We start from the raw sequence: 70,166 nt of genomic DNA, 5'->3' as shown, positions 1-70,166 counted from the left end.
CTGCACTTGCCCCGCCTCCCCCCTCTTCATCTGTGACCCTAAAACCAGCTGTCCCATCTGGTCACCCTCTTCTGCCCAGGGTGCCTTCCAGCAGCAAAGGCTGTGCTGATGGCTGTCCTGCCTCTAATTTGTTCTTCACAGAGTCCTGTGGTGCTCTACTACCATTTCCCCACTTTCTGGATGGAGACAATGAGGCTCAGACAGGTGGAGTCTCCTGTTTCTGAAGGAGGGACAGGATCTACCCTGACCCTACTTGGGGTCAGGGTGGATGGGAAGTCACTGCAGAAAGAGCGCCTGCTCCACAAGGTATTTTTAGCACTGCCTGCCCAGAGTGCAGGGGGAACCAAAGACCAGCTTCCAGGGGGAAGAGGGAGCATAAAGTGGAATCTTAATTGGGATCCTCGAGGAGAAAAACTGTAACAAGGGCTCAATTATTTGATAATGAGCTCACCAGTGTGCAAAGAGGGCCAAAAACATTTTCAAAGTTGAAGTGTGTGTGTGTGTGTCTGTCTCTGTGTATCTGTATGTATCTGTGTGTGTATGTATGTGCCTGTGTGTTTGTGTGTCTGTGTATGTCTGTTTGTGTGTCTTTGTATGTCTGGTTTGTGTCTGCGTATGTCCATGTGTCTGTCTTGTGTGTCTGTTTGTATCTGTCTTTGTGTGTGTCCTTGTCTCTCTGTATGTGTCTGCATGTGCCTATACATCTGTGCGTCTGTGTGTATATCTGTGTCTCTCTGTGTGTGTATTTGTTTGCCTCTCTGTGTGTACCTGTGTGTATGTGTCTGTGTGTCTCTGTTTTTTTTTTTGGCAGCACTGGAGTTTGAACTCAGGACCCCATGCTTGCTAGGCAGCCACTCTGCCAGTGTCTGTGTGTCTCTGTAAGTATGACAGTGTGTGGGGGGTGAGGGATGTGGGAATGCAGAAGGGATGGAGGCTCTTTCTTCTGTTACAGGAGGAATCAGCCCCTGACCTGAGCAGGGAGCTCCTCCAGTCCCTGAAGTCACTCCAGTGATGAGGCTTAGACCTGGGGTGTGGGAGGTTGGGGGTGAGAGAGAGGAGACATACTTTAGTGAAGTTTCCAGCAGCTAGGAGACCACCCTTTCTCTGCCTTGCCAGGGGGGCTGATTGGCACAGAGGACAAGGGGCTTCTGGGAGGAGAGGCCTGTCATCTCCCAATTGTACCCTGCCCTCAGCTCCCATTGTCCTCCCAGTCTCCTGTCACTTGCACCTACTCCACCACCTTCCTGTCCCGTTCCATCCCCTGTCTCCCAGATACCACATCTGCTCTCCTCTGAAATCTCTCTTCCCATCTCAGTTCTTGCAAAGCTCTTGCTGTGAAAGGGTCTTCACCGTTCCTTGGTAAACCAGCCCCAGAGTTAGCTCATCTGTCCCATGGGGGTGGACTAAGATTCTGAGGTGCTCTGAGCAGAGCTCTGCCCCCCCACAGAGCCTGACCCTGGGCAGAGGCAAAGCAAACACGACCATTGCTTTCATTTTACATTGGAAGACTTTGAGTCTTGGAAGACTTTGAACAGTTTGGCTTCCCAGTTCTGTCTGGATGGAACATGGACTGGGAAAGATGGGAGATGGCTGGATGGAGACTTAGCATTGGAGGTAGAGGGTTGGGAGCCAGCCCCAGAGGGGCCCTACTTCCCCATCTGTGAAATGGAGATGGAGATGCTAATTGTCCTGAGGTCCTGGCAGAGGAGGCCTCCAGGGAGGCTCATTACAGAGCCTGGTTGATTGCTGAAAGTGGTTGTAATGACTTGAGGGACAGGGATGGGGGCACGGAGACCTTCCCACTTCCCTCTCTGTCTCTGCATGGCATGCGACTACTGGAACTGCGGAAAGGACACCCCATATAAGAGTGGGAGGTCCTGGAGTGCTGGCCATCAGTAGAGGCTATAAACGCAAAGGGCTGCTGCTTAAGCCACTGCCCCAATGAGCCCCTACTGCTGCATCACCCAGGTGGGACCAGGCTCTAACAGTTTGGGCAGAGGAGAAGCAGCAGAGACCCTTAGCCTCTGCCTTCCTCCACTCCCTGTTTCTCAGCAAATGGTTTCCCTTCCATTGAGTGCTGGGGACACAGTCATCCACAGGCTCTGACCTCAGCAGCCCCAGTCAAATTCCAGGTAGCCCCATGACAGACACCAGCCACCCTGAGGAGCAGTGCACAGGAGCCCAGCTCCTCCAGGGTCTGTTGCCTCCTTTTGAAACCTATGTCATCTCAGGTCACTCCACTGTTTAAAACCTTCCCAGGACTTCCCTTGTGCAGAGACAAAGGCAATGACTTTCCAAGGTCTCAAGGCTACAGACCCTTGACCCCAAGTCCCCACCCTCCTCCCCTTGCTCCTTCTGCTCTGCCACACACACTGAGTTTTTTCAACTCACCAGACCAGTTCCTCCTCAGGACCTTTGCAAATGCTGTTCCCTTCACCTGCATGGCTCCTTCCTCCCCTCCTTCAGCTCTTTTTCAGTGAAACCTTGGGTGGTTCAAACTCAAATTGCAGCCCCTGCCCCTACCCTGCCTATGTTTCTCCTGCCAGTCTAACCCCATGAGCAGCTTGGTTATTTTCTGTCATCTGCACCAGAACTTCAGCTGCACAGCACAAGGATTCTGTCTGTTGTTTCCACTGTCTTGTCCCTGGCAGTTGGCACACAGTGAGTGCCTAATAAACATTACTCAATGATTGATTGAATGACTGATTCCTTGCTTAGTACTCTGCCTGCTCCCAGATTGGCAGCTCTCAGATTGATTGAGAGGAGTGTAGAGGGCTGAGGGTGGTTGGTTCCTTCCCTGCAGGTCTCTGCTGGGGCCAGTACAGAAGGTGAAAACCTGGCCAAGCTTGAAGTTTGGGTTGACTCTGTCGGCAAAAGGAGGCAGAGAGTATTTTTATAGGGAAGTTGGAAACAGGTGCTAGAAGAGTCTCTAGAAGTGAGACATTACTAGCGATGTAGTAAATGATGATGACAGAAAAAAGATGGATAGATAGTTGAATGGTTGCAGGGATGGATGAGTGGATGGATAGAAAGAGGGAGATAGGGAGGGAGGGAAGGAAAAGTGGGTGGAGTGGTGGATGTTGAATGGATGGGTAGATGAATAGATGGATGAGTGAATGGATGGATGGGTGAAGGGAGGAAGAGAGGAAGGGATAGATGGATAGATGGATGGGTGAGCGAATGGTTGGATGGATGTGTGGGTGGATGGATGAGTGAATGAAAGGACGGATGGCTGGTTGGGTGGATGGAGGGAGGGAGTGATAAATGGGTAGATGAATGAGTGAATGACTGGATGGGTGAATGAATGGGTGAAGGAATGGATAAATGAATGGATGGATGGGAGGATGGGTGGATGAATAGATGAGTGAACAAAAAGATGGATGGGTGAATGAATGATCAGATGAGTGGGTGAGTGGGTGGGTGAATGGATGGATGGGTAGAAGAATGGATGGATGGGTGAGTGAAGGATTGGATGGATGAGTGAATGAATACAAGGATGAATGGAGGGAAGAGGGGACAAATGGATTGATGAATTGATGGGTAAATGAATGGATGGATGGGTCAACCATTGATTGAATGGGTGGACAGGTGGCTAGGACGATAATGATGATATGATGATGTTGATAAATCATTTTTTGAATACTTTCTGCACTTTTTTTTGCAGAGGTTGGAAAAATTTTATTTGTAGAGAATTTAGTTGGAGAAAAGAGAAGAGAAAGACTGCATATTGGAGAATGCAGGGGGATCTGGAAACTGGTGATCCCTTCTGCACTTTTCTTAATCAACCTCATTTAAAATTCCTATAACAATCTTAGGAAGGAGCCATCCCTGTCTCCCTTTTGCAGATAGAAAAACTGAGTCTCAGAGGTATGAAGTGACTTGCCAACATATCACAATTGAGGGAGGGTTGAGGCCAGGTATGCTTAGTCCTCAGTTATCTTGGTGTCCCAGACAGGGTCTACAACCCATGAAAGGGTACTCCCTGGGCCAGGCACCCTATCCAGGCTTTCTGAATTGCCTGCAAGCTAGCGCCTGGGGGAGAATATCTCTGTGAAGGTCAATGGCTCCATTTGATGTTCACAGCTACACTTGGCCCCAGGAGTGAGATGGGGGAGCCACTCACATCACAATGCTACCAATGCCCCTCTGATGGGGGAACTGGCAGGATTCACTGAAGACAGAGGAGCCTGTTTCAGTAAGCCCCTCAGTTCCCCAGGCCTGTAGTCCAGCTGAGGCCAGCCCCCTTGGGGCCAGCGGGGTAAAGCAGGGGTCTTAACTTGGACCCCATCCTTGGGAGGATGCAGGCATGTGCAGTGAGGGGTGGTAAGAGGGCGCAGACACTCAGTAAGTGCTCTATTGGTGATCATTTCCCCAGCTTCACCACATTCTTGCAGGTCACTTCTTCATGGCCTTACTTTCCTTCCCTTTAAAGTGGGCAAGCTGATGGCTGCCTTGCAGGTTTGCTAAGATGGTTTGAGTCTTTGAACTAAGATTTCTTCTCCCAGGCACTGTTCTAGGTGCTAGGACCATAGTAGTCAATAAAACCAACAAACACTCCTGCCTTCAGGGAGCCAATGATGAATGCAGCTTGGGGATAAGTGATAGAATAAAATGAAACTGGGAAGGGAAGATGGGAGGGATGGGAGTGATACAATTTAAAATAAAGTATCCAAAAGAGGCATCTCTAGGAAAGGACATTGGAGCAGAGATCCGAGGTTGGTGAAAAACTGAGCCATACAGAGATCTGAGGGGAAGAGCATTTGGTAGAGGGAGCAGGAGGTGCAGAGGCCCTGGGGTAAGCAGGAGGTATGAGAGGGAGAGAGACAGGAGATTAGACCTAGATAATGGGGGCTTGAGGCTGTGGTTGAGCTGGAATTGATAAGACTGCTTGGAGCTGAGGATTTTGTGGTTCTGGTGCTAGCAGTGAACCCAGAGCCTCATACATACCAGACAAGGGCTCTGTCATTGAGCTCCACCCCAAACCTGTGGAGGGAGAGGATTTTAACAGGCTGTCATATGTGAGGAACGGGATGTTTATCTTTGATGATGAAGCAGCCCCTGTCCTGGGCACTTGGGGCTCAGCCATGTGCCCCAACCCTTTGTTTTCCTGGTGGTGGCTGCAGAGAGCTGGGAGCTGTCCAGCTAGGCTCAGGCAGACCAGGACCAGGGAGGGGAGATTTGGGCTTCTAGGGAGGCAGGAGCTTGTGGGCCTAGCTGGGAGGCACCCCTCCCTCAGCTCTGGCCTGGGGACCAGAGCACCAGACTGGGGCTCCTTGCTCTGAAATGAAAGAGAAGGGATTGTAGGATGGGCATGAAGGCCTGTGCCAGGAAGTGGCACCTGCTGCATACAGCAAAGGCCCTGCCACTGTCAATGCTGCCTAAGAGTGGCACAATGGGTGTGGACTGAAATTATTCAAAAGCAAAATGGTAGAAACCCTTCTGCAGCCTTCCATTGCCCTCCGCAGCTGATGTGGAGCTGGGATGAGACTGGGGGTTGGGTGGCTGAGGGAAAGGAGCGGCCTTGGCCCAGCCCAGCCCAGCAGAGATATGTGCTGACAGAGCCCTAAATTCCCCATCTTGCTTCGCTCACTGCACTCATTTTGTGCCTAAGCCCTGGCCGGGCCAACAGCCCAGGAGGGATCCCTGGACAATGGTGGCCAGCTCTGGGCACTGACCTCATGGCCATGCCTAGACGGCCTGATCTCGGCATTGCCTCCCCCAAAAGCTGCCCAGAAGCCCTCACCCAGGCACTGGAGGCCTGCCATGAGGGGCTGGAGTCCTGGCTACTCACCTGCCTCTTGGGTTGCAGTGTTACCACCTCCCAAGGCAGCTGTGTCCAGCCTAGCTACTGAGATTACAGGGAAAATTGCTCTTTCTTCTGCAGCAGTGATGGAATGAGGCTGTGCTTGCTCTTCCAGGAGTCCTAACCACGCACCCCTTGGGGTCCCCTGCCAGTTCTCTGTCCTCCCTGTGTTCCTTGCTCTTAGTTTCTTCCAGTTCCTGCTGTAGTGCTGGCCTCCAGGTACCGGAGGAGGGGTCTTGAACCCTGAACTGCTTTCCTCCAGCAAGGGTGGATTGTTGGCCCTTTGTACCTCGTCAAGTTTTCCATGTCCTTAAATTCAACCAATAGCGATCAAAAATATTTAAAAAAAAAGTTGTATCTGTACCAGTGTGGTAGGTCATGGCTATAATTCCAGCTACATGGGAATCTGAGGGAGGATTGCAAGTTTAAGACAGCACAGTGAGACTATCTCAAAATTAAATAATATTTTTTTTTAAAAAGGACTGGGGATGTAGTTTAGTGGTAGAGTGCTTGCCTAGCATGTGCAAGGCCCTTATGTTCCATCTTGAGAGCTGAAAATAATAATAATATGATAATAATTAATAATAAAGCATCTGTATTGAACATGTGCAGACTTTTTTTTGTTATAGGCAAATACCATGCCATTTTACATAAGGGGCCTGGGCATCCGAGGATTTGGTTGTCCTGGATCAGACTCCTGCAGATCCTGGGGATAAATGTGTGGTGAATGGTTGTAGTGTCTACTCTGGAGTTGACAACTTCATGGCTATGTGAACCTGGATTGCATTGCTCTGCACCTCAGTTTCCCTCATTAAAATGGCCAACGAGCTCCAGGTGGGAGAATGGAGGTTTGGCTAGCTGGAGAATTAGCCGTGCTGGTCTCAGTGATGAGCTGAGACTTCTTGAGGTTTTGGGGCCTCCTTAGAGGTAGGGGGTACCAGGCCCCTGTTTAGCCCAGCTGCCAGCTCTGGGGATGTGGGTGGGGGCTGCTTCCTCCATGCTACCTGCTTGCCACATTCTGTGCTTATGGAAAACCCTGCACCCTCCCCTTTTAAGGCCCCGCCTGGGGAGCCTGATTGGGAGGGGCTCACACATCGATACTCTTTCTATCTTCATCCTCTGAGCACCCTTTCCAGGGGCTGGACATGGTGGTTTGGAGGGGCTTCTGGAGTGGTCAGAGGTATGAGAAGACTTGACCACGATGCCAAGTGGGAGAGCTCTGTGAGCTGCTGTGGACACTGAGGTTCTGGTGTTGGGGACCTGAAGCCTCCCTGGGGCCTAAGGTGGCAGAGATACCCCAGCCACAGCATGCCTGCCTGGCTCCCACCCCTCACCCGGGGCTCAGACGCTGCTCTCCACAGGGCTGAGCTTTCTGACAGGGCCTGCAGGCGCTGGTACTTGAGATGGATCCCAAGGTGCAGCAGGTGGCAGGGCTGGCTCAGCCCTGCAGCCCATGGTAGTAGGGCTGAGACTGGAGTGTTGAGGTCCTGGTTAGAGGGGACCATGGCCAGTGGGTCCAGCACTACCCTGGAGCCATCCCTCTGGGGCAAGGTCTGGCTTTTCTCTGTAAGATTCTCATCAGAATCTTACTGCATCAAATAAGACCCAGGCTTCCCCCAGGAAGCCAGGCGTCCTAAGAAGCATGTCTGTGATGTGGGGAAAGGCTGTCCCACACCCATGCACTGATGAAACTCCAATGGCAGGTTGAAGCCCAACTGTGGCAAGGAAATGAGCGTCAAGCACATTTTAGAGATCTGCCAGCTCTGGATGAGAGGTGACTTTGGTAGGTGACAGATCCAAGTGCTGCTGAGGCTCTGTAGTTTGCTGCCTCCATTCACAGCAGAAGAAACATGGTACTTCCCCTATTCAAATGCACGCACCCGAGTTCCTGCCCAATACCCCACTCTGGAGCTTCCTGCCAGGACCAGCAGCAGCACCACCAGTAACACCATATGCAGCAAATGAGAGTGACAAAATAAGTCGCTAACCTGCATGAGGTTTGCTCTGTGTCAGACCCTGGACTGAGTACTTCCCCATCATGTGCTACTTACCATAGCTCTGCAGGGCAGGCACTAGTGTAGTCCTTATTCTGTAAAGAAAGAAACTGGGGCACAGAGAGGCGAAGTAAACGGCCAAAGGTCTCATAATTTGTAAGCCACAGTACCAGGATGTGAATCCTCAGTCTATCTGATCCCAGAACCTATGCTGTGTTCCCTTCCCTGGTAGAATGCTGGCACACATGTGGGGCTTAAAAGATGTTTGACCCATTTAAAGGGTCACTGTTGGATCTTGCGTTCATGGAGGGACATTCCCTGGGGCACAGTGGGTTCTATATTTATCATCCCCATTTGTAGGCAGGTTAATGGGTTAGCAATAGAATCAATTTTAGGTACCCCTGAGCTGTGAATGGGCCAGTGCAGGGGAGGGTTTCCTCCGGCTCTGGGAGCAAACTCCTGAGCATGGACCCTCACTGGACCTGTGGGGAGAATTTAAACAGTTCAAGATGGCAGTAGGGAGGGTGCAGGGCTAAGGGAATAGCCTGGGCAGGTGCCATAGTGGGACTTCTGAGATCACTGTGGGGAGTGTTTCTGGTACCAGTAAGCCCTCTGGGTCCAGGAGCCTGGCACAAGTCTGTCCCCAAGACAGACATGAGGATCCCCAGAGCTTCGTGAGATGTAGGCCATCATGGTGTGCTTATTAATCATCACAGACAGGATGGGGTTGACCTGCGCACCATAGGGTGTCTGGAGTGGGAGGGGACCTGGAGAGCCGTGAAGCAGGATCAGCGCAGCAGGGAGGTGGAATTTGAAGTTTGGGACAAGGACCAAGGCTGCTTCCCTGCCTCCTCCTTTCTTCAGCTGTTTTTAAAATTAATGAATTGGGGATATATGGAATCATTGAACACAGTCTAAAGATACAATGGACTTTTAGAGAACCACTTGTTTCCTCCTGACTCCCATTTTCCCAGTTCCCCTGCCAGTGTTTGGTGCCTCTTTCCACACTATTGTACCAAACACACCTGTGTATGCGTTTATATACATATCTTGCTGAAAAAAAAACCTCACTGGTAGCATCCAACACTGTCTCTTCTGTGTGCTTTCACTATGTCTTAAAACACTTTTCCTGTTGCATTCGTTCAATGACTATTTGTTGAGTGCCTGCTAAGTAAGTGCTAGACACTATTGTCATTTGGCCAGGTGGGCAGCCCTGCCCTCCCAGAGTCCTGGCCTCTGTGTGCTGCTCCACTGCCCTGATGCCCATCTCTGTGTGCCTCCCAGGGATGCTATGCAGGTTTGTCCTATCACGAAGTGAACAGATTTGAATGTCCACATTGATATCATGTGCAAGTGTACCAGAGGGATAAATTCCTAGATGTGGAATTCCCAGGATGGAGGAATGCATCTTCTTATCATGACCAGCTGTTACTAGATTTCAGATAAAATGTTGGGGTTGTGGACAGGGTGGTGCTCCAGGCTGGAGACCCAGAGGATAAGGATGGAAATGGGGCTGATATGGGTGGAGAGGAGGATGCAGGGGCCAGAAGGACCTGGCTAGGGAGGGAGGGCAGAGGAGACCCCAGTCTGAGAGACAGAATTGGAGAAGGACAATGGCCCCAGAGAACCATAACAGGGAAGCCCAGAAGTCTGTGGATGCCCAGAGGAGAGATGTGACCTTGCCTGGGAGGGTGGGACCTCTGGGACACTGTTAGGCAGAGGCCTCTTTACCATCACCTGCTGTGTGCAGGGTGATGCTGGGTGCTTCCCACGTGTTCTCTCTTGGGTAGTCTGTGTAGCCCATTCATCCATCCAGTGAGTTACCTGAGTACTGAGTAGGTACTGCTATAAATAGGAGCTCCCAGTCCCAACAGAGTCTGGGAAGTGGACCTCAGGTGGCCAATTCAGCACTCCAGCCCTGCCCATGGGTCCTGATGCCCTGGGGTTGGACTCTTGAAAAGTCAGCTCTGACTTGACAAGCTCTCAGCCATGTTCTAGAGCTTCCTGCCTTCTGTGACCCAGTTGGCTTGGCTAATCTCCACCCCACGCCAGGCCCTCACCATATCCCCCTCAGGACTGTCACAGTACAGTGGCCCCTTAGAAAGCCAGACCCTGGCACGCTTAGTCCCAGGGCTTCAAGGCCCTGAGCTGTCTGGAGCCCCCCAAAGCACAAGTTCTTTTAAGAACTTGGGAGAGTTATTTTCTTCTCTTGAGAAGACGGGGGGTCTTCTCTAGCAGACGGGGGGTCCGCTAGCCTCACTCAAACAGGACTGCAAGTTCCTGGGGAAGCTTGAGTTGCCCACCCAGTACAGGATGAGCTAGAAGGTGCTCAGAGAACTTGGAGTCAACCTGCCCATGGGCAGTGGGAGAACAGGCCTAGAGAGAGTCAGGAACACAGAGCTGAGACCACATGGCACATCCACAGGCTGGCTTCCCACCTTCTGGCCACCAGGAAGCCTTGCCTAATCCCATCAGCTGATCATCAGGTTTTATTCCACTTACAGAATCATTTGGCTTTAAAAAATTGCTGAAGCAATAAATGCTTTCTGTACCAAATTCAAACAAAAGAGTCCCACAACTGTAGGATGTAGCCACAATGCCTAAGTCCTTCTTAACTGAGCCAGGCCCATGAGCCCTGGTGAGGTCTCTCACTTGCCAGCAAAGTAGGGCTCCCTGAGTCCAGGGCCCTGAGGCAGGTCTAGACACAGAAGTGGATGAGGACAAGATCCCCTCCCAGAAGGACATCTTCACCAAGAGTTTCATCTCCGAACTCCTAGTTTTTCCATTTGCTAATGGAAATATATTTGTAGTTTTCCTTAACATAAACAGGGTCACAGCAGTCCCTAATTTGCCTCTCGATTCTTTTCTGGGGGAGGGCAGTATATTTTGGACAATTCACTCTTGATGTCAGGACTCACAGGACCTTTTTCTATTTCAGTCAGGCTCTGTGAGTTGCCTGAAGCCTAGGGCTGGAGCTGGGTCCCCTGCTGAGAAAGGAGGGCCAAGGGCTGGTCTGGGGCTTGGCTGGCATTGGGGCAGAGGCTTCTGTCTCTGGAGTGACGGCCCTGTGTGAGGACCACGCTGGGGGATGGCAGGGAGGAGGCAGGCAGTGCCCACCAGGGTGGAGGGGCTGGGTAATTGGCCGGATTACCCCAGCGGGAGGCCTCCTTGGGGAAGCTATTTTTAACTCTGAGAGATGAAGCCACTTCCCGCCCTCCCTTTATTGCCCTTTATTCCTGTCCTCCTGGGGCCTGAAGGCCTTGTCCGCCTTCCTGGAAGCTCTGTCCCTTTAGAGGAAGAGAGTAAAAAGGAAGGGAGGGAGCGAACGCCCTTGCAATGTACCATGTCTGTGATCCCCTCGTGGATCTGCCAGGCAAGGCTCTCTCCAGCCTGTTTCAGAGGAGGAAAGAGAGTGTGAGAAAGCTTGAGGGACGTTTTGGTGGCCTTCCTGGTCTTTTTACCTTTACTGTCTCCACCAGCAACCTCTTTCTCAAATTAGAACTGGGATTTGTTTTGGCTCCAGGGGTGCATCTAATGGGCTCAAAAGACCTGTCTAGAATCCTGACTCCCTTAGTACCTCAGCTCTGTTTTCCTTGGGGTGCATGTCATCTCAGGTGTACTCACTCCATTGGGGCAGAGGGTCCCCAGCAGCTCCTTACTACCAGGGAGCAACCCTGGGCAGTAGAGCCCCTTCTTTTCCCACAGATCAAACAAAAGTCCTAGGGCAGATTCTCATTGATTGTCTGCGATCACATGTCTACGCCTCACCAATCACTGTAATGTTCACCCACCAGGCCTGACTTACCTCCCATCCCTGTGCCCTGGGATGGTCCAGGGCCACAGGAAACACTCTGTGGAGAGTCGGATAGACCTCCAAGAATAAGCTTCTCAGAAGAGAGGTCTAAACAAAAACAGGATTTTTGTCACCTGGATTAGTGAAGCCTCATGGAGTTGCATAGTCTGGATAAAAACCCTGCAACCCAGGCACCCTGATGCTCATAAGATGCAGGTGGAATATCATGGGAAATCCTGGCCTTTAGCCTGGCCCCTGGCTACTGCCCTCCTGACCATTTTAAATGCATCCTTGTCACAGATGCAGCTCCAGGGGAGCTGTGAAGGAGTGTCATTGTCGCCCTCCCCTCCCCACCAACTGCTGAGTGTCACAGCCCTGCACAGGGAAACCAGTCAGCCGCCAGCTCCTGGAGCTGATCAATGCTTGCTTCCTGATGGAGCAGGAGGGGAGAAGGGGAACTCAGTGTCCTGTTTCCATAGCTGCTATCATTCCTGAAGTTCTGCCTGCCTCAAATCAATGCTCCAGGGTCAGTTGGGTCTTGTGGGCCCTGGGCAAGGGAGGGGCATGTGTGCTTGTCTCTCATTCCAGGTCCCAGCCATCCCCCATAGTACCCCTGAGAGCAGAGCCCTTCTCCCTGGGCAATCACTTTCACCTGTTTCAGAATCATTTCTCCATCTGCTAACTTGGGTGGTATCTACCTGCCTATCACCTGTGGTGGAGATGGGTGGGCATTTAACCCCAGCACATGTTACCTGGTGGGCGCCAAGTGCACAGCTGGCATTGACCATTATCACCATCATTGTTTTGGCTATTGTCATCAAAGAGCGCCTGGGGACAAATGGTGCTGAGGAAAGAGACCAGGTTAAGGGCAAAACTCTGGGGCTTTGGCTCTGCTCTGTGGCTCACTGTTCTAGCAATGGAGCCTCTTTCCACTGCACTGACCCACCCCACAGTGGATGTGGGTCAGGTGGAATGCAACTCTGTGTCTCTTGGCTTCCTGCCCTGGGCTCCCACCAAAAATGCATATCCTGGAACCAGTATGCACAGGTCTCTCTGACATCTTAAGGGGCGGGGGTGAGAGGCAGTGTGAGCCTTGAACACTGGCCACCTGCTTACCGGGCCAGATGTCCACATGATCATACGCATGGAGTCAAGGGCAGTGTGGTTCTGTGACCTTGTAGGTGTGGCTGTGATACCATGCAGAGAAGGATTCATTCATGGTTGGAACTCCCCATTGTGTGTCTGTCAATTCCATCCTGCAGACATATCCACACACACATAGTGTGCCAGCCCTGGGCTGTGAACAGGGACAGAGGGTGCTGACACGCCAGTGGGATAGGTCACACACCTTGGGGAAAAGGAAAAGCAGGGAAGGGGAGGTGAGTCCTGGTGGTAGCCAGGCCTCTCCCAGGGGAGCCATCTGAGCTGTCCTGCCAGAGAAGCATTTGGGAGACAGCATTTCTGACAGAGGAGTCAACAGTTGCTGAGGACCGGAGACACGATGAAGCTGGTGGCAGGCCTGGATGGTCAACCAGTGTGTCTGCAAGGGAGAGGCCCAAGGGGGTGGGTGTCCTGAGTGTAGCTGATCCAGAGCCTGGAAGACTTTGTCATGCCCAATCCCATTTTGATAGTCTCTTGCTCTGGGACCCACCTGGAGAGGCCCTGAGGGAAGAGTCTGGGCCAAGGTCTATGGTGGGTAGGAAAAATCCCAGCAGGACTCCTGGAGAAGGAGTTGTTGTTCCTAGGAAGCACTAGCAGCAGCTGCCTGGGACAAAGAGATACCAGGGAGGGGCCGTCTGTTTTCTGTATCTCAGCTGATGATTAGTTTATGGCTAAAAACCAATGCATCGACGTATTAAAATGTGACTGTTATAAGAGTGGCAGCTGTGTAGAGAGGCCAATGCTCTGAGCTTGTTGCACAAGGGAAATGCCAGCCTTCAGAGCATTCTTCCTTGGCAGCTTTGTGGGCTTGCTGTACTCAAAGGAGGGATTCCAAATGGGCAGAGGGCTCCTCCTGGCCTCCCCAGCCTGTGGCTCTGAGGATGTTCAGGTCCGTAGACTGGAAAGAAAGAGAATTTCAGATTAAGAGTGGGGAAACCTTACCCCTCAGGCATCAGGAATGTGACTTGCTTTCCTCTCCTTGGTTCTCACTTTCTTGGCTGGCTGTTATTACCCATTTTCTAGAGGAGGAACTGGGAACGACCTGGGAGGCATCCAAGGTCCCTCTGCTGGGGACAGAGGTGCTGAGGCTGGGTCTGCTGGGATCTACTGACCTACACAGGAATATTTTCACCTAGGCATTGGTGGGATGTGGGATGTCTCTGCCCCTGTGGGGGGAACACATGAGGCCCTATGCACATGTGGGGAGCCCTGAGACAATTGTTTGAGTTGGTTAGAGAGACCTGCCTACCACGCCTGCCCTTTAGTTCCTGCTTCTAGAATATAGGGAAGCTGTGACTCAGGACCTCACAGAGGACTGTGCATCCAGGGCCTATGACAGCCCCTACTGGGGTGTGATTATGATTAAGAGTAGAACTCCTGCTCTGCAAGTGGGTCCAGAGGGTGGGGTGCGAAGCCTTCATTACTTTTTTTTGTGTGGGGACAGTAGCCGGGGCATTCAGGATCACTTTTTAGCTGGGTGACCTTGGGCAAGACACTTGCTCTTTCTGTGAAATGGGTCTCATGATGGAAGGGAGGGAGAAGACCCCTAGCCTCCCATGGACCACCTAGGCCCTTGCCAGATGAGCAGCTGGGTGAGGGCTCTATGTATGTGTATGGGGGCTCCAGGCTTGAGGGTGCCTGGGATTATTCCCTTGTCCTAGGAGCTGTCAGGGACCGACCTGGAGGAGCCCTGGGGTGTTCTGCCCATTTTCTTGTACCCTATCCTCAGGCTCCTTTGGGCATCCAGGTGGGGCCTCCCTGGAGGGGTGACTTCAGCCTGCTCCTCCTGGGATGGCTGAGTAATCTCTTAGGGGAAGAGTGGCTACAGAGCCGTTCCCTCACCTCTGCCTTTGGCTTCTGGGTACCCAGGCAGGAGAGGGTGGGAGCTGAGTCATTTCCCTTCTTGGTCACTTGGAGGGAGATGGAGGAAAAATTTGCTGAGAGCTTTTGGTCCCTTGAGAGTCTAGTCTCCTAGGAGCAGAAGGAAACCAGGACATAGTGTGCCTGACCAGGGCAGGCATGGAGGCATGGGAATGAAGTCCCTGGGTTACCCCTTTCCTCTTTACTGTAGTCCTGAGTGGTAGCCAGGCAGGGAGGCAGGGAGCTCATCTTGGAGACACATCTGGTTTTTTTTTTTTTTTTCCTTTTTCTTTTATTATTCATATGTGCATACAAGACTTGGTTCATTTCTCCCCCCTGCCCCCACCCCCTCCCTTACCACCCACTCTGCCCCCTCCCTCTCCCCCCACTCAATACCCAGCAGAAACTATTTTGCCCTTATTTCTAATTTTGTTGTAGAGAGAGCATAAGCAATAATATGAAGGAACAAGGGTATTTGCTGGTTGAGATAAGGATAGCTATACAGGGCATTGACTCACATTGATTTCCTGTGCGTGGGTGTTACCTTCTAGGTTAATTCTTTTGATCTAAACTTTTCTCTAGTACCTGTTCCCCTTTTCCTATTGGCCTCAGTTGCTTTTAAGGTATCTGCTTTAGTTTCTCTGCGTTAAGGGCAACAAATGCTAGCTAGTTTTTTAGGTGTCTTACGTATCCTCACCCCTTCCTTGTGTGCTCTTGCTTTTATCATGTGCTCATAGTCCAATCCCCTTGTTGTGTTTGCCCTTGATCTAATGTCCACATATGAGGGAGAACATACGATTTTTGGTCTTTTGGGCCAGGCTAACCTCACTCAGAATGATGTTCTCCAATTCCATCCATTTACCAGCGAATGATAACATTTCGTTCTTCTTCATGGCTGCATAGAATTCCATTGTGTATAGATACCACATTTTCTTAATCCATTCGTCAGTGGTGGGGCATCTTGGCTGTTTCCATAACTTGGCTATTGTGAATAGTGCCGCAATAAACATGGGTGTGCAGGTGCCTCTGGAGTAACCTGTGTCACAGTCTTTTGGGTATATCCCCAAGAGTGGTATTACTGGATCAAATGGTAGATCGAACACATCTGGTTTTGAGTCCTGACTTTCTACCACTCTACACCTCTGTGAAGATTGCTCCTCTCTGTGCTTAACTTTCTATATTGGTTAGATGGGCAATATGTGTACCTATCCAGAGTCCTAGTGATAGAAATAACTCTAGCCCAGCACACACTGATTATCCAAAAAGCTACAGTTGTTTTACTGGCTTGGAGCTATGCTAAGCACCTTAGGTATACTCATCTAATTTAACCTTCATTGTGGCTCCACAAGGCAGGGATTCTCACGATCTCCATTTGACTACAGGAAAACTGAGGAACTGAGTGCTGAAGTGACTTGTCTCCAGTAGAAGAAGTGGGACTTGAACCTCGCACAACCTGACATCAGGGAGCTTTGGGGAACCTGGGGCTAAGGATGAGGAGCCAGCCTACCTGAGATGGAGCTGGTGGGGACCTCAGAGCTTTGGCTGAGCTGCCAGAGACCTGGGCATCTGGGCAGTCAGAAAGCTTTCCTCTTTGGCTAGACTCCTGCAGCCATTCTCCCCGCCCTGCAGACACATAATTATATTTCATATTACAGGGGAAGCTGGAGGCTGAGGGGTTGGGGAGCCCTTTGACGTTCATGCTCTGAGCATAGACTTGCCTCCTTGGTCCAATTTTGTGGCCCTGGGGCTGAGCCTGGGGTTAGGTCAGTGATAAAATGGGGTTTCCCTGGGCCCAGCCGGACTGATCATCTGTCAGGATAAAAGGCCCAGGCCCTGCGGGAGGTCAGAAATTTAAGGCCTACACAATAGGCCCCAGGAGGCTGGGAGGGCTGGGCGCCTGGAGACAGGCTGGGGAGGAAGCCTGAGTCTTGGAGATAGGGGTGGGCGAGAGGAGGGGGTGTCACATGGGAATTAAGTTAGCAGAGAGAGGGCAGGGAGAGGTGGAGAAAGCTGGAGATGGAGTAGCCAAACAGCACAACATGGGGAGGAGAGATAGGCTATTAAAAGGGGATGGGGTGCTTATGCATGAGTATGTGTACTTGGTGTGCAAGGGGAAAGGATTCCGTGGGAATGCACTAGCTTAGATGAGAGCATGTGTGCACACGTGCAGATACTATCCTGCATGTGCAAGTATGAGTGTGTATGCACCTTTGATCTGCGACCATCATACTTGTCAGGATACGTATTTTGCATGTGTGGATGTTATGCCTGAGCTTTGTATCCGGCTGTGCACGCCTGTCCAAGATTCTCTTGTTTGTGTGTGCATGCCTGACTGTATGCTCGCCATGCACCTGTGAGTGCGCGCGTGTCCCCGGGAGGATGTGTGTGTGTGTGTGTGTGTGTCTGTGTGTGTGTGCGCGCGCGCGTGCGTCCCAGTGCGCAAGTGACTGGCAGCGTGTGTGTGTGGGGGGGCGGGGGGGCGGCCCGGGGCTAGGAAGGGGCGCCGGGCCGGGCCAGAGCCGTGGTGGGCGGGGGTAGCAGCGCCGCGGCACGGGGCGGGCGTGCTCTCGGCGGAGAGTTAGAGGAGTTGCCGAGCTGGGCAACGGTGGCAGCGGGGCGCCGAGCTGGGTGCGCGCCGAGCTTCTGCCTCCCGCCGCCTCCTCGCCCTCCATTCCTCGCTCCCCGTCTTCTCCGGGCCACGCCGCTGCTGCCGCCGTCACCGCCTTCCTGGGAACGGTCGCCGGGGGAGGAGGTCTGGCGCGGCCGAAGCCCGCGGGGAGGTGCCGAGCACCCGGGCTTAGGGGAGCTCGTCGGGCCCAGCCCGGGATCAGATAACAGCGGCGGGGGAGGGGGTGGGCCGGCAGCGCTCACAGAGGGACTGAGGGACGGACGCCAGCCGCGCCAGCCGGATTGAGCGCCCCGCGGCCGGGGGCGCCGTCCAGGCGCGCGCCCCCGACCCGTGGCTGGACTGTGGCGACCCGCACTCGGTACCGAGGCGCCCCCAGGCATGCAGAACCCCCGGGGGCTGCCCTGAGGCGGCGGCGTTGGCAATGCAGCCAGCGCAGCGGCTGCCGGGGCCAGGAACGGCCGCCCGGAGCTCGGAGGACGTGGAGCGCGCCGCGCCCCGGCCACTGACCGAGGTAAGTGCACGGCCGCCGGGGACCCGTCCCCAGCTCCCCGCAGGCCGCCTCACGGCCGGGAGTGACCAGGAGGGTGGTGCAGCAACAGGGAAGGTGGGGCTGGAGGGTTTCTTCTTGCTCTCCTTTTCATTTTTTTCCTCCCTTGTTGAACCATCGGAGGAAATGCTGACTGCGAGCTTTTCTTCCCCTGCCATGTTTCGGGCTACCGCCACCAGAGAACTTTGCTCCTGGCTAACCTTCGTCCCGGGGGGCGCTCCGGGAAACTTTGACGAGCCTTCGGCCCCCCTCTGGCCGGTTTGTACGAGGGGGCTCGGAAAAGAGCAGGCGGAGCCACTTTGGCGCGCGGCTTCGATTCTAGGCGTGACCTTTTCTGAGACCCTGCGATCAAGGTGGGGTCTGGAGAGATCTCGCTGGCTTTACGAGCGAGTCCCGAAAATGCCCCCGCCCGAGATCTGCGGATCCTTAGAGTCGTTTCTCTTTCCTACCTCCTGTGCTTTAATGGAGTAAAAATATTCTGGAAATGGTTCTCCACCAGCCAGCCAGCCTACAATTCCAGCGGCTCGTTTTTGCTTTTTAAAAGTCGGCCTTGAGAAGCCCGCAGGGGTTCTGGGATGGGGGTCCCCTCCCAGGCGCTCAGGTCTGCTAAGTGTTCTGGGGGAAGCTGGGCGGAGAAACAGAGACCCTTTGGAAGAAGCAGCAGGGTTGGGGAGCGCCTAGGGGCTTCAGACGGGAGCAGAGGCCATTGCGAATGTCCGTGCCTTGATCTGTGCACATGTCATGTATTCTGAATGGGCTCACAGGAAAGTCTTCTTTGGTGGTGGCCTCGGGTTCTGGGAGGTTCTCCTGCTTCCCCACTGGCTGGATTTGGGGGAACTGAGGCCACCCCCTCGCGGTTTCCCAGGGGGCGTATCCATCCCAGAGCGCGGTGCTGCCTGTGGCCACTTCTAGTTTCTTCACTCTGCTGTGCCCAGGCCTAAGTCTTACAATAAAGCGCTGGAGACCTCCTGGCCCCCACATCCGCATCCCCGAACCCCGGTTCTCAGGCTCCGTCTCCCAGGAGCGCCGAGGCGCCCACACGCCGCTGAAATCGGCAGCCGCCTCCTCGAAGGTGTGAACCCAGAAGGCGTTAGCCTCCGGCCTACCCCTCGTCCCCTCCCTGAGGTGCCAGCAAGGCCGCTCCCTGGCTGCTGTCGCACCTGACCGGGACTCCAACCTCACCTTGTGCTGGGCTGCACGTTTGCCTCCCCTCCTCACCAAGCTCCGCCCTGGACCGCCTTCATGTGGCAGACGAGGGTCAGGAAGGGGAGACAGAGACAAGTACTAGAAACTTGGGGTCGTTTTGAGGAGTTCTTCTGTATTCTGAGAAGAGTTCTTTGTCTGCCAGGGACCCCCAAAGAGGCTTGTCAGCAAAGTCTACGTTGCGGTTTTCAGGTGGCCGGTCCTACCAGCCAGGGAGCCCAAGGTTGGCAGCTCTGGGATGGGGACCCTGGAAGGACTTGCATCAGGTGGAACCAAGGCCCTGAGAGAGAAGAGGATGTAAAGGGGAGGGAGTTGGGGCACAAGCAGGGTGGTTCCAGTGTTCTGGACAACAGGGAAGGACCCTGTTCTCCACCAGAGCACTGCTGTACACATACAGTAGGCATTCTGCAAATACTGGGTTTGGTACAGGCCTGGCAGTTGTGAGCAGCAGAGTCCTCCCTGGGTGAGGGCCAAGCATGAGTCTGCTCTCAGTCTAGAAGGGGACCAGCCTTCTTTTGGAGAAGGGAGTAGGGCCTGAGTTTGGTCATCTTGTGACCCTCCCCACACCCAATTACCAGGTCAGATCCCACAGGACCACTGGGCTGCCTAAGTGGGGACCCCTGCCTGGTGGAGAGGGTTTGGGGAGCTGAGCTGGACTGGCAAGAGGAGGTGCCTGAAGCCATGTCAAGGGATCTGGTTGAAATCTTGCCTAGCTTTCCCCAAGCCAGGGGGCTGCCCCCCCTGCCTTCCTGCCCTGCCTTCCTGCCCTGGGTCTACTGTGTCCCTCTCCATTCTGCCTCAGGCGGGACCAGTTAACACTGGGTGGCATAATAATAAAGACAGCAGCGATAACAGTAAGAACTACAGGTGACAGCAGCACCCTGCAGCTCTGCAGCACTGGGCTGGTGCAGCCTGTGGGCAGTTTCTTCAACCTGGCCTAGCCAGGCTTCTGGTGCCCTGGGCTACAGTTGGCACTACCAAGTATGGCACCCGGAGGCCTTGGCACATGGCTGGGGCGGAAATGACTGCGTCGTTACTCCCGGCAACCTCCGTAGTCCTTGTCAGCCCCAGGCACTGATGCATCTCAGAACTCATCCAGTGGTTACCTTAGCCCCCAGTTTGGCTCTGGGCGGGGTACTCCCTCTGACAGGTGCAGCTGGTGCCTGTGACTGGGCCTCAGCCAGGGCTTTAATGTGAGTGACACATGGGCACACCTACCCCTCCCCTGTGGCCTGCCATTGGAACCCTGCCATGGACTGGCACTGAGGAGAGGCTGGGAGGGGGCAGCTTGTGGGCAGCAGTAGGGGGAGGCTGGCTAGCCACGTGGAAGGTGTGGTGGGCATGGACTCACCCCATGGCAGGCTGCTTGGGAGCTGGCAGTGTGACGGGAGCCGGTGCAGAGGATGGCTGCAGATAAAAGCAAGCTGTCTGAAACTGGGCCGAGGGCTGGGCACCTGCTGGAGGCTTCAGAGGAACTGTGGTGGTGGGGGTGGCGGCTAGGCAGGAGCAGGTGGGTTTTCCAGGGGAGCTGGGCCCGAGGTAGGAGCAGAGCCCTGGCTGGGCCCTGGCTTAGGACCCATGGCTCTGCTGGCTGATTTAATTTCCTAATGGCTTGCCAGTGCACAGGGTTGCATTAGTTCCATTCTACAGACAGGGCTGGAGGCTGGGAGGTTCTGAGGGGCTGGAACCTGTGCAACTCTGACCCAGAGCCCTGGGCTTGCCTAGGTGGCACCCTCCCTTGGTCCACAGACACCCTGTCCCAGAACATTTGTGTGTCAGTCTGGCTTTCATCCCCACCCCTGAGGCAGGTTCTACACAGGTCCTAGGGTCTGCTTGCCATTCCAGCTGCCATAGAGCTGCATCCTCAGGACCTAGCAAAGGCCTGGCCTGCAGCAGGTGCTCAGTGAATGTTCCATGAGGCTCAGTGACAGCCTTGTGTGTGACACAAGCTGGGTGGGTGTGAGCTCTGGAGTGGAGAAACCAGAGACCCACTGTGCAGCATCTGGTATACAGAAGCGCTTAATAAATGGCTGATAAGTGGATAAGTGGATCTCTTGTGTGAGTAGATTTGAGGGCAGATAAATGGTGCCAGGGAGGAAGGTGGTGTAAACTACACAGCTGCTTCTCTGGCCTCAGTTTCTCATCTGGGAAGTGGAACTAAAGCCCAGAGTGGGAAATTACTGAACACCCAGGTTGGGGATATAATGAGTGGGAGCCTTTGCGTGTGTCTCGAGGAAGAGTGGTCTCAGCAGAAATGGAGGCATGCATGGGGGGCCCATGAAGGAGGAATGCGAGCATTTGGTGCTTGAGCCTTGGGAATCCATCACTCCAGCCCCGTCTCCTCTTGGCTGTGTGGGAAGCAGGCCAGAGTGGGGCAGCTTCAGGTGCTGGCCTCCTGCTCTGCATGTGCTCTGTACGCTCCCCCCATTCTCCCTCCACCCACCCGTTCTGATGTCCAACAGCTCAAGTCTTCCTGCTTGGCTGCTGAAGTGGAGCTCCAGAGGCAGTGCACTGTGAGGCTGTGGGGATCTTGGAGACCCCACAGGGGCCTGGTCTTCTCATTAGCTTCCAGCCCTGCAGCCCTGGACATGATTCCATTTGCACAGGCATAGGAGCCCCTTGCTGGGCTGCCCCAGGAAGCAGTTCTGCCTTGGCTGGGCCTGATTGCTGCTCCTAAAATCAGTGGACATAGCCTCCCTAGCCCCTACTCCAGGCCTTGGGCAGTAAAGGGTATGAAGTGGAGGTTCCCACCAAAGCCATTGTTGCTTGAGCTCCTCCTATGTACTTGGCCCTCTCTAGGTGTCAGGACTCTCCCACAGTTCTAGCCCGGCCTTATTCTCTCTCTTTCTCTTCTACAGCCACCCCTCCTGACTTCCCTGCTGTGCCTTCAACAGATCAGGCCTGTTCCTACCTCAGGACCTTGGCATATGTCGCTTCCTCTGCCTAGACCACTCTTTTCCAGATTGCTATGTGGCCCCTCCTTCACCACCTTCAGGTGTTGCCCAAATGCCACCTCCTCCCTGCAGCCTTCTTGACTCTGCTGCACAAAACAGTGTTCCTTGCCCTCATATACCCTCTCTCTTGCTCTACTTTTCTCTATGGACTTGAATGCAATCTACTACAATGTATTTTATTGGCCTTATTTACTGTCTGCCTCCCCTTGGGATATAAACTCTTTGAGTGCAGAGTTTTGACCTTGTGCTTCACAGCTGTGTCTCCAGGGCCTGCAGCAGTAGCCAGTGTTTAGTAGGTGCTCAGTAAATACATGGGGCATAAATGGGAAGTTTCAGCCATGCCTGATGCCTGACACAGTGCATGATCAGAAGCTCTGATAGCTAGACTCACAGTCTATTCTGCAGGTGACAGTATTGAACCTCAGAAGGGTGCCAGCACTGTCCCAGCATTGTGGAGCTTTTCTTTGAGCCTTTGACCTACCCTCCCTATGACTGGGGGAGGAGAATTTAGAGTTTATGTCAGGTCCCTTCTCTGGGCTGAACTCTACATCTGTGCTCTTGCCTGCTGTGAGTCTGAGTCTGGCCCTGGCACTTGGCACACTTCCAACTCTAGATGTCCCCACCCTGACTCTGCAAGGGGGTATGCCATTACTGTTGTAGATGTGTGCACACTGAGGCCCAGGCAGGCAGCCTCTCAGCTCTCTGCAGAACTCTTGGAATTAGGAGGTGGGGCTCGGTGGGGGTCTCTATTTCCTGTCCTGTGAAGCCTCTTCAGATTCCCACTGGCTGCTTGTGTTTTGGGTCAGTATATTTTAATTCCCCTTTTCAGTCATCACAACACCCAGGTTTTATACATTTTTTTAATTTTTAAAAATGTACAATGATCAGTGTGAGCAGTTTTCCAGTTATGAAGAGAACTTAGTGTCTTCTCATGGCCTGTGTGTGGCTGAGCACAGCTCCTCCCCTTCTCTGGTTGTCCTCATGGCCTCTGGGACAACAGGGATTGCAGCATCTCTGGTACCTGAGCAGTTAGGGTACTGGCCAGGCCTCAGTCCCTGCTCAGCTCAGCTCAGCCAGTGCAGATGCAGGGTGCTGGCTCCTGGGGCTCACCTGGGGGTCGAGGAGGGACCAGGTTACCAAGAACCAGAGCCCTTGGCATCTCTGCCCCCATCCTGAGTGGTATCCCGTGGACGGTGATATGACACCCCCATTGAGGGAGTGGGCACTCTGAGACCTGAGAAGGACAGCACAGCCCAAGGTTGCACAATTCTTTAGAAGGAAGGTAGGGACCCTCTGTCCTCTGCAGCCTGCGCAGCTATTTGGAAACTTGGCAGGAGGCTGGGGGGAGTGTGGAGGCCAGGAGTGCTGGGTTATGTGTGATGGAGAGGCTGAGAGGACAGGGCAAGAGAGGTCAAGGGAGAACTGCAGGGCCCAGGCTGGAGGCATGCCCTCACCCCTGCCTACCTCTCCCTCCTTCCAGCTGCAGCTCAGGCCCCCCAAGCTGGCGGCTCCAGCCCTGCAATTCTCCAGCACTTAAAGCAAAAATAAATCGCTGCCAGCAGCTGCTGTTCTGGGTGGCAGCAGCCGCGCTACCCCCCTGCCCTGACCTCCGCCTCTGGTCTCCTGGTTCCAGTCCAAGGCCAGCCTTCTGCTCAAGCCTGTAGAAGCCATGGAGGGCCTCAGGGGCTTGGCATGGCCCAGTGAGGGGTGGAGACCTGGTGAGGTCACATGGAGGGCACAGTCATGGTGGGCATATGGGGCTCTAGGCATCCCCTGGGCCAGGTGGGGGTGCTCAAAAGTGGGGCTTACTAGAGGTCCAGGCCTTAGCTGGACCAGGGCATTGCAAACTCAAGGGGACATGCTACCTTCATGCCTAGACCTGGACATCTTTTTTTTTTCTATCTCTTCCCTTCTCAGAGAATCTTAGAGTTTTTGACTTGTTAAATACTCAAGATGCAGGCCCCGAGGATGTCAAATTTAAGCATCATTCGTGCTTCCAGCAAATAGCTAGCTGTTGGGCATGTGCGTGGGTTTCACCCTGTGCTGAGGTCATGATTGTGCACAGATCTCCCCACCCTGGCCCTCGTGAGGCTAGCATCTCAGTGGGTGGGGTGGACAAAATAGACAAGTAAACAAGCACAGGAGGGGACCAGGCTTCAGCATAGTCCTTTATTAATTGTTGCAATCTTTAATTATAAGAGTGTTGCACACTCATGGTAGTTGTGAGGTGGAAAGTGAGTCCTCTCCTAAAACCCTGTCTCCTCCTCTCAAAGTCTGTATGGTCTTGAAGTGACCATTATTTGAGAACTTTCTGGATTTTCTTAGCACTTGTGCAAATGTGAATATGTGAATGTAGATATGGAAGCATGTTAACATCTGTAGTCTTCCTTCTTCCTCCATCCTTTCCATCCATGCTGTGTGTTCTTTGTGCCAAGAGCCTGGCCATGTGGTGCTCCAGTAGTTGCTGGAGCCAGGGCTCTTGTTCTGTGTCCTTTGGGCATGGGTTGAGGGCTGAGTCACCAAGTCTGTGGGTCCTAGAATCTTAGCTGTAGAGTCTTTGAATGCACACAGTCACTGAAGTTCACGTATCATGGGTTCTTTTTAAAGTTTTAGCCACATTGAGACAGAGAATCTGGGATTGCAGTTCTGGAGAATCTTAGCACCTGCAGAGGCGCTGAGTCTTTGCCTGGTTACCTCCTTCTTCCAATCCCCAGGCTTCATCCCCAGAATTCTGGTTCAGAGGGCCTGGTGGAGCCTAGGAATCTGTGGTTATTAATCTCCCCCAGTAACCCTCAGCCCCTGCAGAGTAAGTGCCCTGCTGCACTCAAGCCCTTGACCCCTGGTCAGGTTCCCTTGGGGCTGCAAGATCTTGGGGTGAGCTCAGCTCCCTCTTAGGGCAGAGGGAGCCTCACTTAGATACCAAAGGGGAGGAGCCCACCACTTCTCCTAGGGGTACCTGCTTCTCTTTCACCGTTTTCCTTGATTGTTCCCCCATCCCCAGAGGCAGGAACTCTGGCTACATCATAGTCTTTAGATAGGGGCAGGACCATGCTTGCTCATCTGATGCTCTGCCTATCAGTGCCCACCACTTACTTAGCCCTCCCCCCCACCATATTCCTATTTAGGAGGATCTGATATCCTAATTTTGGGAGAGGTGATGATGACCATTGTTCTCCAAGCCTCAGTTTCCTCATTTATGAAATGGGCACTAAATCCACCCTCCATCAGGGTGTTCATTCTCTCGTTCTGTGCTTTGGCTCTGTGGTCAGGGCAGTGCAGGGCAGGGCAGGACCAGCAGGACAGCTTCCTCTTCTCCTTGCTCCTCTTCTACTGTGCAGCCGGAGGCTTGGCCATGCCAACACCTCACCTGCTGGGTCTCAAGCTGTCAGCAACACCTGCTGAGTCAGAGCAGCCAGCTCCCTCCCTGGGCCTTGAGGATCACTAGAGGGAACATTCCCAGGAGCTGCTGCTGCAACCCTGGGGTGGCCCAGCACCCCAACTCCCACAGGGGCTGTGTGACAGAGGACACCCCACAACATTCTTCCTTTCCTCTGCTGGATGTGAGTTAGCCTGGGCCTGGCCAGCAGAGCCTCAGCCACTCGGAGGTCTTGGCCCTGACCCCACTGCAGAGGCCTTGGTCCTGCAGCTCCAGGGCCTGGTGAAAAGGCTCTGTCCTGTTCTGACTCAGTGGCCTCAGACCAAGTTTGCAAGGACACCCCATATGGAGTACTGATAGACAGGGAGATCAAGAAGACAGGGAAATGGGTGAAAGAGCTCTGTGCCTTGGAGTCTTGCTAGTGAAATGGGAGCACTAGAGAAATGGATTGAAGGAATCCATGCACCCAATGTTGTGTCTGGGGTGTGAAGGAGCCAGGGGGTAGGAGGCTGGAAGAACTGTTGACTAGGTCCAGGAAGATAAGCAGAGGCAGGGACAGCAGGGAGTGTGAGACCTTGTACTTGTTACTCATGGCTGCTGTCACAGACAACCACCATGTGGGGTGTTTAAAGCAGTACAAGTTGAACATCCCTTATCCAAACTAAGTGTTTTGGATTTTAGATTTTTTTTTTAGATTTTAGAATATTTGCATATGCATAATGAAATATCTTGGAAATAGGACCCAAGTCTAAACATGAAATCCCCTTAAGTTTTATCTATACCTTATACACAGAGCCTGAAGGCAAGTCATGCATTATATCCAATAATTTTGTACATGAAACAAAGGGTTGTGGTATGAAATTTGCTACCTATGGTGTCACGTCAGCGTTTAAAATATTTTAGAGTTTGAAGTATTCAGGTTTTGGATTTGAGGATTGGGCATGCTCCATCTTTACAAATTAATTGTCTCCTAGTTCTGGACGACATGTCTGGAATCAGGGTGCCATCAGGGCTGGTTCCTGGCAGAGACTCTGAGGGAGAATTGCACTGAGCCTCTCCTGGCTTCTGGTGGCTGCTAGCAATCCTGGCATTCCTTGGCTTGCAGGTGCATTGCTCCAATCTCTGCCTTTGTTATCACATGGACTTCTTTTGTCTTCTCTCTTCTCTTATTAGGATCCACCACCTAAATCCAGGCTGATCTCATCTCTAGACCCTGATTTATATTAGGAACACATGCCTAAGTAAGGTCACGTCCACAATTTTCCTGGTGGACAGATCCTTTTTATGGGGGAGGCTTCATTTAACCTACTGTACATGGTCTACCTGGAAACACCACCCTGTATCTTGATTTTTTTGGGGGACAGGGTCTCACTATGTAGCCCAGGCTGGGCCTCCAACTTGGGATCCTCCTACCTTTTGAGTAGCTTATTACATGTACATGCATGGCACCTGGCTTGACTTTTTCTTCTTTAAGGAAAATGTAGGGCTAGAGGTGTAGCTCAATGGTAGAGCACTTGCTTAGAATGTGTGAGGCCCTGGGCTCCATCCCCAGCACTAGAAAAAGAAAATCTTAAAAAAAAAGAAAGATGTACTTTTTTGGCAAAGTTCTGAGGAGACACATAGCACTGGGGTTCCATTCTTTTGGTGTCTGCTATTTACCATCTGTGTGTCCTTGGGCAGATGACATAGCTTCTCTGTGCCTCTCCATTTTCTAGTCTGAGGCAAGGACATAGTAATGGTCCTTCCCCTGTAGGGGCTGTTTTGAGCAATCAGAATTCACACGCAGCCCTGGGACATGGGAAGGTGTGGGAGATGACTCTTTTTATGATTATAGCAATCAGCAAAATGTTTTTGAAATCTGACTGGTGTTTCCTGCGAGAGGCTGAATATCTGTGTAGTTAACCTGCTCACTTGGATGCACTCACTTCTAGGTCTCTGTCCAGTCTGTGACTGTCACATAGTGCTGCTGGAAAGCTGGATTCTCAGGATCTTGTGCCTGGGCTGTACAAACAGAAGGCTCTGGAAATGACCCCAGCAGGTTTGGGAGGAGGGTGCTGTGCTTTTGTGACTTTGAGAGCCTACCACAGGGTTGTGCTGGTGGGTTTGTGTGTGCTTCAGGTCCACCACACCATTTGCTGACCTCACCAATCCTAGCAGTGAGAAAGGATCTGTGCTTCTCTTGGTTCAACAGCCTCCGTGGAGCTGCTTTCCTGGTATTTTTGGATTGTCCTCCTGCCCGCTTAGGTTCTTCAGGAAGTCGAGTGGCTTGCTCCTGTCTCAGGCATGTCTTTTCTCACTCCACTGCATCTTCACGGCTGACCCCAGGAGCAGAGTGGCTTCACCCCTTCATAGATTCTGAAAGCAAGGCACAGTGAGGACACACCGTATCCTGCCTGTCTCCCAGCATCTCTGCGTGCCTAGAGCCTTAGGGTGGGGTCTACAGCATCTGGATTTCCCCAAAAGCTCCTCATCATGGGAGGGAGAGGTTGGGTTTCCCTCCTGCTGGTCTCTCTGCCTCCACCCCCTCCCTTGGCCATCAGCTAGGCATGTCCCCCTGGAGATGCGGTGTATTGGTGCCCGGGCCTGATGCTGGGTATTCTTGCACCCTGTCTGGGCTACAGGCCACTGTCAGGATGTTTTGGGGGCTCCAGCATGACACATGGCCTGGTGGTGAATTCAGCAGGCTACAGTGTCACTGGGTGCTTGTGTTTTTCAGGAAGTGGCATGATGTATCTGTGAGACTTGGCACCGACTGTTTACCAGGGGCTGCTGGTGCCAGATGCTGTGCTCAGAGCTTTCCCGAATATTATCTCATTTAGTTCTCAAAATGTCCCAGCTAGAGAGGAGCAAGGCTTGAGAGATGAGGTTGCTGGGGAGGGAAGTGGCCAATCTGGATGTCAGCACAGACCTCAGGAGAAGCCTCAGTTTCTTGAAGGGTGCTGCAGGCCTCTGGGCTCTCCCCTGAGGGTCAGAGGTCCCCTGGCCCGGGATCCATCCCAAGAGAAGTCTTGTCTGGGAAACATCTCTGCTTTGAAGTGGCAGTTCTGGGTGTGAGCCAGGTCAGCCCAGATTTAAGTGGGGCTGTCCCTCACCCACTTTGCTTGTGACTTGAGGCTAGCAGCATCACCTGTCTGAGCCTTACTTCTCCACTTTGAGAAATGGGGCTAACTCCCCCAACTTTTATATTATGATTGTGCTGGACATGTGCCACACCAGGCCTTAGGACTATTTTGGAATTCTAGATGGCAGAGGGACCATTTTATAGGTAGAGAAATAGGCTTTGAGAAAGGGGGAGGCTGGTAGAGCTGACACTTATCCTGAGTGACCGAAGGCCTTCCATCCCCTGTGACCCCAGCCTCCGAATGTGATTGGTTTCTCTCTCATTTGTTAGCAGTACTGGGGGGTTGAACTCAAGGCTTCATGCTTGGCAGGCAAATACTCTACCACCTGAGTCATGCTCCCAGCCCTTTTTGCTTTAGTAATTTTTCAAATGGGATCTGACATTTTTGACTGGGCTGGCTTAGACCAAGGTCCTCCTATGTATGCTTCCTGAGTAGCTGGGATGACAGGTACACTTGTCACCACACCCAACTTTTTATTGGTTGAGATGGGGTCTTGCTAACTTTTTGCATATGCCGGCCTCAAATTGTGATCCTTTCGATTTTCACCTCCTGAGGAGCTGGGATTACAGGTGTGAGCCACTGTGCTCTGCTTGGCCTTGTTCTTTCTGTAGACCAGGCTAGAAGACAGACAGATCATCGCTTGAGATGTTCTGGACTAGGAGGCTCCTGCAGGGGAATGGTTGAGGCCAAGGCCCTATGCAAGCTTTCAGGGTGGGACCTACCCCATGTTCCAAGAGCCTCATAGCTGAGCTCCCAGGCTGTGCGGATGTGGATCTGTCTGTAAATATTGTGGAAATACGCTCTGGAATGTGATGGGAGACACTTGAGTTGTAGGCCATTCATTCATTCATTCATTCATCTGATTCTCAGTCCTGTGGGGAAGCAGCTGTGCTCACAGATCCCCGTGACTGAGTAGAAGCCTCTGCAAGGGTCGGTGCTGAGCAGGTGAGTGGCTCTGGATCCTGGCCTCGCAGGGAATGCTGTGACTCCAGTGCAAGCATCTATCCCAGGAGAGTCCTTAGAGAGCCTTTCAGAGCCATCCTGGGCTACAGGCAGAGAGACCCTCACCCACCTGCCTCTTGAACCCCTGGGACTTGCTGGGAGCAAGAGTCAAAGGACACAAAGCCCCTATAGTGTCCCCTCACCTGCCTCCAGTTCCTGGACTCTTCCTCAGTGTGTCCACCTCTTTCTGATAAAGTTGAGGAATGGCTCCTACCACAGCTGCCCACCTTGTGGCTCCAGCCCTTCCCTCTCCTGAGGATGGACTGCCATCCCTCTATCCATAGGGTCCTGTTGCCTCTCACATACCCAAGCCCATTGCTGTATCCAGACTGCTTCTCTTCATTGGACTCTTCTCTAGATTCTAGTCAGGAATGAATTACTTCTGAAGGTGACTACTGAAAGCTAACTGGGACTGGCACTTCTCCTCATGGCCTCAGGACATTCCAGGGGACAAAACAGACCTGTCCCAGGCAGCTTACATGCCAAGGGGAGACTGACCATGAACTCCATCTGAGTAGAGTGCTGCGTGGGATCAGGGAAGGAGAGGAGGACATCTGAGGGCTGAGGGGCCAGGAGAGGCCCCAGGGGGACAGTGCTGGACCAGGAAGGGCAGAGAGGATGGAGAAGGGTGGGGGAGAGTTACGTGGCAGCATTTCTAGAATTATTTTCTTACAACCATGAGCATGTCTTTCCCAATCCCAAGTCCATGAGTGGCTGTGGCTCTGGTGAATGCTGGGAGCTGTTAGGCCAAGGTTGGGCTCAAAACTCCTTCATGTGTCTCCTCTCTCCCAATTTTTTTGAGATGAAATTCACATAATACAAAATGAGCCATTTCAAAGTGGACAATTCAGGAGCATCAAGTGCATCCTTAATGTTGTGTAGTTACAGAGCTACCTAGTTCTCATACATTTTTCTTGCTCCCAAAGCAAGCCTGTCCCCATTCCTCCCTGCAGATCCTATAGCATCCAAGTGTCTCGAGATTTGCCTAATGTGGAATGCTGCAGCATGGCCTTGCTGCCTGACTTCCTTCACTCAGAATCCTGTTGCAAGATTTTGCCCATGTCGTTGCATGGATTAGAGCATCCTTCGTTTTCACGGCCAGATAAGATCCCCTTGCCTAGACAGACCAATGGGCTTTGTCCATTCATCAGCCAATGTATGCCAGGGCTGTTTCCACCTTTGGCTAGTGGGACCAAGGCTGTATAGATGTCTGTGTGCATGGCTTTGTTTGAACACCTGTTTCTAATTTGCTTGCTGTACCCAGGAGAACTGCACAGGCTGTTGCAATTGGGATCTGTCTTTTGGAGAGGCCTCCCAGCTTGGACACATGCTCTCTTGACCCCCTCCAGCCTGCACCCTGTCCCTCTGCAGACCTGCAGAGGTTCCCTTTGCTCTCCCCAACTTCTCTTAGTCTTCACCCCTGTGATGCCTCTGAAAATATTCAGGACAGGGTTACACTGTCCTCTACAAGGTGAAGGTAACTCTATCTTTACCCTACTTGGTGACCCCTTGGTGTCCCCAGTCTGGTGTCCAGCTCTCTGGCCTTATACCACCTCCCTCCATCTTCAGTCTGGTGTTCAGGACTCTTCAGTCTACCTTCCTTCCCCTGGGCCTGCATCATCCCTCCTCCAGCCCTGGGGTCATCTTTAGTCGAGGCCTTACCTGCCCTCATGTGACAGCTCTCCTGGGGTCAGAACTGGCTCCAACCTTCCCAAGCCTGTGCCTTCCATGGATGCTGGAGTTGCTGTGTGTGCTGAAGAGGCTTCATAAGATGTTCATGGTCCTCTTTGGGCAGAGCCCGCACTGGTTAGTGGGCATGGAGGCCAGAGCCTAGGGGCCCCTGGTTGGCAGGTGGCTCCCAGCTGTGGGCTGTCAACTGCTCTGCTGCTGTAGGTTTGGGCTTCTCATCTGAAAAGTGGCACAGGAATCCCAGTCTCCCCGCCTGGGCTGTGGCTGCAATGACCTAGCATGACTTGTGCCCAGTGCTGGGAGCATGGGTGGTCCCACCTGAGGCAGCTTCCTTCTCTCTCTTCCCTGGGCACGGGCAGAGTTCTCCTCAGCCTCAGGGTCCAAGGTGGCATCAGGAATAAGCTGCTCATGCAAGGTTGCAATGGTGTTGTGTGTCCAGGGGTTCCTGCAGGCCTGGCGTACTTGGTGCTCAACATGTGTTCACTTGGGGGTCATGGATGTGGGTGTGGGTAGTGTCCAGTCCTTTGGCTGGGTCTTCTCGGGGAAGGGCACTTGGGCTGCTGAGATGGGATGCCAAGGAGGAGACAGCAGATTGACAGTGGCCCCCACAAGGCTGCCTCCCTCTGTGCTCTACCTCCAGCTGCAGCTGCTCCAGGCAGGGGGCGCAGCCCAGCTGATCCCCCACCCTCTAATCAGCCTGTCAGCCCTGAGGGCCAGCAGGAGCCCCCCAGTGGCTGAATTTGGAGATGTTCCAAGCCACCTGGCTCCCCTTACTCTGGGGGTGCTGCTGCTGGGCTGTGTCTTGGTTTCACAGATTCCTGTCTAACCTAGCATCCTGAGACATTAGAGCCCAGTCAAGTGGATTCAGAAGATGGGGCTGTGGCAGGCAGTGTAGACGAAGGCAGGCTGTCCACATGGCAGACGGTAGATGTTGGGCAGTGTGGATGGATATGGACAGTAGAGACAGGTGGAAGGCCTGATGGTGTGGTGGGTAGCACAGAAGAGTAGCCTTTGTTGTGTGCGTTTGTCTGAGCTTCACAGGCAGGGCCAGCCCTATGCTGTATAGACATAGGTGGGGAGGTGTGTGCGTCCAGGTACATGAGGGACCTGGTGGCCCATCAGTGCCCTGGGGTCTGTATTCCAACCTTCAGTGACTCCTACCCTCCTGGGAAGACCCAGAACTGCTGCTTTTCCAAGACCTGGGCTGGAGTCTGAAGTCCATGTGTCCTGCAAGAGTACATCTGCTGTCCCTAACTCCCAGGTTCTCCAGCTCACCTCTGCCCCTGATGTAGTCACTAGGGGCAACACAGCTTCTGGGACTCGGGAAGGTGCATTGAGCTGAAGCTTGTCCTATCTATAAGTTCATGAGAGATGATGCATCACTTCCATGTAAGCCCTGAAGGTGTGGGGCTCTTGTGTCCCTGTTGTACAGAGGAGGACACAGAGGCTGAGAAGCTTAAGGGATTTTCTGGGGTCGTGGTGCTGTCTGAGCCATGATTGAACAATTCAGCCCTCAGCCCAGCTTCAGGGCCCTAAAACGTCTGTCCCCCAAGGCTGGCCCTGTTTAACTCTGTCCTGCCCCTCACAACCTCACCTCATACTTAGCCTCCCCTTGCACTTGACCTCAACCTGCACATGGCCTCGCTCCACACACAGCCTCCCCCATACTCAGCCTCATTGCACACATGGCCTCATTTTGTACACGGCCTCACCCCTCATTTGGCCTCAGCCTGCCCTGGCCTCCTATGCACTTCGACTCATCCTGTCACATGCAGCCTCTGCTATTCCTCCCCTTTGCTCAGGCTCTTCCCTCTGCCTCAGTGTCTCTTCACTCTTGCTCACAGACCCAGCACTTTCTGTTGCACATTGATCTTGTGATGCCCCTTTGCAGGTGGAGGCCTGAGGAGGAGGCTGGTGTGTACCACCTCATTTTCCCACAGTTCATTGCTGAGCACTGTTCTGTGCCAGTCACTGGGCCGACCTCATTCAGTGCCCTCCACTCCCGGGTTCATTCTACAGATCAGACTACACAGGTCTGGAATGCACAATTCCATCTCATGGGTCTCTCACCAGCTCCCACCCTGAGCAATGGGGCAAATGCCTGTCCCATGGCATAAGGCTGGGACCATCCTCCTAGGGCCACTCATTTGGATCCATGGTGCCCAGAGCATGGCTTCTCTAAGCTCAGGGCTGAAGACTCCATCCCCATTGCAGTGCAGTAGTGCCAGCCTGTCTGTCCCACTGACTGAGCTGGGGCAAAAGAGGGTATGTTGGAGTAGAGAAGGGGTCCAGGCTGAAGGCCTCCTGAAGTCTCCAGTGTTTGAAAGCCACCTCCTCATGCCTCAGTTTTCTCATATGTAAAATTATGCAGGGCTGTCTTGAGGCTTAGGTGAGAAAATCCAGGTGTAGTATTGGGATAGGGTCTGACACTTAGTAAGTACTCAATAAATGCAGGCTCTCACTGTCGATTATTGTTCTGTAGACAGACATGGGCGCACACTCTGTGCCCACCCCACCTTGGGTGACACGGTGATTCCAAAGAGTCAGGACCAGAGAGGCTCAACAGAAGGATGGGGGTGGGGTGGGTGAAGACAGTGACTGCCTAGTGTGACCAAGCTGTGGGCATCTTGGGCTGGGGATGGCCTGGGCAAAGGCTTGGAGGTGGGGGCTGCCAGAGCTCAGTGTTGCTGAAGGGGAAGCCATTGGAAAAATGTCCGTTTGCTTTCTTTGCAGCTCTTAGGCCTTGTCCCCTGTTCCTGCACAGAAACGAACATTGGGATGATGTCATGGTATTTCTCTGTGTCAGGCATGGCTCTAAGCTCTTTGTGAACTCACTGATCCTCACAACAATCGTGTTTCATTGCCATTTGTTACAGATAGGGAAACTGAGGCTGGAAAGGTGATGCACCCTGCCCAAATCTCGCTGTGGCCAAGTGGCAGAGCTCAGGCAGAGATTGTATATTGGCCCGGAGATGGGGTGTTTGGGGTTAAGCCGAGGGCAGAAAGTGACCAGTGCTGATCCACAGTGTGGCCCACCTTGTCCTGCTGTATAGTGAAAGTCCTCTGGGCCTCTTGGTCTCTGCAGCCTGCACTGGTTGTCCCCTGGCTTCTCAGCTGGACCACAGCCCTGCTGTATGTGAATTCCTTTCTGACCTGGCCTGGTGGCCACTCTGCATTCCTAAAAGGTGGACGGGGTTGGGGCTCATTCAGAGGTGTCAGTCATCCTGGTGTGGAGTCTGAATAGGGTGGAAGGGCTTAATGAGGCCAGAGCTCATTTGACAGGCAGGGAAACTGAGGCTCAGAGAGGAGTGGTTGGGAACTGAGATTACATAATTAGGGAGTTGTGGAGCTGGCTGTCCTAGAACCAGTAGGGCACATTGCCTCCCCTTATGACAACAGTGTGCATGAAGGCTGTAACTGCCACTGCTGGGTGGTAGTTGAACCCGGGCCCTGTGCAGGGGCCAGTTCTTCCTGGCCACTTCAGCATTGGAGGGACTTTCATCTCCCACCTTACAGATGAGGACACTGAGGCCCTGGGAGACCTGCCCAGGTAGGGGTCAGCTTTCGAGCAGCTCAGTTCTTACCAGAACTGTCAGAAGCCAGTGGTTACAGAGTGACCTGCAGATGGACATGGGGCCCCAGACTCCCCTAGGCCAGTGTTGATGTTCAGGGGCTCTTCTAGCGGAGGCAAAGGGCCCTTTCTCTCAGGATGGTGATAAGAGTCTGGTGCTGTGACTTGAGGATCCTTCACACTGCCCTGACAACTGGTCCCTGGAGTCACAGAGCTAGCCAAGCTGGGCATCCATGCAGCATCTGATAGGTGGGCTGGGTGTCCGGGCAGTCGTCCCTGCAGGGGAGGGGGTCCTCACTTGCCTGTAGCTCAGGCAACAGTGGGGACTGACTACCCCAAACCATTTTTACTTCCCTGTGGGAGCCGCTCCCTAGACTTATATAGGCAGGTGTTTGGAAGGCTCTGGCCAGGGGTTACAGTTCAGGGAGGGGCCATTCAGTTTTTGCATGGGAGCACACTGTCAAGGTCACATGTCTGACTTCTATTCCTGGTAGCTGTGTGACCCCAGGCAAGTCTCTAGCTCTCTGAGCCTCAGCTTCCTCATCTGTAAAATTTATAACGGTGCCTTTCCCATAAGACTGCTCTGGGGGTAACTTATGGAGGCCAAATGCTGTGGCATTAAAGGCACAGGCTCTGCAACCACCTGCCTGGGTTTGTCGCCCATCCCTGCCTCTTACAGGCTGTGTAGCCTTGGGTGAATCACGTGACCTCACTGAGTGCCACTTTCTTCATCTGTCACATGAGGCTGATTGCTGAGTTCCCCCTGTAGGGCTTCCTCCGGACACAGGTTGGTGGTCAAGGTAAAGTCCATGTAAATGTGATCGAAGTTCATCCGCAAGCCCTCAAGCAAGGGCCACCATAGAGAGCGCAGGAAGTGCAGCCTCTCTGGCCTGAGAGCCAGTCCACTTCCCAGCCACCGCCCGAGTGGGGGTTGCAGCTCCCGCTGCCTGCGGGGAGCGGACCGCTGGAGGTTTCATCCCGAGCACTCTTGTCTGATGGAATATAAATAGCATGCAATGTTTTCTAGCACGGATAGGAAAGCGTCTGTGGGTTGGGCCCTTCCTCCTCCCTCCTCCTCTTTTCTCCCCTCCCTGCCTGGCAAAGGCAACTGAGGCTATGAGCTGGCCGTGGGGACAAGAGGGAGACTGGAGCTCGTGAATAAACCACCACATGATCTGGGCTAATGTACTGGCCACAGGCAGCATGTGCAATTAGTGTGCTTATTGTCTAGAAAGAGTGACTTTTGTGCGGGCGTGGCCCAGCATGCCTGGGTTTGCAGAGTGCCTGGTGTCTGGGATCCCTGTTTCTGGGACTCAGTGGTGCTGGGAGCTGCATTGCCCTCCCCCTCAGGGCACTCGTCCCTGCTGACTGTCCCCTGTGCTCCCCAAGTCTCTGAAAGGACCCAGCCCCTGGGGACTCAGCCAGCTCCACTTGACCCAGGCCTCCTCCTGAGCCTGGATTCCAGCACCCTCAGCTGGAGGGATGGGCAGGTTGGGAAGGGTCAAGGGCAGTGAGCCCAGCTGGGGTGAGCCTCACCCCCTCCCAGCTTCTTTTCTTCATCTAGCCTCTTTGTGTTCAGTGGTGTGTGTGTGTTTTTTTTCTTCTTTTGAACCAAGGCTGTCCCAGACTAGCCAGTTCCTGCCCCGTTGCCAAGGTGACCAGACCATCTTCGCTACCCTGCAGCATTACCAGGGTTGGGTTAGGGACTCCGGTGTGTGTACACACCCTGCATGCATAGTCCTGAACACCAGTGTGTGTGCATGTATGTCTGTGGACATGTGTGGGAGAGCAGACATGCACAACCCCTCCAGGTACATAGCACCATGTGTGCTTGTACAAACCTCCCATCTAAGAAGGCACAGGTCTCTTCTGTGTGCACATGGATGCACAAGCAGGTAGACTGCATGTGTGTGGTGTGTGACTGCATGTGCAGACACGTGGATGTGTGGGAGACGAGAGCTGTTGGCCCACCATGCTCTGATCAGGCTGCATGCTTCTACCTGCCCGAGGCTCTGCCCAGTGCTGCCTCTGGCACTGGAGCCACCTGCATGTACAGCTGTGGGAAGGACATGCCCACCCCACAGGTCCTGGCCACTGACAGTGTCTGATACTAGGCCAGACTGCAGCCCTTGCCACTCTGTAGCATCCTGGGGTTCCTCCAAGGGGTTTCCTTGCTTTTGGGGCACTATGGGTGGCTTACTCATAGTGTGTGTACTTTCCTGTGTCATGTCCCCTACATGTGCTTCTCGGGGTCACCTTCCAAATAAACTTCCTGCTTCTAAGTTCTTGACCCAAGGCCTGTTCCTCAGGAAAGGCCTGGAAGAGCCCGTGCCATACTCCAGGATGTACATGCATACCCATGTATCCACTGTTAGCAAGGGTGCCACACACAGCAGCGGTGGTGAGAGCTGGTGTATGTGCGTAGTCTACTGTATGTTGGACCCTGTCCTGCATACTTAGTACAGAACAATGTTATTAATCCCCCAACAACTCTGTCAGGGCCCGTTTTATAGATGTGGTAACTGAGGCAAGAACTAATCATATACATTGTGTCTTAGAGGTGGACACAGGGCAAGCCAGAGCGGATGGAAAGCCAGCACAAGTAGTAGGAAGCATCCATAGCCCCGGCAGTGCAACTTGCTGATGGCGCTGACATGAGGCTAGAGGAGGAGTAGCTCCATTCATGTTTACACCCTGCAGAGCCTCACCAGCAGGATCTGGCCACACACCCTGGTGGCCTCTCTGGATGCCTGGCCTCCAGCCTTGTGCTGACTGTGCTGCTGGGCGCTGGAGCTGTTTCTTCCTCTTGGAGCCAGGAGTTTCAGGAGGCATCTCCCAGGTTGTTGAGAGGTGCATACAATAGGTACAGAATAAAAGCTTCTGCCTTCCTTCCTGAGCTAGGCAGATGGAAGCTTTTGCTGGGGGCTCTCAGGGCACAGTCATAGCCCTGTTCCTTCAAATTGATCTTATCTTTATAGGGCCAAGCTCACAGAGGGACAGTAGCTCAAAGTCACACAGGATGGGGGGTTGAGCGGTTCGGGGAGTGGGGGCGGGAAGCGGGTGGGTGGTGGAGCAGCAGGGTGTAGACACCAGGTCCTGCCCTGCTAGCTCAGGCTCTTGGCAGCCCCTGTCTCCTTATAACACCACTTAGCTGCCACCCAAGGAATGGGGGCCACATAGTCAGAGAAGGCTCTCTGTAGGGGGTGGTCCTGAGCCAGGCCTGTGGTTGAGATTCCTGTTGGAGACTGATTTTAGTGCTAATATCTGAGTCTGTTCCTATGGCTCTGGAGATTCTGAATTCCTACCCTTGCTCTGCCATGGACTGTGCAGCTCTGGGCTTGGCCCTCCCCCCCTCTGAGCCCCAGTTTCTTACCTTTGTTAAAAGGAAGAAAAGCATGAATGGAGGAAGTATGGGTCACAAGGTCAGCCATCCCTGATGCACAGAATGTGCATAGAACCAGTTTATTGGCTGTGGTGTAAGAATAGCCTCAGGGAACCCACTCACCAGCCTTGAGCTGTGTAGTACCCCAGTCTTCTTATTTTGAAGTGGGGCCCATAAACAGGACTGGAGCAAGTAATACCTGGAATGCTGATGCTATTGATACCCTTCTCTGCCTACCAGAAATTTTCCCATTTTCATGTCCTGGTTGGGTCCCCAGCCCAGGAAGGACTCCCAAGCCCCAGCTACTAAGAATTTGACCTCAGAGACCAAAGTTGGGTCCTGCGTCCAGAGGCAACTTGGGGGTAAGGGTGAAGCTCCAGGCTGGTCCTACCTAGGCCTCTGAGCTGCACTCCTTCCCACCTCCTCCTCACTCTGTCTCAGACTCTGCAGCTCATCCTGGCCTCAAGACCTTTGCCCTGGCTGCATTCTCAGCCTGAAGCCCTGCTTCCTGCCTCAAGCTCTGGCTCTCTCCCACCAGTCCTGAATTGCGCCCCCCTGGGTGGCCAAGTGGCACCTCCTGCAGCCCATATCTTTCTTCTGTGTTACTCATTTTGTTCTGGAATGTTCATCTCCCTCTGTTTGTGAGTAGCACCAAGAGGCAGATCACCTGCCTGACCACCCTGTTCATGTTACACCTTCACGGTGCTAATGCTCAAAAAAGGACATTTGCAAAATGAACAGATGAAAGAGCGAGCTAACGAATGATGGATGAGGGACCTGGGCTGCCCTGCTGTTTCACAGATGAGGCCTGGTCCTGACCTGGCTGGGGCCCAGCCCTCTCCTTCCTGTAACAGTGAGCTGAGCTGTTCGTGCTCTGGGTGCCTTTGACATTCACTTTCTCAGAGCGACATTTTTCCATGCATGAGAGAACCCACCTAGGACAACCCATCTAGGGATCCAGCAATGTGGAGCTACTTATCAAAACAGTATCTTCAAATGTGTGATATATTAATTAGCAGGCTGCTGCCTGAGGAACGCCTTTCAATGTCGGGACCTGGCACAGGCTCGAACACCAGCTGCACTTGAGGCAGGGCAGACACAGGTGCAGCCCTAGTGGTTGTCTGGCTGAGGTGGCTGGGGGGAGCTGGGGCAGGTGGGGCTGCTCTGTCCATTGAACTACAGAGAGGTTGGGGGAAGCTGAGGTACCTCTTTGAGCCTTAAGTTAACAGACTACCTATAACCCTGGGGCCCTGTGATGAAGACTGGGGACCTATAAGGGTTATGGCATCTCTTCTGCATTCTTCAAGGGCTCTTGGAAGTTATCATGTCTTTGAAGTCCCTTAGTTGGTCACTAGGTCTGTCAAAAGATAAATTACAATAATTTAGTTTAAAGATCTTAATTGGCTTTATTTTTGATTCTAGATCAGGCAGTACTTCATTCTATAACATAAAATAAGTGTTCCAGTGAGCCAAGAAGAGATTGGTTTTATTTACAGAAAAAGGCTGGGGAAATGAGAAACTGAAAGCCATGGATCCTTTCAAAGTGGTTTTTCTTGTAAAGAGGATAAGGAGACAGAAACTAGGCAAATAAGCAAGTAGTCAGCATTAGGTGACTAGATAACCTTGATGGTGGAAGGATGAAGACAGAGGGAACTTCGCTGTCATACTGGTTCAGACTGGCCTGTTTGGGAAATTGGGTTGCCAGCTCTCATTTCTCCTGATTTTTTGAAAGGTCAGAGAAACAGTTGAGTTCATGTTGGTGATATGGAACTTTAGCGTAAGTGACTCCATTTTGGTTTTTAGCCTGGTCTGTAGGGCCTACTGCCAGAGGCTGAAGAGTGTCCTCTTGTAATATTTATTTAATACCTGGATTACATCCTTGTACCTCCTGGACCACACTCATTGTGGCAAGGACCATAGAACCCGCTCTCACCCTACATGGCCCCTTTGCCTGTCTTCTTGGGCTGCTCTCTTGGGGTCTGAGGACCAAGACAGGTGTCCTGTGCTTTAGTTTCCCAGCCATGGTGGGGCAGAAGGGGTCAGGAATCAACTGCATCCCAGGCCGCCCACCTGGCTGGGGGGTAAAATGCCCAAGCCCAGTCTGTGAACCTCCTAGTAGGTGGCGTGCAGAAGACCCTTACTACCCATAGGCTCAGTCTGGAGCCCCCTGCTGGGCTGGCAGGAAGCTGACATTTCCTGCCCTCAATCAGGGCTCTAGGGGTAGGAGGGTGGATAGGGGCCACCCTGCTGTGAGCAAGTGATAGGGAGGGTTGTGGAGAGTCCCCAGGCCATGGCCTCCTCACTGTGGCAAGATGAACTAGACCCTGAGGGGCCTTTCATTTGACAGGTGGAGAAACTGAGGCCAGGGTGGGCAGTGACAGAGAAGGTCCCATGGCAAGGAACAATCTTGGGACAGGCTGCAGCCCTGCCTGCCATCTTTGATGCAGGCTTCAAGGGCACTCTTGGGCTATAGTGGCAGAAGCCTGGTTCCCAACTCCCTCTGCCTCCCTCGGGAGCCTGCCTCATGCTGGAGTCTCTCAGGCTGATCAGAATTATGCCCCACCTTCAGGTGGCCCCTGGCGTGTTGGGGAGACTCAGAACGTCTGGTTCCAGTATGGTCTGGTTGGGGGCAGAGGGAAGCATAAAGGGGTGGGGAATTGGAATAAGAGTTTGAGCAAGAATGGGGAAGAAAGGGCCTTGGGCAGGGAGTTAGCATGTGGCAAGGGAGCCATCCCTGGGACATGGACTGTTACCATCACTGCAGAGGAGGAGGCCAACTGCTCCTGTCACCCAGCTGGCATTGACTGTCCTGCTGTGCTCTGTGCTCTGTATCTGAGCCATTGTCTCATCCTGCTGTGCTCTGTGCTGTCCCTGCTCCTGCCCCCATCCCCTCTTCCTGGCATGCTTGGCTCTAGCCTGCTGCCCTCCCGGGCTCCTTGAACACACTGAGCCATCACTCAGCCTCAGAGTCTCTGTCTGGTGGTCCCACATCCATGGAAACTCTGTTTCCATGCTTTCTCTTCATTCTCAAATGCCATCTCCCCAGAGACATCTTCCCAAGCTCTGGAACGGTCCCCACCTGTGTCTGGCATTACTTGCATTCTCTTCCCGGTGTGTTTTTGTCTGTTTGCTCTGTGGGAACATAGGCTGGGCACTGTGTCTGTGAGCCACAGAGACTCATGGGCGCTGCTGAGTGAGGACCAGTGAAGCTGTGCCTGCCCTGGGCCTTCCTAGGCTTTCTGAGTTATGAGGTGGGCCTTGGGGGTGGCGGCTCCCCGGAAGCAGCCCTCTCTTCCTGAACTCCTCGTCTCCCAACTCAGACTCCTGCAGTGGAAATTGTTCCTGAAATAAGGCCAGATTTATAAAACGGGCAGGGAGAAAAGGAAGTGAAGAAAACACCTGGCGCTGTGTTCCAGAAGCAGAGTGGTTGGGTTACAGGGCCAAGGCCCCAGACCTGCAGGCTTCAGGGGCCCAGGTCATTGGGGACAAAATGTGGCCCTGAGCTGGGGCCTTTCCTGTGTTGGGAGCAGGCTGACTGGAGGCTCACTCTGGGGAGGTGGGGCAGGAGCACAGAGGGGCCAGAGGCAGAACACCAGGATGGTAGGTCCTGCTGTGTAGCTCACAGGCTGGTGACCAGGGTAGGGTTCTTCTCTATGCCTTTTTCCTCCTCTGTCAAAGGTATTTGCCCAACCTACCTGTAACATTCTGATGCAATGAGCAGAGGCCAGGTCCTCAGGTTCAGAACTGACAAAGCATGCTGAGGGTACTCAGGAGAGCAGCAGAGGAGCCAGGAAAACCTTGGGAGGCTTCATGGAGGAGGCAATCTTTGACTGTGAAGGATGTAGTAAGTTCTGGAAGGCAGAGAAAGGCATTGTACAGTACTGGCTCATTGGGACTCTGAGGTTTGGATGTTCCTGAGACATTGTGAGTTGTGTGATCCTCAGTGGGGAGCCCAGCCCCACCTCTCTGCTTATTCCCACTCTCCTTTTATTCTTGTTCATTCATAAGGACTCTTTATATATTGAGTATATTAATCCTTTTCATAACAAATATTTATCTCTTGCCTTTTATTTTACTTATGATGGCTTTTGATAAGTGACACTACAAATATTTTTATGTTGGCAAACTTTCCTGTTTTTCTTGATGGAGTTTCTGGATCTAGGGAGTTTCTTGTTTCTTTATCTTCAGTCCTTGCACATGCTGGGTGCTTAGGAAGTGCCTGAGACTTGGAAGTTGAAGCTTGAAAAATGATAGCTACAGCTTTGTGCTGCTGGTGGCTCATGTCTGCAATCCTAGCTACTCAGGAGGAGGCAGATAGCAGGAAGATCATGGTTTGAGGCCAGCCAGGGCAAAAAAGTAAGACCCTATCTCAAAAATACCCAATACATAACACAGAAAAAAGGGCTGGTGGAGTGGTTCAAGTGGTAGAGCACCTGCTTGGCAAGTCCCTGATTTCAAACGCCAGTACCACAAAAAAAAAAAAAAAAAAAAAAAAAACAACAGCCATAAGGAAAATAATAGCTGTGATGCCTTTGCCTGTCTGGGTTTCCCATGGGGTTCTTCCCATCGTGTCCATCTGTCCACCCCTTCCTGCCTGAGTAGAGTCCAGCCAAGGTCCTATAAGGGCCTGTGAGCTCTCTGTGGAATGAAGCAGGGGCTCAGAGATGGGATGACATGGGGTCAGGGTACAGGAAGCTTCCAGCTGGGCAACCTCCATGTAATAACTCATTAAAGACCCATCACAACCCCTGTGAGAAATGCTGTTATTAGTCTTGTTTTGATGGTGTGAAAACTGCAGTTCAGAGAGGCTGTGTCACTTGCTAAGGCCATAGAGGAAGGGCTGGAGACAGAATTTGAATCCAGGCCATCTTGCTCCAGAACTCTTAGACTTTCATACTCTCTTACATCCTTAAGATCTCCATAGCTCTTGAGATCAAGTCCAAGCTTGTTAATATGACATCCAACGCTTCTTGGGCCTCGGTTTCTTTCATCTGTCAATGAAGCCTTAGCTACAGAACCTGAACATCTGAGGAACTCAGCACATGTTCACCTTCCCCACTAGTAGAATGTCAATAATGTGCCCCCACCTGTCTCTACATCTCATCTTCTTAACCCCAAGTCCCTTAGGATGCTGGGCTGCTGGCTTGGAAGCACCACTGTGACCACCCCCCTGGTTTGCAGCTAGCTCAGAGCAGCTCCAGTGCAGGTTGAGCTTCCCAGGGCCCAACGTAAGCAGTAGAGCAGACACCTGCTCCCAGATCTGCAGGACTCCGTCTCAGGCTGGCTGTCTCCACTCCCATGTGCTGCCTCTGGGCTTACTGACACACCTCCAGGGAGCTTCCTGACCCCTCCCACTGGGGCGTGTCTGTGTTTTAGTTGCCTTATTTTTTTATTTTAATTTTTCATTAGGATGTATTTGTTGTACGGGGAGATTCATTGTGACAATTCTGATTAGGCTTATATTGTACGTTGGTTAGATCACCCCTTTTGTCTCTCTCCTTCGACCCCCTTCTTGCCCCACTTAAAGCTGTTGCAGGAGGTTTCTTTGTTCTATTTCATATAAGTATATGAACTCCTTCAACCATTATACCCCCTCACTGTACCTATTTTACAGTTCTTTCTTTTGTTACTAATATTCAAGTTGATGTTCAAAGGGGTTTCTCAATGTGTCCCCGCTGTAAGTATACTTTACTTTGGTCCATTCAGCCACTTCCATTGCTCCTCCTTACCCCTTTACCTACGCCCCCCCATTTTTCAACAGCTTTCAATACGTATTCTTATATTCTCTACATTCACAGATCTTATGTTACAATATTGTTGATGCTCTATCATTCTTTTTTCCTTTCCTTCCTTCCCCGAGTTCAAGAGTAGTTCCACTATTACAAACATGTTCTACATATGAGTTTGTATATGATCATGCTTGTTTTTGTGTATATGTTTATCTTTGGATCTATCTTCCACATATGAGAGAAAACATGCACTCTGTCTTTCTGAACCTGGCTAACTTCACTTATCATGATGTCCTCCAGTTACATCCATTTACCTTCAAACCACGTGTCATTATTCCTTATGGCTGAGTGAAATTCAGCCATTTGTGTATATATACCACATTTTCTTGATCCCTTCTTCAGTTGTAGGGCATCTTGTTTCCAGAGCTGGGTTATTGTGAATAGTGCTGCAATGAACATCGGTGTACAGGTGTCTCTATTGTATCTTGACTTATGTTCCTTTGGGTAGATGCCCAGGAGTGGGTATCAGTGGATCATATGGCAGTTCTATCTTTAGCTTTTTGATGAATCTCCATACTGCTTTCCATAATGGTTGTACTAATTTGCAATCCCACCAGCAGTGTATAAGGGTTCCTGTTTCACCACATCCTCACCAGCATTTGTTGTTATTATTGCCCTTGAACATGGGTGATATGAAATCTTAGTGTAGTTTTGATTTTCATCTCTTTTATAGCCAGGGAAGTTGAACACTTTTTCATGTATTTACTGGCCAATTGTACCTCTTCCTTTGAGAATTCCCTATTTAATTCATGTGCTCATTTCTTCATTGGGATGTTGATTTTTTGAGTGTTGAGTTTTTTGAGTTTCCTATAAATTCTGGATATTAGACCCTTGTCCGATGAGTAGCGGCAAAGATATTCTCCCATTCTGTGGGCTGTCTTTTGAGTCTGGTGACTGTTTCTTTTGCTGTGCAGAAGCTTTTAAGTTTGATGCAGTTTCATTTGTATTCTTTCTCTTAGATGCTTAGCCTTTTGAGTTCTGCTTAGGAAATTTTTCCCTATGTCTATCTGTTCCCGTGTATTTCCTACTACTTCCTATGAAACTTCCAAAATTTCAGGCCTTATATTAAGGTCTTTGATCCACTTTGAGTTGATTTTTATACAGGGTGAGAGGTAGGGATCTAGTTTCAATCTTCTGCATGTGGATATCCAGTTTTCCCAGCAACATTTGTTGAAGAGGTTGTCTTTTCTCTATCTTGTATTTTGGGTGACTTTCTCAAAGATCAGTAGGCTGTAGCTGCGTGGGTTTATTTCTGGATCTATTCTGATTCATTGGTCTTCCTGTCCGTTTTTGTGCCAATACCATGCTGTTTTTATTGTTATGGCCCTGTAGTATAGTTTGAAGTTGGGTATTGTGATACCTCTAGCTTTGGACTTTTTGCTCAGAATTGCTTTAGCCATTTGAGATCTTTTGTGTTTCCATATGTATTTTAGGATTGATTTGTCAATTTCTGTGGAGAAAGTCATTGGTATTTTGATGGGGATTGTGTTAGACATGTAGATTGCTTTGGGTAGTATGGCCATTTTCACAATGTTGATTCTACCGATCCACAGGATGGGAGATCTTCCATCTTCTGATGTCTTTGATTTCTCTCTTCAGTGGTTTATAGCTTTCATTGAAAAGGTCTTTGGTCTCCTTAATTAAATTTATTCTAAGGTACTTTATTGTTTTTTGAGGCTATTGTAAATAAGTTTGTTTCCCTGATTTCTTTCTCAGTTTGTTCATTATTGGTATATAGGAAGGCTACTGATTTTTGTATATTAATTTTGTATCCTGCTACTTTGTCAAAAGAGTTTATGATTTCTAATAGTTTTTTTTGGTAGCGTTTTTAGGGTCTTTTAGGTATAGTATAGGATCATGTCATCTGTAAATTGGGATAGTTTGACTTCTTCCTTCCCTATTTGAATCCCTTTTATTTCTTGCTCTTGTCTTATTGCTCTGGCTAGGAATTCCAAAATTGCATTGACTAGGAGTGGGGAAAGCAGGCATCCCTGTCTCATTCCTGACTTTAGCAGGAATAATTTCAGTTGTTTTCCATTTAGGTTTGTCATATATAACCTTTATTATGTTGAGGAACATTCCTTTTATTCCTAGTTTCTTCAGAGCTTTTATCATGAAAGGGTCTTAACATTTTGTCAAAGGCTTTTTCTGCACCTATTGAGAGGATCATGTGCTTTTTGTCCTTGTCTGTTTATATGCTGTACTATATTTACCAGTTTACGTATGTTGAACCATCCTTGCATCCTTGTAATGAAACTGACTTGGTCATGGTGTCTGATCTTTTATTTTTTTCCTTTATTCTTCTGCTGGGTGGTGGTACATCATGGCATTTACAAAAATTCTTACAATGTATCAAATATATCATACTTGAATTCACCCCTCCCCCACTCTCCTTTATCTCCCCCTCCTGATTCTTGAAATAGTTTCAACGGGTATCATTTTTGTATTTATATACATGTGTACACATTTTTTGCACCGTATTCATCCTCCTACCCACTTTCCCCACCACCTCCCCACCTCCCACTGGTGCCATCCTCCCTCCTCAGCCCTTCTGTTCTCTGATTTTGTAGAAGAAAAAAGAGAAAAGAGAAAAAGAAAAACATGGTATTTTTGCTTGTTTGTGATAAACACAGGGAGTTTCCTTGTGACATTTTCATGTATATATGTATTAGAACCCAAATTAGTTTATCTCCTCTTATTTTCTTCATTTTACCTTAGTCCCTTTAGTATGGTGGTTTCAGCCAGTTTTAGTATATATTCTTTCTTGTATAGAGAGTATATCAACCATATTCAAGTTCTTAGTTTTCTTCTTTTACCCTACCCCTCCATTATGTGACCTCCCTTTAGTGTGACCAGTGTTTTATAATAATGCTGCATTTTTATTAGGTCTATATTCCCTAGATGAGAGAGAACATGTGACTTTTGGCCTTCTGAGCCTGGCTAACTTCACTTAAGATGATGTTCTCCAGTTCCATTTATTTATCTGCGAATGACAAAATTCCATTTTTCTTTGTGACTGAGTAAAATTCTATTGTATATAAATGCCATATTTTCCTAATCCATTCATTGGTAGTGGTGCATCTTGGCTGTGTCCATAGCTTGGCTGTTGTGGATAGTGCTGCAATAAACATGGGTGTGCAGGTGCCTTTGTTGTAAACTGACTCACATTCTTTTAGGTATATCCCTAGGAGTGGTATTGTTGGATCATAAAGCAGATCTATTTTTAGTTTTTTAAGGAGCCTCCGTGCTGTTTTCCAGAGTGGTTGTACTAGCTTACTTTCCTACCAGCAATGTATGAGGGTTCCTTTTTCCCCACATCTTTGCCAACATTTGTTGTTTGTGTTCTTGATGGTAGCTAGTCTAACAGGAGTGAGGTGAATCTTAATGTGGTTTTGATTTACATTCCCTTTATGGCCAGGGATGGTGAGCATTTTTCATGTGTTTTTTAGCCATTTGAACTTCTTTATTTGAAAAGGCTCTTTTCAGTTCATTTGTGTCATTGATTTTTTGGGAGCTTGGTTTTTTGAGCTCCCTGTATATTCTGGTTATCAGTCCCTTGTCTGATGTATACCTAGCAAAGATTTTTTTCACATCCTCTGGGTGGCCTCTTCAATTTAGAAACCATTTCTTTTGTTGTGCAGAAGCTTTTTAATTTTATGTATTTCCATTTGTCAATCCTTTCTCTTTCTTGCTGAGCTACTTGAGTTCTACTGAGGAAGTGCTTGCCTATACCTATTGCTTCCAGGGTATTCCCTGCTCTTTTCTGTACTACCTTCAAGGTTTCAGGTCTGATATTAAGGTCCTTGATCCTATTTATGTTGATACTTGTACAGGGGACAGACATGGATCTAGTTTTAGTTTTCTGCAGCCAGATACCCAGTTTTCCCAGCATTTGTTGAAGAGGCTGTCTTTTCTCCATTGTATGTTTTTGACAACTTTGTCAAAAATTAGGTGTGTAGCTGCATGGATTTATATCTGAGTCCTCTACTCTATTCCACTGGTCTTCATATCTATTTTTGTGTCAGTACTATGCTGTTTTTATTGCTTTGGCTCTGTAATATAGTTTGAAGTTGGGTATTGTGATATCTTCAGCATTGCTCTTTTTGCCTTGGCTGTTCACAGTCTTTTGTGCTTCCAAATGAACTTTAGGGTTGATTTTTCAATCTCTGTGGTGAATGTCATTTGGATATTGATGGAATTGCATTGAACAAGTAGATTGCTTTTGATAGAATAGCCATTTTTACTATGTTGAGTCTACCAATCCATGAGCATGGGAGATCTTTCCTGGTGTGTGATCTTTTTGATATGTTGTTGAATTCTGTTTGCCTGTATTTTGTTGAGAGTCCATGTTCATTAAAGATATTGGTCTATAATTCTCTTTTTCTGTTGCATCTTTATTGAGTTTTGAAATGAGTATAATGCTGGCTTCATAGAATGAGTTTGGTAATATTCCTTCCCTTTCTATTTCCTGAAAAGTTTGAAGAGTATTGGTGTTAGTTCTTCTTTAAAGGTTTGGTAAAATCCATCAGGTGCCAGGCTTTTCTTTGTAGGGAGGCTCTTTATTACTGCTTTAATTTCATTGCTTGTCGTAGGTCTATTGGTGGCTAATATCTTCTTGGTTGGTTATATACACCTAGAAATTTATCTATTTTGTTTAGAATATACATTTTGAAAGTATTCTCTAATGGTCCTCTGGATTTCATTAGTATTTGTGGTTATGTCCTCTTTTTTCATCTTTTCCCTTGGCTGTTTTGTCATGTTGGTTAAGGGTTTATCAATCTTGTTAATCTTTTCAGAGAACCAACTTTTTGTTTCATTGATTCTTTGTATGTTTTTTTTTTTGGTCTCCATCTCATTGATCTCAGCCCTGATCTTCATTATTTCTCTCTGTGCCTGCTAGTTTTGGGTTTCTTCTTCTTCTTCTTCTTCTTCTTCTTCTTCTTCTTCTTCTTCTTCTTCTTCTTCTTCTTCTTCTTCTTCTTCTTCTTCTTCTTCTTCTTCTTCTTTTTTTTAAGTTTCTGAATGTGGTTTGTTGTTTTCTAGAAGCTTAGGGCACATCATTAGGTTGTTTATTTGAGAAGTCTGTTTTTTTAATGTAGGTACTTACAGCTATAAACTTTCCCCTTAGCATGGCCTTTGCTGTGTCCCACAGATTCTGGTAGGTTGTATTTTCATTTTCATTAGATTGTAGTAGTTTTTTTTAGCTGTCTTATGATTGTGGATTTCCTTCTATGTCCCTAGCTGGGCAGGGTGACCCATGAAGGCAGGTGCCTGCCAGTTTTTCTTTAAGCCCCTGGTGTCTGGTGCTGAGCCTGGCATTGAACAGACCCTTAGGAAAGGTGGGTTGCAAGTGGGAGACCCAGAGAGGGACAGAGACCTGCCTTAGGCCACACAGCAAATTGGAGCTAGAGCCCCATGAAACCCCAAGACCCTCCAGGTGGCCCCTGCTTCTGGACTCATTGAAGCCCCAGTTGGGGGCCATGTCTGTAGTGACCATCCTAGCAAAGGGCACTAAGGGGCCTCTGTCCTTTGCTGCTCCCAGGGGCCTTGGGCCAGGGACACCCTGTCTCCCTCTTGCCCTCACCCTCTGCAAAGGATGTTCTCAAGATAAAAATACCACAGAAACATTCCCTGGTGTCTGGTGTGCCTATCGTCCCTCCTGCTGAGGCCAGAACCTCTTGCCCTGGCCTAACCTCTAGGCTCACAGGGTGGATGTCCGCCTTCCCGGCCACTTGGCACAGCATGTTTTTGGGGTCTGTGTGTCCAGCTGTCTCCAGGCTATAGGATGGAGACTCACTCACGGTTTTTGCAGCCTGCATTGCTAAGCACTGTTTGGACTGGCACATGCTGGGCACCAAGGAACAAAGCACTGGTCCCTGCCCTGTGAAGCTGCTGAGGTGTCTTGGAGGAAGGACCATGCACATGCCAGCTTCCCTTCCAGGGGGAACCTCCTTTCTGCCCTGAGCTGCCCAAATAGGGTGTCACATCCTGAACCCCCCTCCACCCTGCAGTACAATGGGGAGGACCCACACTGTGTGCCAGATGTAAGAGACATGACTTGGTTTATCCCATGATAAACCAAAGCATATAGAGGCTCCCCATTTTGCAGCTGAGGAGTCTGAGCCTAGGGAAGGGGCCCAGTAATCTGGGAGCATCCGGGTCCTTCTGGAAGGACTGTTGTTGATCATGATGGTGGCTGCCTCCTGAGTCCTGCTGGTGTCAGGCCGTGTCTTCAGATCTGTGCCTGGCCCACACCTCCCGTCACCACATTTAGTTTCGTAGGCATATCCGCTGGAGCTGGGCAGGTGTCACCATCCCCATGTTTTGGAGGAGGAAGCTGAGCCTCAGGAAGGGGAAGTGCCTGCCCTGTCCCTTGGGGGTTTCAGCCTTGGTCTTGGCTGTCAGGTTTGGCACTGAGGAGAGGCTGGGGTGGATCCAGCCCTTCCCTCACTGACTGGATTCAGTGTGCCAGTCCTGCCTGTCTGTCCAAGGAAGCTCTGCCTCCAGACACTCAGCCTCCTGTCTCTGTGACCTAGAAGGGTCACCTCCCACTGGGGGCTGCTGCAGCCCCTGAAGAGTGGGAGGAGAAGTCCTGGACAAGTTGTTCAGTGACCTGAGTTCTTATCTCTAGGGCACCACTCACAGGCTCCATGATGTTGGGCAAGTCACTTCTCTGTGCTTCAGTTTCCCTTTGTGCAGAGTGGAACTAATCAGAAGTGATGAGGCTGTATTTGTGGATCTAGGAAAGACCCTCCCAGGAAATGGAGTCAGGAATGAAGCTGAGAGAGCCCAGAGCAGGCCAAGTGACCCACAGGAAGTGGGTAGGGCAGGCTGTCCACACCTCTCGCCCTGCCCCTTCTCCTGAACCTTCTTTCTTTTTTTGTGGTACTGGGGCTTGAACTCAGGCCTTCACCTTCAGCCACTCCACCAGCCCTATTTTTGTGAAGGGTTTTTCAATTTAGGGTCTCACGAACTGTTTGCCTGGACTAGCTTTGAACTGCAGTCCTCCTGATCGCTGCCTCCTGAGTAGCTAGGATTACAGGTGTGAGCCACCAGCGCCCAGCTCTTGAACCTTGTTTGGCTCCTCATTGCCCCATGGTAACATCCTACTTCCACTCTATAGAGATCTAGCTGTAGGTGAGGCAAGTGACTTTGCCTTTCTCAGCTTTAATTTCCTCAATTTTCCAGTGGGAGGAACCAGCCCCATTCTGGAGCAGTGAGGGTTGGAATAAGTAGAGTCCATGACTGAGCACACAGGACCAGGTATGGCATGGGCTCACTCATGGGAAGGGTAAGATATCAGAGACCTGGGTCATGTCCCTGCTGTACAGATTCCCAGCTGTGTGATGTCGGTCTGTGCTGGAGTCTCCCTGAGCCTCAATTTCCCCATCAGTTTTGAGAGTGAAAACACTGAGAGAAAACAGTGTGCATAGGGCAACTGCTCAGGGAATGATGAGGGGTGAGGAAGTAGGAGTCTGAGGACTGGGAGGCTTACAGAGAGGGGAAATGACTCACCCAAAGTCACCCAGCTTGTGAGGGGCAGAGCTGGGGTTCGAACCCATCCCTGTACATCTTTAAACCTGCCACTGTCACCTGCCCCAGAGACTAATGATGTGGGAATGGGTGACTCGTCAACCATTCCCTTAATCCTAGCCAGAAAAGCCAGTGTGACAAACCAGACTTGGGTGTGCCCTGGAAAGGGTGGGGCCCTGTGGACTCAGAGCCTGGGAGATGGGAAGGGTGAGAGGCATCTCAGGGCAGCTGACCTCTGGAAGTCCACAGAGTCTCACCCTTGCCCCTGATCCTCACCACACACTGAGGGGAAGACAGAGGCCCCTTTGACAAACTGAGAACTAATTCTGGGAGATTGTGGACACCACACAGGATGTGTGTGTGTGTGTGTGTGTGTGCCAAGGCATGTTCCTGGCAAGTTACTGATGTCTACCCATCCACACAGGTATCCATGTGCTTATGTGCTCATCTATCTATTCATCTATTCCACTTGTCCAAACACCCCATTCATTCATCCATCCCTCTACTCATCTATCCATCCATGCACCCTTCCATTCATCCATCCACGCACCCTTCCATCCATCCATCCACCCACACCCATGCATCCATCTGCCACCACACCCATCCATCCAACTGTCCACAGTTGACTCCAGGGGTAGCAATGGGAAGGCTTAGCAGGTAGTGGGTAGGAGCACAAGCACAAATTGCCCAATGTCCTTTGTGACCCTAGAAGAATTACCTATTTCTCTAGAATGGTAATAATAGTCCCAACCTTGTGGACTTATGAGGATTACATGAGATCATGTGTGTAAAACCATATCACAGTGTCTGATATGCATTAGGCACCAATAATTGTAGCTATTATTTCCTCTGAAGATCCATCTTGTTTGGTTCTTGTTTCTTTTTCTGCACTGGGGTTTGAACTCAGGGCCTCATGCTTGCTAGGCAGGTGCTCTTACTGCTTGAGCCACTCCCCTCACCTTTTTGGTGGCACTGGGGTTTGAACTCAGGGCCTTGTGCTTGCTAGGCAGGTGCTCTACCACTTGAGCCACCTCGCCAACCCCCTTGTTTGATTCTGAATGATTGTCATGGCAGGGCTTGGATCCTGTGAAAGTGCTGGGCCTCAAAGGTACCAGACAGAGGCCCTCCACCTTCACTGGGGAAAGTGAGCAGAAATGTGTGTTCATGTGGAAAGTTCTGACCAGAGTCTCTCCAAAGAGAGAGCAGCACTTGCAGTAACTTGGCTTTTCTCTGTTCACTTTAGGATCTTCTAGAGACTGGCTCCTACCCAGCAGGAGTCTGGGAGATGGCAGCTGCTGCTAATTCAGCCCTGAAGACAGACACCTGCCCACTCAGCACCATTACTTAGAAGATAGAATTCAAGAGGTAAGATTAAGGTTGTTACAGATGTGTACCTGTCTAGCTCATTGTCCATTCAGGAAACACTCATTGATACCTCCGCATCCCTCCCCCTAAGTTATCCATCTCTTCTGCCTGGTCAGCCACCTGTTTGACCTCTCATTTACTCGCTATCCATCCAGTAGCTCCAAACACCCCCATCCATCTGCCACTCATCTACCTACCCACTCACCTACCCACCCATCCACCCATCTATTCATCCACTCACTCAATCCATCCACCCACTCATTTTATCTATTCGTTACTCAGTTTCCTTACCCATTCATCTGCTCAACCGTCTATCCACCCACCCTTCCACCCACCTAACCCATCCATTATCTGGTCACCCTCTCCATCCACCTACCCATCTGTCAGCCTGGTTTATCCATCCATCTGTTTGACCACCCACCTGTGCATATATCTGTCTCTTCATTCATGGCTCCGTTACTTCCTCATCCATCCCTCTGTTCACTGCTCATGCCTTCATCTTTCATCTGGGCAAGGAGCATTTTCTGGTGTCTTCTCTGTGCCAGGCCCTGCACTAGCCTCTCTGGGCCTCCAAGGTCAGTCAGAGATGGGACCTGGGCAAAATCAACTCTCACACAAGGTGGAAAGTAGCTTCCCTAACAGGAAAAATCCCAGAGCTAGAGAATCCAAAAGGGCTTCATGGTGGAAAAGGGGGAGGAGCTGGAGCTGGAGGAAAAGAAGGTCTAGGGAAGAGAAGGAGCCATACTGTACAGGTGGTGGTGTGGGCAGCCAGGAGGGGAGGCCAGGGTTTAGGAGCCTTTGCAGGTAAGAGACCACTTAAGAAACAAAGATCCCAGTGCAAGTAGCTTAGTAGGAGGTAGACTCAGGAAATAGTATAGGGGAGTGAGAAGTGAGGTGAGGAAGAGAAGAACTTGATGAAAGGCATGTTATTGATAGGGTTACTGCTGGGGACCATGAGCCAGATCTAGCTGGGGCAGCCAGGGAGATAGCATGTGACACACCCCTCAGTGTCATTCCAAGGAGGAGCAGAGACAGGGGTGCTTGCCTACCTGATCCTGGTGGTATTAGCTCTTCAGCTGGCCTTGTACGCAGCAGAGCAACTGGGTGTTGGCTGTTGGACTCAGGGCAGGTGAACCCTAAATGGTGAGGGCTCAGGGGATACTAGAGCAGCACCGACCATCCTCACTTTGGCATATCCTGATGTATCATCACCATTTTAACCCATGGGCTTGGTAAGGAAACCTGCACTGCACTGACCTCAAGTATTTGCAGGTTGTGGGTGAGCATAGGGACAGAGGTGTCTAAGGAGCTGGCCAGGCTGTCCAGCTTGGAAGGGTGGTTGGACATGAGAAAACGTCTTCCCAGATTGGGACAAACAGAAATGCCCACCCCTCCCAACTCTCCCATCTCCCTCCACATTCTTGTTAGACATTTATCAGGCAGCCTCAGCCTCCTCACTGGCCCTCTAGCTCTTGGCTCTGGCCAGATGGCCATCGAGAATGCCCCTTCTCTCTGGACCATGACTGGATTAGGATAGATTTTGTGGCCATCCTCAAGTGCTCTGTGATTGATTATGACATCTGCGGCAGTCATACGGGGAGGAGGTGCATACAGGCCATACGCTGGCCTTCCCTGCATGGAGTGATCTCTAAGGCGCCGTCTGAGGTTGGGCCTTGATTATGAAGTTGTGAGCACCCAACCCCTGGGCCTTCTCCAAGAGGTGAATGCCATGGGTCATTGTTGGTGAGAGTCTTTAAACCTCTACTTTTGAGCCCTGATTTGGGGCAGTAAGTCTTAACACCACATGGGATTGCAGGGGCCTGAGAACTGGGATTGGAGTATGGCACCATATCCAGTTAGGCCTCAGGGCTTGGGGTGATGAGTGTTGGTTTCTTCCCATCCCCCATATTGGTAGCACAACTCAAAGGCAGTGTATTTCTTGGCAAATGACGACATCTCTCTGAGCTTTAATTTCCTCACTGGAAAAGGGAACAATAGTTACAAACAGTGTTATAAGAATCAAATGAACCAGCTTATTAGATTTGTTTATTTTGAGAAATCTTCACACTAGACTTGTGGATGAATACCTGACTGGTATACATTTTGGCCACTGTGCTCATGACTCTGGAGGGGGTCTCACCATGAAGGGGCCCCTGAGGGAGGGCTTCTGCTGGTGCCCCTCTTCCAGGGCCTGTGTCTTTGTGTGTGCCATGTGGTCCCCTAACTGTCCCTCCCAGTCAATGATTTCTTGGCATCTGGCAACGTGGGGCCAGTCCTTGTCCTGGCTCTTTCCGGATGTTACCGAAACCTGAGGTGCCTGGAGCCTCAGGGACTGGGCATGGGGTGTCCTGCTCCATCCGGAGGCATCTCCCGGTGACTCCCAGGCCCCACCCCTGGGTCATGTGGCAGCTACTGCCTAATATCCTCTCTAAAAGCTTCAGTCCTGGTCTTGGCCAGTGCTCTGAGCTTTCTGGATACTGGGAGGCCGTGTCTGCAGGTGCTGAGGCTCACAGGAAGCAGATTGCAGCCTGTGAGTCCCAGGATAGATTGATCATCTTCTATTGGGTCTGTACTTTCTGCTGTCCACTCTGGCTTCAAACCTTGTCTGCGGTTGAATCTCCTTGTCTAGCTCAGGTAGTGTACCCCAGTGCCTTTCTCCATTCTCTTCTAGGAATGCCTGGAGCCCCCTAAAACTGGGTTTCCCTATTCATGGTCCTGCCTGTTAGCTTTAGTATCTCGTCCTGGTCCATATTTTGCTCTGTGAGGTGGGACAAGTCTTCTTTCTCCTTTTGCCTCAGTTTTCCCACCTAGAAAATGGGGAACTGACCTCCTTTTTTGCTAAAGCTTCTTCTAGCAAAACAAATTCTCTTATCTGATTTCACCATTTGTACCCATTGAGCAAGAGCCTGCATACTTTGACTGAAGGGACTGTCCTACATTTCTTAGAGTTCTTAAAAACTGCACAGTTGTGTAACCAAATTGCCATGCCCATGTTTGTGTGGGAGTGTCCTTTGGACACTTGGCAAATTTGTGGTTCTGGGTTTCTACTCAGGAGTCCTCTCTTCTGGATCTTTCTTTGTGGCTCTAATACTCACTCCCTAGGAGTCCCTCTGTCTGTCTTTCTCCTTTTCACCCTCTCTCCCTTCCTCTCTTTTTCCTTCCCTCCCTCCTTCTCTCTCTCTCTCTCAGAGAGAGAGAGAAGTGCTTAGTTTCTGGATGCTTTTGGACAAGTGATTTTGTTCCCAGTTAGTTTTTGGCTCTGAGAAGTGGGGAAGCAGGTGTGAACTTGACCTTGCTGATTGTCTCCAAGTGGTTTTGGGAGGGACATCAACAGAAATGGGAGTTCCAAGGCCTGTGTGATACTCCCTGGGTGGGTCCAAGGTGCCAGCCCTGGCAGAGATGCCAGAAGTGGATATAGCACCCTCACCTGCCAGGTAGCTGGCCAGATGTGAAGTCACCAGCTGGGAGAAGGGTGCTGGGCTGGGCTCTCTGGCCTTTGATTCTTTTGGTTCTGTTCCCTGCAGGCCTCGAGCTGCTCAAAGTGTGAGCTGGAGCAGCCATGACCCGTTGGACATCCCTCAAGGCCTCCAGGCCATACAAACCCAGCTCTTGGGGTATGGTGGGCTCCCACCGGCGTCTGAATGCCCCAACCCTAGCCACCTTCCCCTGGAGGGCCCAGGAACCTGGTACTGAGTCATCTTCCCAGCATGACCCCCGGGTTCCCCAGCCCCGTCGGCCCCCTGCCTCCTGGCCCAGGCAGAAGCAGCATCCGCCATTACGACCCCAAGCATCAGCTCTTCAGACCCATGGTGAGGTGGTCAGCTGGAGCACCAGTGGGGGAGGATGGCAGAGTGAGGACAGAAGGCCCCTGCAGAGCCTGGGGTCCCGTGGTGGAGACTTTGCACTGGACAAGTGACTTGGATCTCAATTCTCCTATTTGTTGGCTAAGTAGCAGAGGGTGATAGGGGAGTCACTTGACCTCTCTGAAGTCTTCATGGGCTGTTAGAGGCAACCTGAGGGCCTTGGCTGTGTCTAGCCTAAGGTGCCCACACCTTGCTGGCTCTTTCTGTGGTTCTCTGGCCTCCATGGTTGTGTGTCTTATACCCACTAGCACTGTGGCCTACTAGCACAGACTCTGGGATTGCTTCCCAATCTGGCTGGTTGTGTGGTTTCCACCCTCACTCATGTCCCATGTATTGGGAACAGAGGTGTCTCCAAGACCCTGGCTAGTGTGGACTTTGCCAGGAGTTGTGCCATACAGACAGAGCTGAATCCCAGCCTTGCCACCTCTGCCTGGGGGCATCAGGCAGGTTTATTCCCATTCCAAGACTCCCTGTATGAAATCTGGGGTAGGCCCCCTCTCTGAATGGCCCGAGGTGTCAGCAGAAAGCCCTGCATGGCACCTGGACTGTTGAGGATGCCCAGCTACCTGGGAACGTTATCCTGGGGGCCTCAATGACTTCCCAGTAATGTGGTGGCAGGTGATCCAGAGGCTATGTTGGTTCCAACCTGGTGGTGTGACTGGGTGGGGATTGGGTTGCATAGCGTCCCTATCGGGGGAAGGCACATGCCCAACTTGTTCAAGTACTGTCATGCCAGTAAGCCACATCTCTACCCCTGTTCTCAGCCCAGACCAGTTGAGACAGGCTAGTGCCTATGACCACAGGCGCAGGCAGTGCTGTGACCCCTGGCTCAGCCTGGCACCAACCTGCCTGTGTGAAGTCTGTGGGGCAGTGGGGAGGGTACATGGCCTGGGTCCTGAGGCTGAGAGCAGGGTTTGTTCTGCTGGCTGTGGTACTGGGTTGCAGGCCTGCTCTCGGAGAATCAGTGTGCGTGAGTGTATGCGGCAAGCTGGCCTGGAGCCAGGTGCTCCCCAGAGTGGGCTAAAGGTGATGATGGGAGCAGGTGACACTTGTGAGTGCTTTGTAGAGATGAGGACAACAGGGATGGGGGCGGAGGCCTTTGGGCTGAGGTCAGAGTAACCCTAAGTAACCCCTGGCTGGGTGCCCACTCTAGGGCCTATGGGTGGGTGTGGAGTGGGTGCTGTTGGTGAGGTGTATGAGCATCAAGAGGGTGAGCTGGGTGAGCTTGGGGGATCTGAAGTGGAGCTTGGCAGGCCCTAATCTAGGTCTGGGGGTGAGACACTGAGTGATGTAGAAAATGCCCTGTTGTTTTCTAAGGGAACTGGTGGTCTCAGTGGGGGTGACAGACCAGTGCTACCCTGTCTGCAGTATTATTACCATTTTTACGGGTCTGTGCTGAGGAGGGACAGCAGGAACAGGTGTGTATCACCCCCCTCCCCGGGACACAGGGAAACAGCAGCATTGGAGTTACGGCCTGAGGGAGGTGAGGTGGCAGTCATGGGAAGATATCTGAGAGGGGTCCAACTGGGCAAGCCAGGGGAGGCTCAGAGGTGAAATTCAAAGGCGTCATGGCGCTATCCATGTAGATTCTGTGGGTCTTAGGGGCTTCTGGCTGTGAGCAGAGGAAGACCTAGATCTGACTTGTATCCACAGTTTCCCCTTGGCTCCCATGGGGACCAGAGTGGAGGGTATAGGAGGGAATAGTCACAGGGAGGCTGGTGAGGTGGCTCCTGCACTGGTCTAGGCAGGTAATAACTGGGACTCAGGCCATGGGGGTGGAAGAAGGGGTCAGATTCTGAATATATTTTGAAAGCAGAGCCCTTGGTGTAGGAGTAAGAATTGAGATGAATCCGGGGTTTTGGGCCAGAGCTGCTAGGCGGTTGGGAAGGCCGTTTTCCAAGCTGAGAAGGTGGAGTGAAGATTGGGCTTCGGTGGGAGGGAAGATGGGGGTTTGGTGGAGGGTAAGTGTAGACTGGAATGTCTGCCAGTCATCCTTATGGGCCCTGGTAGGGGTGGGGTGGGCAGAGAAGAGCTGGGACCACCTGTCCAGCCAGACCTGCTTTCTTCTCTGTTGCAGGAGTTCCCCCTCCTGGAGCCAGCCTGGGGGTGGGCCAGGGCCCCCCCACCCCAGGGATGACTGCAGCCAGCCGGGCCAACCCCTACAGCATTGTGTCATCGGAAGAGGACGGGCTGCACCTGGTCACCATGTCAGGCGCTAACGGCTTCGGCAATGGCAAGGTGCACACACGCCGCCGGTGCCGAAACCGCTTTGTTAAGAAGAATGGGCAGTGCAACATTGAGTTCGCCAACATGGACGAGAAGTCGCAGCGCTACCTGGCCGACATGTTTACCACCTGCGTGGACATCCGCTGGCGCTACATGCTGCTCATCTTCTCGCTGGCCTTCCTTGCCTCCTGGCTGCTGTTTGGTGTCATCTTTTGGGTCATTGCTGTGGCCCATGGGGACCTGGAACCAGCCGAGAACCGTGGTCGTACCCCCTGTGTGCTGCAGGTCCATGGCTTCATGGCGGCCTTCCTCTTCTCCATCGAGACGCAGACCACTATTGGCTACGGGCTGCGCTGTGTGACTGAGGAATGCCCCGTGGCCGTCTTTATGGTAGTGGCGCAGTCTATCGTGGGCTGCATCATCGACTCCTTCATGATTGGTGCCATCATGGCCAAGATGGCACGGCCCAAGAAGCGGGCACAGACACTGCTGTTCAGCCACAATGCCGTGGTGGCTCTGCGCGACGGCAAGCTCTGCCTCATGTGGCGCGTGGGTAACCTGCGCAAGAGCCACATTGTGGAGGCCCACGTGCGGGCCCAGCTCATTAAGCCCAGGGTCACAGAGGAGGGTGAGTACATCCCACTGGACCAGATTGACATCGATGTGGGCTTTGACAAGGGCCTGGACCGCATCTTCCTGGTGTCGCCCATCACCATCCTGCACGAGATTGATGAGGCCAGCCCGCTCTTTGGCATCAGCAGGCAGGACTTGGAGACAGACGACTTTGAGATCGTGGTTATCCTGGAGGGCATGGTGGAGGCCACAGCCATGACCACACAGGCCCGCAGCTCCTACTTGGCCAATGAGATCCTGTGGGGCCACCGCTTTGAGCCGGTGCTCTTTGAGGAGAAGAATCAATACAAGATTGACTACTCACACTTCCACAAGACCTATGAGGTGCCCTCCACACCACGCTGCAGTGCCAAGGACCTAGTGGAGAACAAGTTCCTCCTGCCCAGCGCGAACTCCTTCTGCTATGAGAACGAGCTGGCCTTCCTGAGCCGTGATGAGGAGGATGAAGCAGATGGAGATCAGGACGTTCGAAGTCAAGATGGCCTCAGTCCTCAGCCCCGGCATGAATTTGACAGGCTTCAGGCTGGTGGTGGTGCCCTTGAGCAGCGGCCCTACAGACGGGAGTCAGAGATCTGAGTGCCCTTGGCTTAGGTGCAGCATCCACTCTGACAGGGAGAGGCCCCAGCGTCCCTTGGGGACTCTGGGTTTGGGCAAAACAGGCCAGGTGCCCCAGGGTTCAGACTCAGTAGTATTTTAGTTGTTTTATGTTTCTTTGCAATAGCCTTGAAAGATTGGTGGGAGAGTGGGCAGCCAGAGTGGGCATTCCCCAGCCTTAGAGGCTGACTCAGGCACAGGGGTTGGAGGGTGGCCTCCTGGGAGGCCAAGCCACAAGAGCCGGGGGTTTCTGCCTGAAGACAGAGCTGTAGCCTGCCTGGAAGCAGCTGTGTATGTGTGTGTGTGCGTGGGTGCGTGTGTGTGCCCCTTGCTGGTTTTTAACTTGGAGAGGAAACCGGATTTCGGCTTTCTCAACCTTAGTTCAGATAAGACTGTTTACCATAAAAAAATTAACATATGATTGAAAAAATTTTTTTAATTTGAGGGGGGAAGGAGGACAATTAGGATTCCATTGTTGTGCTGTAGCACAAGCAGCTGGATGGAGGTTCTGGAAGATTCCCTGAGGCTGGTCTGATCTCTCGTCAATGTGTGCCTGGGTTCATCACTTTTAGGGGTAATTTAAGTCCTGTGTGTGATAGAAGAACCACGACCATGTTAACGATCATAATAAAGCTTTGAATGTCACTGGGGTAGGGGTGGGGACCTGGGAAGAAACTGGTTTGATCTTTTTGAGTTTCACTTTGTACCTCAGAGGTTCATCTCAGGGCTGGATATAGGACCTGCCCCTGAGGGTCCACTCCCTCCCTACTTCCAAGGGCCCTGTTTTGCCTCTCTATTTCTACCCTTGCACAGTGAGGGGTCATTGGAAATGCAGGAGTGGACGCTCCTTGGGAAAGGATGCCAGTTCCCACACACAGAGGAAGCAGATCAGCCATGTTCCTCCTGAGCCCACAGAGTGAGTTGTGCCTTAGAGACTGCAGATTGTTTGGCTCCAGTTGTTTTTGTTTTTATTGGATTTGCCTGTCCTTCTGTGTTGTCCCTGACCCCACTGAAGTCCCTGCTGGCCCCTCTGTCTGCTCTGGGAAGGTGCAAAGGCTGCGCCTACCTGGCTCAGGGCCACATCTGCCTGCCCCTTCCCTCCACACCTGAGCCAGTACTCGTGAACCGAGAAGAGCCCAGCCAGTCTGGGTCTGCAACTGAAAGACAGGAAAGAGTCTAGGAGAGGAGAGGGATCATCACTTCCTCCTGCCTGCTGAGGTAACTGGGGATGTCACAGAACAGGGAATCCTTGCTCAGCCTTCAGGAGCCTGGGGTGGGGCTTCTGCCCCTCTTTCTTCCTCCTCCCTGACTATCAGCTCTCTGTAAGGTGCCCAGGGCAGGGGGCCCTGAGGTTGGCCTGACTCCAGGCACCCTGATCAGGAAGAGGCTTGAGGCCCCTCTTGTGATTAGTGTTGACTCTGCTGCTCCATCTAGTTCCTGCAGGTGGCCTGGGCCAGGGCTGGGTGGAGCTCAGCCTTCCCTGGTACAGCAGAGGGAATCATGTCCTCTCTGGGCCAGGCTGCTCTGGAAGGTAGTGTTTAGAAAGCCCACGTGTTCCCACTGCCTTCCCAGGTTGCTCCAACCTGTGCCTCCAAGGCAGCTCAGAACCAGAGAGCACCAGGGACTCTCTGGCCCATAGGGGAAAACTGAGGCAGAGAGTGGAAAAGGGGATGTGCAAAGTCATATAGTGAGTAGGTGGGATGTGGTAGAGGCTGGGACTGGGATGGGCTCCTCTGCATACTTCTCCTTGAGGATCAGGGAACACGGAGGTCTAGACACTGTCAGCTCCCTGCAAGGTGCCTGGGGCAGGTGACTCTGGGATAGGCCTGACTCCAGGTCCCTTCCCTAGCCTCAGACCCCACCCTCATATCTGGCCTATAAGACTCAGCCTGAGGCAGCTTTTTCCTCACCTCCTTTGGACTCCTGGACCTGGCTCTTGGCCCCAAAGTCTGACTGGCTTTCCCAGCCTTAGCTCTGGGGTCTTGGGTACAGTTGGTGTGGGAGCACTTGGTTCTCACTCACCCTGCCCAGACTGCCAGACTGAGGGATGAGGAAAGACAAAGGTGTCCCCTGGCTACTGTGTGGGGATATAGGGACCTGGGTTCTCTCTGCCTTTCCTGGACCAGTGGGCCGACCTTCTACTCTCTGCATCCAAAGCAGAGCTCAGGGGCTCTAGGTCCCCCAAGACCTGCTCCTAGGCCATCTTAATGGCCTGGTATATTCACCTCTCTGGCCCATCCTCCTCCCAGGCCTGGGCCCGCCAGAATGTTCCAGTCCCCAGACCTTGCAGAAGAGCAGCCCAAGCTGCCTTTCATCTTTTGCCAAAGGCAGATGCTGTGTTTTCAAATTCTCTTGCCCTCCTTTTCTCCTTCCCTGTATGTATTTATTTATTATTTATTTATTGCTTGTGCTAAAGACCAAAATAGTCTCCTTCTTTAGTGCATCTATTTGGGACACCCCTGGGAGCAGCCATGCACCTGTGTGGGAGCAAGGAAGACTTGGCCCCTGGGGAGTGTGTGGAGAGGGGAGACAACGGTGCGCGTGTGTATGTGAGTATACATGTACACACACAACTGTTTCCAAGTATATGACTCCGATAATACAGATATGTGATATATACAGGTGTGTGTGTACTCAGGTGTCTGTATATGTCTACCCACAGGTATGTGTGTGCGTGTGAATGTTTTCCACGAAGGAGGCTGGTTTAATGCTCGCCAGGCTGAGGCTGGGTGCACATCAGTCAGGTTGGATGCTAGCGACATACATGGGCACAGTTCAACTTGAGAGTCCCCGCCCCTCTGCTCTGATGATACAGTCTGTGTACTGCCGATGTGCAGTGTCCAAAGGTGAGCATCTGTACTTGGATCCTGTGTTGGAGGCTGTGGTGTGTCTGTCCATGTGAACACATGTACATGTGTGCCTGTGTGAGTGTGTGTAGGTCCCAGGGTGTGTGTGTATGAGAATGTCAGTGGGGCGGTATGCTGTGTGCAGCCTGTGAGTGCTGCTCAGAACTCTGTGGCTGCCCTGATCCCCTGCTGGTGCTGTGCCATCCGGTCCCCGCCTGGCCGAGGGCATGGGGGGCGGGAAGGAGCCACTGTTGGTAGGCCCCTGTATAGGGTGTCTGCCCTGCGTGAGGTCATAGAATGTCAAATCTATTTTAAATGGTGAAACTGGAGAATTTTCATGTTATTTTCAATACATAGCGATATCTAAAGACATAGGCGATGAGACTAGACCACATTAAATGCATTTTGATCTCTTTGCTATTGTGTTGAGATGTGTGTCTCACTGTCTCCTGCCTGGCCCTACTCATGCTGAAAGATCACACTTCCTTGGCCCCTGCAGGCTCCCTGTGGGGATCTCTGTTTTCACGGGTGGAGTGGGATATGGTGGCAGCATCCGGGTGAAGGGACAGAGCACACCCTCCTTGAAGATCCCAGAGTGGTCTTCCAACCTGCATGTGTGTACTCATTCCCATGGAGGGCACAACTCCCAGGCAGCTGCCTTGTTCTCCCTGGCTGACACCTCCTGGTTGGAAAGTTTATGCAGAGAACAGCCGGCCCTCCCAGGGAGTAGGCCTTTTGATGGGGAGGCCAGTTGTGAGGTGGGTAGCCCTGTTTTCCCTGCAAGAACGGGGTGGGAGCAGGGCGTGCCAGTTGGAAGAAACCCTACTCTAGCCTGAGCTCAGATGATGCTGGGGCAAGGCTGGAGTGGCAGTTGGAGGACAGATAAGTGCTGCCTGCAGGAGAGGCACATGACATGTTTTCACGAAACGACTTTCATTGTGTCAAGGGGCTCAGAGCCTGTGGTCCATGGCTGAGGCCTGTGGGGAGAAAATTCTTTCCTTTGTCTAAGCTACTTTCACTCCTCTCCCCAGAAAAAACCCAGGGGACCCTCATTCTCTGGATTTAAATGATGATTCCAGATAACCAGGTAAGAAACCACATCATTCCTGGGAAAAGGTGATGTGTTCTTCAAAACAAGGTGTGGGGGATTTGGGGAGCCTTGGGCAGTGCTAGTCACAGAGACTTCTTAGAGGTCCCTCTGTTGGGACTTGGAGAGAGGAAAGGAGAACCTTGGAGCTGGTGGCTTGGTCTGGTGGGGACCTCCTCTGGCCCTGGAGTTCTCCCAGAACCAGAACACCAGAATCCAGAGTGCTGTGGCTTCACTGAATTTCCTAATTGACCAGGAGGCCTGGGACCCCAAGTGTGTGAAGACCTGGCCCCAGTTGGTGCTAAACATTGCTCAAATTTTGTGTCACTTGAGCTTTCTGTCTCTCACCCCTCCCCCACTTCCCCCAAAGGGCCCTGGGTCAGACAGACCCCAGGTAACTTGCTTGCTGGGGGATCTGGAGTAAATTTTTTTCCCCTCCAGCTTCAGTCTCCCCATCAGTAAACAGAGTATTCATAATAATGACCAGCTTGCAGATTTGTTAAAAAAGTGAGAGGGAGAAAGAGAACTTTTTTTCAGCGATCCCTTGGTGCCCTGATTCCTGATGAAGCACTTTGCTTTGGTGCTCAGATGCTGTACCTGCAGAGTGCGACCTGCTCAAGGTCACTGCCAGGAGTCACAATCTAGGCAGAGGCTGTCAGCTTCCCTGCCTCCCCAGGGATGAATTGAACCCACCTTTGAATCTGCTTTCAGCTAAATGAAACTGGGGTGGTGTGGGCTTCTGTGATGAGGGTAAACCAGCACCTGCTAAGGTGAAGTGTGAGGTCTGAAGGCCTGGGTTGACCCTGGGTACATCCTCCTGGGCAGGCCAAAGAGAAGTTGTTGCCCTGTTTTAGAGAAAATTGATTGAGTGGCACTAGTGCCTTGCCCAAGGTCACTGGAGAATCTAAGCTGGGATCAAACTAGACCTCAAACCCTAGGCCATCCTGTGGTCTTCATGTCAAGTCAGATGCCCCTCACTCCAGAGCACTAGACTTCCTGGGGCCTCTGCCTGCCAGTGGCCAGGGCTGGAGCCGGAGTCTTGGCCATCATGGGGACAACCTAGCTGTGGCCCCCAGGACTCAGATTGGAATTGCACATGGATATTTCCTCAGCATGAAGGGAGGCTGGACGGCTGCAGATCAGAGCTGCCCATTTGCTTCTTGGCAATGAGGGACCTCCAAGGACACACCCTATCCCACTATAACCCACCCTCTACCTAGCACGGTCTTAAAAATCAGAATGAAGCCTAAAACCATCCCTGGCTTCCCACCACATTGAAAATAAAATCCCTAATGGTCTCCTGGCCACCCAGCCCCATCCAACCCTCTCAGCATTCCCTGCTCAGTTCATCCTCCTTTTTCCTGCTCTTGTTCCAGGCTCCCTACCTCCTTGAACATGCCAACCCCCCCCTCCCCCCATTTCAGGACTTTTGCATGTGCTGCTTTCTCTGTCCAACACTTTCTTCTCAGATCTTAGCAAGTGTGGCTTCTCATCCTTCAGGTCTAGGCCTTACCTGAGCTGGTGTAAGAGAGATGGCCAGGATTCCCCCTAGGAATCTCTGTTATTTCCTGGGCTAGTTTGCTGTCTGTCATTTCCATGGCCATGAACTTGACCATGGCAGGGGCTGTCATCTCTTATTTGCCCTGGGTCACTGGGGCCAGGAGTGGTGCACAGTATGTTCTTCATGTGTATTTGGATAGATGGAGCATGGTGCCTGGGGCTTCCTACCTACAGAGAGGGCTCTGCAGGTGTCTCTAAACTGAAGCCCTTCCCCTTGACCCAGCCTGGACAGAGCCCAGCCACCTGCCACACTGAGGAGAGAAGAGCCCAGCCTGGGGCCAGAGGCAGCTGAAACTGAGAACCTTTCCAAGACCATAGGAGAGATTCCTGCTGGATGGAAGTTGGGCCTCAGGAAGGCTAAGGGAACCTGAACAGCTTTTCTCTCCAGTGCTTCCAAGAAAAGCAGAAGGGGCCTCCTTTCCCGAGGCTGGCCTGGGCCCTGGAAGACTTGGATTCCTGACTCTGGCCCTGGAGTGCTTATTGTGGCCATATCTGGGCCTCAGTTTCCCTATACAAGGAGCAAGGGCTCCATTCATTTCTTCGACAAGTGTTTGTGTACTGTCACTGTGTGCTGTGAGGTGTGGGTGTTGGGGTTGCAGTAGGACATCAGCCAGGCCCAGTTCCTATTGTCTGGGGTTTTCAGTCCACAGATCTGGGGGAGGAAGGCAGATGCTAATCCAGAGTCCTTGTCCAAGTCCCCTCAAAGTGGGGATTCTGGCTCACAGGACTTGGAGGGAACATTCTCCAGGTAAGGGGAAGAGCAATCAGCATGGGAAGGAAGGAGCTAGAGGAGGACGTATGAATAGCCTGAGTCCAGTGCGGCTGGATGCTCTTTGGTGCGTGAAGAGCATGGGGGAGTTCTCCCACCCTAAAGGAAGGGCACTGGGATTTGCCCCTGTCACCAGTCACTCCTTGGCTGTGCCACCCAGGATTGGGGAGGTGCTACGTTGATTCTGAGCAAGGTGGCTCCCATCCATCCAGAATGAGTGTCCTGAGAAGGGTGGCTGGCACTCATCCTAGTTAAGGTTGTCCAGGCAGAGCATGGACCAGAGTAATAACAATACAGAGAGATCCCAGGGGTATAATGGGACGCAAGCAGGGTGCTGGGGGGTGCAAACAGGGTAGGTCTGACTAGACAGAGGGACCAAGGTGGGCCTCCCCAGGAAAGCAGCTCTTCTGAGGACTGAGTAGGTGTTTGTCAGGTGCATGGGAAGGGGCTTCACGGGAAGAGGAACCTGCACAGGCAAAAGCCCTGGGGTGGATGAGAGTAAAAGGATACAGCTCAGCTGGGCTGGCATGGAGCAGATCACAAAGAACCCTATGGACACCACCAGGACCCAGGGGCACAGTGCAAGGCTCTATGGATCCAGTGGAGGCCTCTGTGTATACCATATAGAGCCAGGCCTTCATTTTCACTGGTCAGCCTCTCTTTGCCTCCTCTATAACATAGCTACATCACCTTCTCTGGAATGTCATCCCCTGGGGAGCAGGTACTTTTGTTTTTCCTTGGTCATGGCTATCCTCCAGCACTCAGAAGAGAGGGTACCTTGTACCCAGTAGGTGTTCAATAAATCATGTGTGCTCCAACAAGATACAAAAGGGCCTCAGGAGGTAAGAGGCCCCCTGAGTGTTGGCTTGTCCCTGGGAGGAGCCTGGGGCCTTGCCACAGTGTTGGATGCTGGTGGTGATCACCAGTGATAGGGACCAAGGAGGGATAAGACCCACAAGTGGTCTGTGAGGCCTCCTCTGTGAGGCCAAAAGCCCAGAGGTACTGGGGACCAGGATATACAGTACACCCTAGGGCTTTTAAAATGTCCTGAATCATGTGATCTCCTTTCAGAATAACATCTTGAAAGGCATAACATAAAAGAAAATACAGGGAGCTTCAAAGGAAACCCATTTTATTGAAGTTTAGTTATCAAAATGTAATGAATCCGTATGTGATACGGAGAGCTGCATTTCTTTGCTTGCCCACTGTACTGACCTTCACCTACCTTGGTGGTGAGCACAGCCTCTCTTCCAAAGTGTCCCAACAAAGTCATGGGGTATGAAAAATAAACTGGGTGTTGGGGTGCATGCCTGTAATCTCAGCTACATGGAAGGTGTAGGTAAGTGGATTGCAGTCTAAGGCTGGCCCAGGCAAAAAGCATGAGACTCCATGTGAAAAATAGCTAAGGTGAAAATGGCCAGGGGGTTTGGGTCAAGTGGTAGAGCGCCTGCCTTAGTAAGTGCAAGGCTCCGAGTTCAAATCTCAGCACTACTACTACTACTACTACTACTACTACAACAAAAAAAGATGCCTTGCAGAATGAGGTGGAGGAGGAGTGATTTCCAGTGATCACAGTGGGAGGGTCTGTGGACTGGGGTGCAGTGTCGCATTTGGGGCGACACTGCTAAGTTTGAGCCTTAGCATCTGCCCCTGGACCTTTTACCTACACCCACTGGTCCCTGGATCCCTGGAACTCTTCCTCCACCTGCCTCCCGGACATACACACCAGGACCACTAAAACCACAGCCCTTCTCACCTTGGCCCTTCCACTGGTTCGTGAACAAGCTGAGCTGTCATGGCTGGATGGATATAAATCACACCGAGCTAAGCCACAGCCCCCACCTGGTGCTTCTAACGCTCCTACCTTGAGACCCTTTCCTGCGCCTCCCTGGGGTCCCATCTCCCTTCAAGCTACATCTGACTGGAGGTGAACCTGGGGCTGCAGAAGAGAGGATATCCTGGTGCCATGGGGGACCAGGATGTGACTCCCAGCTGGGGCCTGATACAGCTGGGCACCTCCTGCCTGAGGCCTTGAGGCCATGGGAGGTAACTTCCTAGGGCTTCATAAGGAGCTGGGGACACTATCTTTGGGTCGTCCCAAAGTTGGGGCTCATCTTCTGGCCCCAGGGTGATGTCTCAGGGCAAAATGGGTCAGTGTCCCAACTGGGGGTTGTAGGGGTAGAGGGAATGGGACACAGGGACCCTTACTCAGTCAGGGCCAGAGCTTCCAAAGCTCCTGGAAAAGGCCGAATTGCAGGGACTGGGCTCTGGCCACCTCCGTCAGTGCCTGGGGACACTTTGAAGATGAAAGCCCAGGGCAACCAAATAAATCATTGTCCCAGCCAGGGCCCTTTGCAAATGAAAGAAGGCAGTTTAATAATAACTACATGGCAGAAACTAGTGGTGAAATGGGACCATCCCAACAGACCTACTGGCTGCTACCCAGGTTTTTTGGCAGGGTGGGGCGTCCCCAGTCTGGTGTGTCCTCCTGTCACACCCAACCCTGCAGAGTGCAGGTCACTAAATAGTGTCTCATACCAACACATCACTAATCAGAGCAACGCACACGTAAACAGAAAGACAGAGAGATAGCTGGAAACACATAGAGATAGAAGACAGATCAATTAATATTATAGGGACAGGAAGACAGAAAGAGGGACAGATAGACAAACTGACAGAAAGATGGACATACAGGCAGACAGATAAAATGGACAGATGGAGAGCAAGATAACTTGTCAGGCAGACATAGAGGGCAAGAGACAGGACAGACAGACAGGTGTCTTCATTTAAGAGTGAATACAAAGCATATCCTGAATTTTTCTCTAGTGCTCTTGGAGCTATGTTGCTTGGCATTGACTGATTTCATCTTCAGAGCTGGAGCATGTATTAAAGAGGACACCTGACACTAAACTTCACCTGTGCCTGCTGATTAGGTTACAGCCAGATCTGTCCCAGAATGTATGCAGGAGAGCAGGGTGGGTGGTAGCCCCATGTCTCCTTCCTGATCTGGACCCAGAGCTCTGTCCAGGTGGTGTGTGTATCTAAAACCAACAGGGAGTTTCTGAGGTCCTGTTTGCAGCTGTCCAGAGTTGGGAATGTGAATGGTGAAATGGAGTGTGGATGACAGCACAAGAGTGCACTTCAAGTCTTTCACAGGAAAGGAAGATCTGTACAGAGTACAGGTTTAGGGCTTACTGTATTTTCACTAAAATGAACAAAATGAACTGTTGATTTTTTTTATTGACAATAACTCCTCACTTAAAGAATCTGTTGATTTCCAAGTGTTACACTTTACCAAATTAGGTAAAGCAGATGATCAGTAGCAGCTGTCTAACCCTAACCCCTCCAGTTGATCAAAGCCATTGGTTGGCTCTTGGATGAAATAACCAGGATGACAAGCCCCTCCCTTATGCTAATGGTGGGGGAAGATTGACCAGGAAAGGGCTAAGCATCCTCTTAGAGACAAGAAGTAGGAATGCACATTTAGGGAAGGAAAACTCAGAGCCTGAGACCCACAGCTGGGCAGCTCCATCAGCTGTATGTCCACCTTGCTCTGCAAGTGTTGACACTCACACTCAGTCCATTGAGGAGGCTGTGCAGATGACGGCAGGCTCAGACAAGCCTGGTTAGGAGGCACAGTTAATAGTCAGTCCTCAGTTGAACTCATCCTAAGGGGGATGCTCAGGTTAACAGAACTTCAGCAGAGAAAAGGAGCTGGAAAAAGAGGATCTTCTAGTCAGTGGCTCTTGATAGTTCTGGAGTAACAGGTAACTGAGTCATTATGTCATCCATGCGTTCCTTGGTGCATTTGCTCT

General features: G+C 51.6%; 1 protein-coding gene across 3 annotated transcripts; it reads left to right on the top strand.

The window, feature by feature from the left end:
• Nucleotides 1–17,136: 17,136 nt before the first annotated feature.
• Nucleotides 17,137–63,353, top strand: Kcnj12 (potassium inwardly rectifying channel subfamily J member 12). 3 transcript variants are annotated; one of them, XM_020172422.2, is made up of 3 exons: nt 17,137–17,751; nt 52,652–52,773; nt 58,714–63,353. In XM_020172422.2, the coding sequence occupies exon 3, from the start codon at nt 58,770–58,772 to the stop codon at nt 60,069–60,071; it is 1,302 nt and encodes a 433-aa protein (XP_020028011.1). In that variant the 5' UTR covers nt 17,137–17,751; nt 52,652–52,773; nt 58,714–58,769; the 3' UTR covers nt 60,072–63,353. The 3 variants fall into 3 exon arrangements, with proteins under 3 accessions (XP_020028011.1, XP_073902739.1, XP_073902738.1); XM_074046638.1 differs by lacking the exons at nt 17,137–17,751; nt 52,652–52,773 and adding exons at nt 54,355–55,303; nt 56,298–56,582; XM_074046637.1 differs by lacking the exons at nt 17,137–17,751; nt 52,652–52,773 and adding exons at nt 54,356–55,407; nt 56,298–56,582.
• The last annotated feature ends 6,813 nt before the right edge of the window (nt 63,354–70,166 follow it).

This window comes from Castor canadensis, chromosome 11 (assembly GCF_047511655.1).
Source record: "Castor canadensis chromosome 11, mCasCan1.hap1v2, whole genome shotgun sequence".
In the NCBI taxonomy this organism is placed as follows: Eukaryota; Metazoa; Chordata; class Mammalia; order Rodentia; family Castoridae; genus Castor; species Castor canadensis.
The sequence above is the reverse complement of the archived record's forward strand: the minus strand, read 5'-3'. Positions and strand labels throughout refer to the sequence as shown.

Coding starts and splice junctions, on each gene's coding strand:
- Kcnj12 (XM_074046638.1), top strand. CDS start 56,333: ATGACCCGTTGGACATCCCTCAAGGCCTCCAGGCCATACAAACCCAGC. Junction 56,583..58,713: donor ATCAGCTCTTCAGACCCATG/GTGAGGTGGTCA, acceptor TCTCTGTTGCAG/GAGTTCCCCCTCCTGGAGCC.